This window comes from Haemaphysalis longicornis, unplaced genomic scaffold (assembly GCF_048455015.1).
Source record: "Haemaphysalis longicornis isolate Haplotype H1 unplaced genomic scaffold, Haemaphysalis longicornis Haplotype H1 scaffold_5, whole genome shotgun sequence".
NCBI classification, from domain to species: Eukaryota; Metazoa; Arthropoda; class Arachnida; order Ixodida; family Ixodidae; genus Haemaphysalis; species Haemaphysalis longicornis.
In genome coordinates this window covers 210,112,343-210,184,431 of record NW_027526385.1, presented here as the reverse complement: position 1 = coordinate 210,184,431, position 72,089 = coordinate 210,112,343, and positions in this window count along the sequence as shown.

Below are 72,089 nucleotides of genomic sequence, written 5' to 3'. Positions count from 1 at the left end.
GTATAGAGCCCGTGAATATACACTGCCCTCGGCAGCCGCCGTCCAGAAAAAAAGCGGCCGTGGACGCAATGGAGGGGCTTCAGTTACAATCGAGTGCATATGGCCAAAGGCTCTTTGTTTCTGTCGCGACACCATCTGCCTGTGGCAGGGCTGGTGACCGTCGTGCCTTCAAATTAGGATACGGTCTGGGACTGGCTCGGCGAGCCGCATGGCGCCTTTTCTGTCAACCCGCTGATCTCTAGTTTCCTAAATTAGGGAAAAATACCGCCGAACAACTCTGCCTATTCGCAGGGGGAGAAATTTCTGTCGCAACATCGCCTTCGGTAGGGGACACTCATTGCGCGCAATCTCAGCCCATGCAATATCCCACTCCAACAAAACCCCCTCGGGCTGGACAGAAACGTGAAAAAGGAAGAACGATGAGGGGACGTGAGGAAGAGGGGCATACTTTGCAGTGCGCCTCACTCACAAACGCCCTCCACCCACGCACGACATTCATCCAGGTAAACTGCACGTTTCACCAATTACGTAGCCACATCGCGTTCTTCAGTGAGCTTGCAGGAGTCTTGAATGTGTGCCCATGGCCGCTTGATCTCCCCCTTTTTAGGAGATCGAGCGGCGGTGGTCAGCCATCGCCGCTTGCACGGTGTTCTGCTTAACATACAAAGATCGTCTGTTCCCTTTCGGACCTCAATCGTACCAGTATTCACCCATCAATGGCCGGCGGTCCCTTTTTTTCCACTCCGTGCTTCCCCGTCTATGCCGTGACGAATCAATCTCCTGTGCTGAGAGCGACTTAGCAAGCCAATTATTCTCTGTGTGGCTACATGTCACACACAAAGGACACAACGCACACCTTTGGAGTCCCGTGCGCTGGGATTACTGGAAGGCGCCATCACTTTTGTGGCTGCGCCCCTCCGCAATCAGCTCTCAGTGGTTCGCACCCCTCAGGCGCTTCGTTTTGTCACAACCGGACTCGACTCCCTTTTTGTAGCGCGGAAAAAGAGACGGGTCCGGCCGTGGTTTCGTGTAAGCACTTATGCGAAGGGCAGGCATTGAGTCGTGAATGTTTCTAATAGCGGCACTTTCAAAGAATGCCTATCTTTTGTCACAGGCGACGTAACAGGCATAGCAGGCTGCACGGCGCCGGCCGAAAAAATTTGGGGCGGGCCCCCCCCCCCCCCCCCCCTGGCTACGACACTGCCCAAATCATATCACTTTGTGTGAAATATTGAAATATTGTACGTTTGCATTGTTTTCCTAACCAAAGTTCAATAAGTTGATTCTAAAGTTTTTTTGTTGTTTTATTGTTGTCCTGCCATTTCCCTAAGTGGGAATCATTTGATAAAGTAACTTTCTACTGCTTTGGTAACCACCGTACAGCCATTTCTGCATACACAACTTTTCTAACGTTCGTAACCATTTCCAAAGATGTTGGTTTGTTTAAGGTAGCTTAAATTTGTATGGCGCTCACTACCAATACTCAACACAACTTCTGTTTTTCCAAGGTGCTTTTGTTTTATTGTTCCCCTAACTTTTGAGTAGATGCGAACTATTTAGTTTCGTAAATTTGCTTTCTTTTATAACCACCATTCGATCATTTCTTTGTTTCCACACCTTTCTTACATCGTTTTCCACCCATTGCACTTAATGTGAGATATTTCAAGTTGCATAACTATCTTGTGCTTGTACCCTGTCGTTACATGTTTGCTTTTTTCCTATTATTTTCAACCTTTCTGCTTTGCGTGAATATTTATATCATAAATATTTGGACTATTGTTGTATTTACACAATTTGTACCCTTTGGGCCAGGGAAGATAGGAATCAAAATTAAAGTGGTTGTGTTGCGAAGCAGATTACATAATTTGGAATTCAATATAAACTGTTTTACCTGAACTCTTCTGTATTTTATGCGTACTTTAAAAGCTTTTTTTTTCCCCAGATGCACTTACTGCAAGGTTGACCAGCTCTCATTTTAAATATTTCATTTTTAATTCTATCTCTGATAGTTTATTTGCAGCAGGCCTGTACGGCCGTGTTGTCTGGTACAATTGCCTTAGTGTCAAGGGCCCTTGTGCTGATCAGGACTGGTTTGCTGTTACTTACTGCTACATGTTTTCGATGCGACATTTCTTGTTTAGAGCTCTGCTTCGCGTGCTTCTGCAATATTGTGTGCTCAGCTTGGCAATTTAGATGTTAGGCGTCATGCAGTATCGAGCACTTCAAAAATGGAAACACATTATTCTCGAAATCAGGTGCCAAGTAACAGCAAACAGTGCTGAATAGCTAGCAAGACTTGTATTTGAAGTATAAATGCCCACAACACATTGGCCACCTTGGAAAGGGGGCTGGCCAAACTCCCAAATAATGTATCAAGAATGTAAATTTAAAGCATACAGGTTCATCTCAGCAAGGTCATACTAACGTACACTAGTCATGAACATAACAAACGAATGCTTGTGCCAAAGATAGAAAAACAATGTAGAACAGACATCTATATATGTCTTGCAAGCGTACCACTACAATATCCATAGGATGTACCACTAAGATAACGTCCCCTAAACAGCATATAAAAGTACCATGAGAAGTATATTCTACATTATCCTTCGTTTCATTTGAATGGGTTTTATGCAGTTTGTATCAACATTGAATATCTGTAATTTCTACCCCAACGGTACGTCTCTTGGACATCTGCAATGTCAATTGCTGACGTCTCCGGGATATATGCACGACGTAAAGTGGTGTATTGGGTCGGCATTGAAGTTTTCGTGAATACATTGTAATTCCGTGCTTCTTCCTTGTCATCATTTTCATCACCAGCCTATATACGCCCACTGCAGGGCAAAGGCCTCTCCCATTATTCTCCAACTACCCCGGTGTTGTGCCAACTATGACCAATTTATCCCTGCAAACGTCTTGATCTCATCAGCCCATCTAACTTTCTGACACCCCCTGCAACGCTTGCCTTCTCTAGGGGTCCACTATGTTACCCTTAATGACGAATGGTTATCTTGCCTTCGCATTACATGCCCTGCCCACGTACATTTCTTTTTAATTTCTACTAATATATCTTTAACACCCGTTTGCTCCCTCACCCACTCCGCTCTCTTCTTGTCCCTTAATGTTACACCTATCATTTTTCGCTCCATTGCCCGCAGAGTGGTTCTCAATTTAAGTTGAACCCTCTTAGTGAGCCTCCAAGTTTCTGCCCCGTAGGTGAGTACCGGTAAGATGCAGCTGCCATACACTTTATTCTTCACGGACGATAGTAGGCTGCTATTCATTATCTGAGAATGTATGCTGTAGGCACTCCACCTCATTCTGATCCGTGAAATTATCTCTCCCTCAGGGTTGGGATTCGGGGTGACTTGGTCCCAACCATGAGGCAGTCCAAACTTGGTCCCAACCGGGGTCACTTGGTGTCATCCAATAACTTGGGATCCGGGGTCACTCATATACACACTTGGCCTAAGTGGATATATTCGCTTACGACTTCCACTGCCTCGCCTCCTATCCCAAACTGCTGTGCTGTCCAGTGGTTATTGATCATTACTTTGGATTTCTGCATATAATATTTCAGGCCCATGGTTCTACTCTTTTTGTACAGTGCAGAAAGCTTGCATTGCAATTAGTCCCGCGAGTTTCTTAGCAAGGCAACGTCATCAGCACGTCTGAGGTTTCTAAGGTATTCTCCGTTAATCCTTACTCCCAACTGTTCCCAATCCAACGTTCTGAATACTTCTTGTAAACATACCGTGAATAACATTGGAGAGATTCTGTATCCTTGTCTGACGCCCTTCCTTATAGGTATTTTACTGCTCTCCTTATGGTGGATGATGGTAGCTGGGGACCCATTGTAGATATCCTGTAGTATTCTTACATAATTCTTATCTACCCCCTGGTTCCGTATTTCCTGAATGACTGCTAGCGTTTCGACCGAGCCAAATGCTTTCTCATAATCTATGAATGCTAGATATAGTGGTTCAGTATACTCAGCACTTCTCTATCACCTGATTGATCGTGTGAACATGGTCCGTTGTGGAATAACCTTTATGGAACCCTGCTTGTTCTTTAGGTTGACTGAAATCTAAGGTTTCAGAAATTCTGTTAGGAATTACCTTGGTAAGCACCTTGTAGACGACTGACAGTAAACTGATCGGCCTGTAATTTTAAAGTCCTTCATGTCACCTTTCTTATGGATTAGGATGATGTTCGCGTTCTTCCAAGATTCCGGTACACTTGCGGTCATTAGCCATTGCGTATACAGGTTTGCCAGTTTTTCAGGTACAATTTCTTCACCATCGTTCAAGAGGTCCGCTGCTATCTGATCCTCACTAGATGCTTTGCCCCCTTTAATTTGTTTCAACGCCTTCCTTACTTCTTCGGGAGTTACTGGTTGGATGTCTATCTCCTCTGAACTACTTTCACGTTCGGCATAATCCTGGCTGTCCCGGCTACTGTACAGACCCTACAGATCTCCTTGGCCCGTGTGACTATTTTATCCCTATTTTTTAGGATATAGACTTGCTTATCTTAACTGCATACATCTGATTTTCCCCCCGCCAACACGCCTCTTCACTGCTTTCAGGCTACCTCCGTTGTTTACAGGGTATTCAAACCTCTCCATATAATACTTTCGTATGTCAGCTGTCCTGCGCCTATTGATTAACTTCGAAAGCTCCGCTATTTCTATTCTGTCAGCTGGGGTGGAGATTGTCATGGTTTGCCGTTTCCTAATTAGATGTTTCGTCTCCTGGGAAAGTTTACCAGTATCCTATCTAGCCATCGTGCCTACGACTTGTAGTGCACCCTCCCTGATAGTGCGTGTAAGGTTGTCGCTGTCTTCCTATGTCGGAAGCTCGGCTTGCTCAGTAAGAGCTGTATATATGTTCGGCAGCGCGAACCTGAATTCTTCTACTTTACGTCTTAATATCAGCTCATTATTCGGCTTCTTTCGTAGTAGCTTGTTGCGGTCCCTCCTACAATCTAGGCTAATTAGTGATCTTATCATATGGTGGTCACTGCACTTTACCCTTCCAAGCACTTCCACATCCTTCACGACGCCAGGGTTGTCACATAATATGAGGTCTATTTCTTTTTTATGGTCCCCATTCGGGCTCCTCCAGGTCCACTTCCGGCTCTCCCGTTTACAGAGGAAGGTATTCATTATGCGTAGGTTATTCCGTTCTGTAAGCTCAACTAGTGGGTCCCCCCTGCTATTTCTACAACCCAGACCATAGTTACCAACTGCCTTGTCTCCAGCCTGATTCTTGCCTACTTTAGCATTGAGGTCCCCTATAGCTAAGGTATGTCTAGTTAAGGGTAAGTAAACTAAGGTGTGTTTACTTTAGCCATTGCCGATTCCACCTCTTCATAGAAGCGTTCCACTATCTGGTGGTCGTGGCTGGATGTGGGCCCATAGACCTTTACCACCTTCAGCTTGTACCTCTTATTGAGCCTTTTTACAGGACCTGCTCCTTTTTGATAATGGTATAATTTTGTTTTATTTGCCCAGCTATGCTTTTATTGATTCTTTTATTGATATTGACGGAGTCCTCTTCTGTCCACTAGACCATGGTAACATGGGACGTCTCCATTTTTCAGCGCTGTAAAGGCTTCACCTGTTCTTCACCAATTGGCGTATTAATGGGAGCATGTGGCCGTTACTGCACCAGGGTGGCCAATCCTGCTCTGGTGAGGGAGTGCGCATTGCCGGCAATGGTCGTCGGGGTCAGGCCGCACTTCAATCACCATTTTGCAATTCCATCACTACGCGATTTTTTTAATCCGGTGGGAGTTGTCCGGCACCAGGATTTGAACCACGGTCCTTCTGCTCGTGAGGCGGATGCTCTACCTCTACGCCACCGCCGCGTTTTGTAAGAATATTTTAAATATGATTCCTGTAGCGATGAGGGTATTCCTCCGATGCCATAACGTCCTCGTTTATCGAGTGAAGCCTGGTGACTGAGGCAACTAAAGGCCTTGGAGAAGTCAAGAAACACTCCCACACATATTTTTCTGTTCTCAATTGCTTGAAGGAAAAATTCTTTTTGCTCAAGTAATGCGGTGTTCGTATATTTTCCCCCAAGAAATCTCTACTGTGATGGGGAGAGTAATCTCTATCTGGAAAGGATGTTATTCGCTTCAAAAAGATTTTTCCTAGGGCTTTCAAAAAAAAATAGATAAGATGAAATCGGGCTGTAATGTGACATGTTATTTTTGTCTCCAGTTTCATTCACTAGTATTACTTTGGAGATCTGCATTATAGTTAGGGAATTTACCAGTGGATATGCATAGTTTGTATACAAAGGCAAGTATTGGAGCAGTGACTCTGGTACCAAATTATACTGGCACCATCAAAATATCGTCTATATCACGTTCCTGACGATTATGAGACGAGAAAAATTAATACGTATTTCATTTTCACACGTTTACTCAAGAAATATGCTAGGGATATTTTTTTATTAGGATGCACCGAATCATTCTCTTTACAGGGTGTAGTTCTTGCTACTCTTTTAGGGAAATTGTTAAATTCCACTCTTAGTTCCTCTTCTTGAAGGCAGCGGCCATCAATAGTGCGCTCCCGAGTGCTCGACTGGGTTTGTGCATGGTCAAGTAAAGTGTTTACCCTTTTCAATATTTGTTTACTACTAAATTCCAGAATCGCGTAGTAGCTGCTTGAACAACTTGCGTTTTTCACTTCGTATAAAAGCGTTCAGATAATTTTAGTTCTGCTTGAAATTTTTTAGTTCATTTGTTGCTTTCTAAGGAAACTGTTTCACCGTTTCTTTTTTTATAATTTTTAATCATTTATTATTTATCTGCGGTTATCAATTCCTATTGCAGCGTTTAGAAGTTTTTTCTAATAAATTTACAGAAGCTTCGAGATCAAGATAAATGTTTCATAAGCTGTGTTGGTTTCTTTTCTTATTTTCGTAGGCCATAATAAAATTTGTTTTTCGGGCATAGATTCTCCCTTTATTAGGAAGCTTTTGTTACAAAGTTTTAGTAGGAAGTGGATGTTTTTGAACATTAGCGCCCATTTATTTCAGTGAACGGGCCACAAAGTTTTCTCACTTCGCGGAAATCAGAACTCGTTTATCTAAAAATTTTCTGTGAATTATACGATTACGATTTAAAGAGTGACAACTATAGAAAGTTAACGAAAATTGTGGCTGATGCAAATCTTTCGCCACGCACTCTGTCCGAAATAGCACCCTACATTCGTGCCAGTTCTCCGGCGACGACAAATGAATCGTTTATTTCACCCCTTGAGGGCAGCACCCTTCTGATCAGGGTCCCTAATCTTGAACTGGAAAATATTTCGAAGTGTTTTGTATTCGCGCTTGAGAAAAAAAAGCTTTGTAGGAGCAAGACAGGATGTAATAAAAATTAGCGTACAAGCACAGGGAGGCAACATGCGCATTTTCATTAAATCATGTCAATACACCAACTAGACGCTCAGATCGCTTTGTTGAAGTCAGAGGCTTCTCTAAAATTGGCTACAGAATTTGCGTCTCTTTACCATAGTAATACAGCGTTATCAAATATTTACCGAAACTATCAGTTTTTCACATTCAAAAATTTATGGTTGTACACTAACTTATATTACAGAAATTGCTTTAGTTGTTCTTGCGAACTTTTGTTATATCTCTTCGGGTTTTTCTTTCGTGTAATGGCAAAACTCAACGTAAAGAACTAGAAAGTTTGCACCTAGGTTTAAAAATTAATGTACTTGCGCATAGAAGGTTGAAAAATGTGTAAGATTGGGAAGTTTGCATTTTTGCTCTAAAAAACATGTATTCATTTGGTTTGAACAAAGGACGCTTTGGTTCAATGAATTGGGCGTTTAATGATAAGTGGGAAAGGACGCCCTATGGAGAGTTTAAATTTTTGCCCCCTCAAATTCTCCTAGGAGTACCTATTTTTAAAATTTTATTCGAAATGCACAGGCTACGCCGCTATTCTTTAGCTTTCTTATTCTAATTAAATTCCCCTGCTGCTAGTCGTAGTATGGCAGGAGTAACAATTTACAAGGCTGGTCATTAGCCGGCTTACACGAACAGTCAAAAACACCTAGAACGCCTAAGCATCGTTCACACCACAAATTCCAATAAATGAAATGTGATGTAGGCACTTACTTCTTTGAGAAATTTGAGAGTATATGCCTAGGTTGCGAGGGGTTGCGCAAAACTTTTATTGACGAAATCTGCAATTTAGGAACATTTCTGAAAAGGCGAACTGCGCCATTTTTCACAGCCTCAGTGGTAGACACAGGGGAAAATATCACGTTGAAAGGAATTACAAATAATGTTAGGTGAAGAGTTGGGTTGCGGTTTACAAACAATAAACAGCGGTAAAGTTAATCGATTATTGATCTGGTCAGCATGCCAAAAATTGGCAACAATTGCACTAGTCTGTATTGTAGTAAATATGTAACTAACGGCATTGTTGCGAGAGTATTCACTTTTTTTGAAAACGTAAATTTGGGTACGGTCAAAAAATAACGAATTCGTATTCAATGTTAGATAAGGAGATAGCTTTGCCAGAATGCATTTTAATGTGCGGTGGAGTACGTTTGGTATTGGCACTAAAAACGCAATGAGCCGTAAACGAACCCAAGACAGATCTAAGAAGATAATTCCACCTTGTGCCATAATCTGGGATATTTTAGTTGTTTTCGCGTCACCTGTTGTTGTATTTAAAGAGTAAGATGTTGTAGTGCGATATATGACTTGCCAAATACATCAAGTATGATAAAAGTATCACAACAATAACAAAAAAATTACCAAAGACTGGCTGATACGCTGTTAGTTTTACCGCAGAGTGGTTTGTGGAAGCCGGTTGTTTTTACTAAGAAGCAAATTATTTGGGGAAAGTTTTTTCTAAAACATGAGTTTTAAAAGTGATAAAAATTGTGTTTTAGTTCTTTTTTGCGTGTTTGTGTTTCGCGGGCACATTGTTTTCTCCGGGGCTGTGATGGTAGAGATGGCCATGTACATATTGACCTGCAGATGCAGCTCACAGAGGCCTACGTTAGTGGTGTTTTTCAGGCAAAGCAATGGACACTCGCCTTGGCTGGACAATTATGCTCCGCGGCGAAACCTCATACGCTATTATCGGTGGAGTATTCACCTCTTAAGAATTAACTTTAGCGTATAACGTATCACAAATCAATTAATGGAAACCTGTTGCACACGGGGTCACAAGAACGTGGGTGCGAAAGTAAGAGTTGTTGTATTTTTTAGCAAACTTTTTTTACCAGGTGCCACTTGTGGGCGTAGAAACAAGAAATCTTGACTTATTTAAGCGTTGCCTACACAAATAAAAGCGCAAACAAATGTCACAATATAGCCTGGGTTAAACCATGCTGGTGTTGAAAATTAATTTTCCGGACGTTCATTGAGTGAGCGGGATATTATAGGAGTTTCAAAACGGCTTTGTAATGTTGTTGTTCTATGCCTAACTGGTGGTAAGCGATTGGTAGTTAAACAAATAAGTTACTTTTGCCATTGCAAAACATTTGAAGATTAGTCCAGCGACTGTGAGTGTGAAACAGAGGGTTTGACAACAAACAATAGGAGTGATACTAAGAATATTGTCACATACCTCGGCCTGGGATCGCCAGCAGCTGACGCTAATCACAAGCGCAAACCGAGTACCTCGACAAAAGATGTCACCTGAAAACGCAGAGATTGGTTGTTAGGAAGAAGGTGTATTTACAAAAGTCACCGCAGCCTTTGGCAAAGAGGCGGGTTGATGGCGCAAACAGAGTCCAGCCGAAAATGTGTCGCAGACGTTGGTCAGGCCTCGAAAGGGTGATAGCTTACGCAAGCCGTCTCTTGTCTTCATCCGAGTGGAACTACTCCATTACAGAACACGAATACCTTGGTCTTGTGTGGGTCTCCGTAATATTTCAACCATATTTGAACGGCAGCCTGTTTTTGTTGTCACCGAACACCATGCCTTATGGTGGCTTCTTTCCCTGAAGAACCCCATAGGCCGAAGTGATTACTGGGTGTAGTGTTTAACTTTCCGTTTCGATTTTGTTTATGTTGTCATTACTTGCCACTAGGTGACTTATCTATATATATGCATACCTCTGAATAAAAGTTCAGTTTTTGGTTGGTGACCGTGGACGACAGTGGTCGCTTCGTCGTTTTTCTGTGGCTTCCGCCGCAATATAACAATGGCGACGAGGATGCGTCTTTTTTGGGGAGCATAACCACGCCTGAACCTTTGCGACGCCATGAGCTGCATCAGACTTGCTCCGCCGCCCCCGTTCCTGCCTGAACCCGGCCGCCCTCCTATTTTGTGGACGCAATGGCACCAAATTTTCGAAAACTACATACTGGCATCCGGAGCGTCCGAATTTCCGCCCGAACGTCGCAAGGCCCTGCTGTTAGACAGCCTCGGCGTTGAGGGTCAACGTGTCTCCTCCAGTCTACCGCTTCCAACGGATGCCTCTCAGATCGGTGAGTCAACCACCGACGACAAACTTACTGTAGCTAGCAAGGCCACCACCATTCAACCTTCCGTGTCAACCGCCGACGACAAACTTACTGAAGCTAGCAAGGCCGCCACCGCTCAGCCTTCTGTTTACGACGAAGCTGTAGAGTAGCGACTTTAACGCAACATTTCACAAGCTCAAGCAAATTCGTCGTAGAAAGGCACCGCTTTCGCCGTCGCATTCAGCACCCAGTGGAGTCTGTCCAGGAGTACGTTGCCGCACTACGTGCGCTCGCCGCTGCATGTTCTTTTGCTTCCCCTGAAGACTCGCTTCGTGACCAGTTCGTGGAAGGGGTCTCGTCCCAGCACATTTGCGAATGCCTTCTTCTTGAGGGCTCCACCCTCTCGTTCTTCCGAGAAATACAGTTAGCGTCACAAATCGAACAGGCTAGTGAGGACCTTCGAGAAAGTGCTTCAGGCACCGTGCAGCGTATATCAAGAAGCTCTCGCTCAACGCCGCACGACCGCAGTCGAAATGAACACTGCCCCCATCCTTCGCGTAGCGACACGCCTCTGCCTGCACCTCGTACCGAAACGCGCCCGCATCCCGACACCCACCAACCTGCTTCCTGTACGCGCCCACCCACCTCCTCCTCTTACTGCTGCCGTTGTGGTTCGCGCCAGCACCGTGCCGCGTCATCCCGCTGCCAAGCGAAAGGTCAGCGTTGCTATAATTGTGGGCTCATTGGGCACTTTAGTTCAGTATGCAAAAAGAAGCAACATGGCGTTCGTGTTCACGAGCTTAGCGACCAGAATTTGCCCGACGAAGCTATGAGCATTCTGTCGGTGACCTCATTCAGCCGCGCCGGAATTCACATTGAGGTAACAGTGGGGCATGGGCCGTTAGCATTTCGTATCGACTAGGACTCCTCGGTTTCTATTCTGGCGGGTGATCTTTTCGATAGGCGTTTTGCCGGGCATGCACTGCTGCTCGCGCCTCGTGTGAAGATGCTAGATTACTCGAAACAACCTATCCCCGTGCGAGGATGCTTTTTATCGAAGGTCGTATACAAGGAACGCGAAGCGTCTTTTCTGTTCTACGTTGTTTCGTAAGGCACATCGCTGCTAGGTATTGACGCCATTAAGGCCCTTCAGCTCCAGATTGACGGCTCGTCCCTCCGCTGCCTTGAGACTACCGCGTCAACTACCAGTGCTACCAACGTACAAGCCCCAGGCCAGGAAACAGTTTGAACGGCATGCCTTCCAGCAGAGTAGTGCAATGAGTTTGCGTGCCTTTTCGACTCCAGCCTCGGCCTAGCCAAGGGTTTTGTGCATCATGTCAAAGTTCGGCTCTCATTTCCGTCTACTGTAGCAAAATTTCGCCGCCTTCCCCTTTCATTCCGAGCTCCGGTATCGGAAGAACTTCGCCTGCTCGAGCAGTTGGATGTGATAGAGCGCATTAATTCGTCAGAATGGGTCTCTCCGATTGTTGTTGTTCAAAAGAAGGATGGAGGCATTCGTGTTTGTGTCGACTTATGGGAGCTAATAAGGCCGTAGTGACGGATAGCTTTCCTCTTCCACACACCGAAGAACTCCTCCAGTCTTGTTGGGGCAACTCATTTTTCGAAGCTTGACCTCGCATCAGCCTACCACCAGGTTTTGCTCGATTCTGAAAGCCGTGATTTGACTGCTTTCATTACTCACAAAGGTCTCTTTCGCTTTAAACGCGTGTGCTTCAAGTTGGCGTCCGCCCCCGCTGCATTTCCACAAATGATGTCCAAAATCCTTCAAGGATGCTCTGGTGTTCTCTTCTATATCGATGACATCATTGTGTTTGGGAAAAATGAAACGGAACACTTGACCAACCTGATCGCTGTACTACGGCGCATTAAGGAAGCCGGGCTCAAGTTAAACGACAAGTGCGTATTTGGCGTACAGGAACTTTCCTTCTTGGGACACAAGATCACAGCGCAAGGCATTTCTCCACTGCCGGAAAACATTTGTTCCATTATAAATACTCCTGCGCCAACTAATGCTACTAGTCTCCGTTCTTTCTTGGTCTGGTCGAGTATTACGCCAAGTTTGTTCCCACTCTTGCTGATGTGGTAGAACCTATGCGAGCTCTTCTCCGAAAGAACCAACCATTCATTTGTACTGATGCGATCGATGCCTGTTTCGCCAAAATAAAGTTGCTGCTCTCGTCCAGCCAAGTTCTGCAGATGTTCGATGCGTCCCTTCCGGTCGTAGTGTCCACTGATGCGTACGACTGCGGGCTGGGTGCTGTTCTCCAGCAGGTCGATGGCCACAGGTTGCTAACTGTTTCCTTTGCTTCGCGAACGCTTTTACCTGCGGAGAGGAAATACGGAGTGGGAGAGCGTCAAGCGCTTGCGTGCGTTTTGGCATGCGAGCACTAGCATACGTACTTGTGGGGACGGCATTTCACATTGCGCACAGACCACCAAGCCTTGGTCTCTCTCCTCTCTTCGCAAGGCGCTGGCCGCCGCCCCCTACGCATCGCAGGCTGGTCGGAACGGCTTCTTCGCTACAACTATACTGTAGAGTATCGGAAAGGGTACGAAAACCAGGTGGCGGATGCCCTTTCTCGCCTTCCTGTTCCGTCTCCGCAGGAAGATGCCTCATTCGAGGAGGTTGTGTCCTTTGTTGAATTACCATGCCTCACCAAGGAGCAGTTTCAACAGGCCCTTCGTGAACACTGAAAGTTGGAGCAAGTCGCGACTTATGTCGCCACAACTTGGCCTGCACATAAGACGCTCTCAAGTGAACTGCAGCCTTTCTTTTTGGTGCGCGGAGAATTGTCGGTAGTTGACAACTTGCTTCCTGCGCGGAGAACGAATCGTCGTTCCTTTGTCTCTCACGCCACAAGTAATTGCTGCTGCCCACGAAGCTCACCCGGGTATAGTTCGTACAAAAGCTCGACTAAGAGAAAGGTTCTGGTGGCCAGGCATGGATAGACAGGTGGAACTTTCCATCCAGAACTGCAGAATTGTCAGATGGCTGACTAAAGTGCGAAGACTGCTGCTACTCCTTTGCAGCCAGTACCCTTGACAGAACGCCTATGGGAGAAGCTGGCCGCTGGCGTAACACTGGGCTCTACACCTCCAAGAGTTTGATTATTCAGTTGCCTCCATGTCCTGTAAAACTGTACACAGATCCGACTGTTTATCTCGTTATCCTCTAGAACAGCCTGACGCTGATACTCACGACCCGACTAGTTGCGTCTTTTTTGCTGTCCCACTTCAACGACATCAGTCACCACAAGCGCAGTGATAACACGTTCCGGTCTATCATCGACAGTCTCTACACAGAGCCAACGGATCATTCTGTGAAAGCGTTGGTGCACCGGGATGGTGTCCTATACACCCTGAACTGCTTCTGGCAGTAACCGAGCCCCTTCGCTCAGATGTCCTCCGCCAGCTTCACGACGCGCCAATGGCTGGCCACCTTGGTGACACCCCCACGTACGACCGCTACCGTCAGCGGTTTTACTGGCCAGGGATCTACCAGACTGTGCGTCGCTGCATGGCGGCATGTGATATTTGCCAACAACGCCCCCGTTACGTACAGCCGGCCACTTGCAACTTTATATATTCCCACCGAACCATTTTATCGTGTTGGCGTGGACCTTCTAGGCCCTTTTCTATTGTCGTGATCTGGCAATCACTGGATCGCAGTAGCCACAGACTAAGCTATCCGCTGCCCTATTACAAGTGCACTCCCCACAGGCTGTGCTACTGATGTGGCCAAGTTTCTGCGTCACAACCTCAGCCTGCATCACGGTGCTCCTCCTCGCCTGCTGCTCACGGATCGTGGCCGGTACTTTTTATCATGGGTTATCTACGACTTTCTTCGCTCTTGTGAAACAAATCACCGACTGACAATCGCGTACTACTCTCACAAAAAGACCTCACTAAGTGGCTCAACAAAACCCTGAATGTCATGCTTTCAATTTACGTGTCCAACGACCATCGGGGTTGGTACGTTACTTCACCTTATGTCACATTTGCATACAATTGCTCCCGGCACAACATTGCTGGTTATTCTCTATTTTTTCTTCTGTTTGTCCGTGCGCAAACCCTACCATTAAACACCACGCCTCCTGCTTGGACTCAGCCGAACACTAGGTATGCTCCTGACACCATTGCCCGCACTGACCTGGCTCGCTAGTTTGCCCGAGGGAGGCCCACAGCATCCAAAGCATCTCAGAAGTCTCGATACGAAGAGCGGCACCGGCCTGCAAACTTTGCTCCTGGTTTCTTGGTTCTTTTGTGGACTCTTTCTCGCCGAGCTCCGCTTTCTGAGGAGCTTATGTCCCTTTCAGTGGCCCCAAAGCGGAATTCACACGACGGAGATACCCTCTCACGGAGGCGGACGGATATGTGATGTCAACAACACGCGACCGGATTATCTGGCCTGGCGGCGCATCCACACGTGCGGAGCTACGCGGAGTGACTAGCAGACGACAGCGCCGAGGGACAGGTTCCATTCCCCGCCGAGGGCCACCGCCGTCGAGCGAAAACATGCAGAGGCATTTTCTGTCGCGTAGCCACTGCGGGCTATCCCCACCGAAGGGCGGAGCCTAAAACCGGTCACGTGAGTGGGTCCCGCGGGCCAAAAAGATAGGGTTTCTCCGTCGTGTGAATCCCGCTTTACCGCCTTGAGCGTGCCGTCACTCCCGTAACCTACGAAATTGTGCCTCTGGCGCCTCCAAAGTCATCTCTTCACTCAGCGCCTCAGCTCGTACACGTAAGCCGCCTCAAAACGTACCACCCAAGGGATCCCCCTACCGCGGCACCTCTGTCATAACAGGCACCAGGACGGTGCTTCTGCGGCTGGAGAATTGTGTCGCGGACACTGAGCAGCATCACCAGGAGCTGACGCAGATCACATGCGCATATCCAGCTACGTAAAATATCTTTATCTGGCTATGTGCTGGAGTTGAAGGGCCGAAGGGAAGGAAGAGACGAGAGACGAAGTAGGAGTTTCGGCTTCACTAGGTTTGCGCCATCAACCCGCCTCCGTGCCGGTGACTAAGGTGTCTTTTGTAAATACACCTTCTTTCTCACAACCTATCTCTGTATTGTCACGTGACAATATTGTAGTTTTTTTATTGAAACCAAGTGCTTCTATGTAGAACAGGCTGAAACCTATTTTGTATATTGAAACCAAAATATATTGACTTTTCTAGTGGTAATAAGAACCATTACAGTATCACCGATTTAATTAACGAATGTTAGAACCCCAAGTATTGGTTTCGCGCCTAAATATGGAAATAACATCATCATTTAGCCTGTGCACTACCACCCTAATAACCGGCACCAGATGGGGTGTATCATATGCCCAAGATCATGCTCACAGTAATAGTTTTTATATTCGCCTACGTTCTAGATGAAAAACATGCTTGTGGTACTATATAGTCCTCAAATGGCTCGTGAGAAATGAGTACCAGTGCCGCGAAGTTGATTCGTTTATTACGTGCTTTTCGGTATACATCTTTCTTCTTATTATTATGTGAACGAAGTTAATTATAAAGAAAATAAAAGTGTTTTTGTGTTCGCTATATTAAATAATTTGTGTTTTTGTTTATGCGTAGACAAACCAACGCTCTAAATACACCAGAAGGCTTGGTTTTTTTAACTACAGTAAATCACTCAAGCAGCGAGAATTCCAGACAACTCTCAAGGAAAGGTTAGTTTTCGAATCACCGGCTGCCGAAGATGATAAAGGATTTGCTGTGAAAGGGTTCGCTTTTTCTTAGGAAGCGCATAAAAACTTAATCGTGTTTTCACGATTCTCTCCCGAATAACGTATTCATGATACCGGGACGATACACAGAATAACCCGCCGTTAAAACCCAGCAATGCTGACTAGAGCACTCAGCTATTTTGGAAATTTACAGGGGATAGCACTTTTTTGACACTCAGCAGCGGCTTGCATTTTTTATATTTGTTTCAACACCAGATTTGTTATTCTAGGAGTTTGCCTATAAAATAAATTATCATCATTAATTTCGTTTCTACCAGGTCATTTTAGCGCACTTACAGATCACCAGCGACAGCAGCTTGGTAATAGAAGCGAAATATTCGTAGAGTGCCAGCCAATAAAAAAGTTTAAAATAAAGTTCAGATAATGATTAAACTGTGCGGCATACTGATGTTTGGCGGCCAATATTGCGCATGTTGCGAACGGGATTTGCACATATTTTGGTTTTTTGAAACACTCCTACCACGCTCTTGGAAAACATACATGGCAACAGCCACCTGAATACGAACAATACGCGTAAGTCTGATTAAAAAGCATACCCAATGTCTTTATAATATCGCTGCTCGAATATAGTAAGTGAACTGCCAAAGAAGATACAAAATTTACTACTTTTTCTTTTGATCAACGGCTGGTCAATGATTTTACTTTTAACATGCCATATTGACAAAAATGTTCTACCCGATTAGTCCTATAACGCAGATGGCGTTAATGTAGCTTAGGTTGCTCATGGCGCTACTTAAGCCTTAAGTACTAAGACGCGAAATTGACCCACTCACACTTTCTTTCAGGGCGCCTTAGAGGTGAGTCTATGCTGACTAAAAGAAACATTCTTCCAACTGTTTATTTATGGAAGCACGACATTCTGGATCCTAAGGTAGGGATGGTAGGAAGACTAAAAATTACCGTTTTCTAAGCTTTAACAAGAAGCGAAGACGCTTCCTCCAACATTGCGTACTTCAGTTAGAGCACAAACGTAGCTCCTTAACGTCAACACCAGAATTTTCGGTTACTTACTATACTACCAACGGTACTCTTTAATCTCTGCAACACACGTGTAGCATTATTCCGCAATTTTTGTACTTCACGCATTATTTTTCATTTGAGAACCAAGTTCTGTAGTTATGGTCTAGGCTTCTTCCACACATTTTCGATGATGATGATAGTTGAAGTTTTATGTCGCAAGGCCAACTGGTGCAAAGAGGGCCAAAACAATTGTTGTGTAGGACAGATGAAAATTTAAACACTGAAATGGGTGAGGAAGAATACTATTAGACTGCGTGAAAGACAATAAGGGCAGTTTATATAAAAGGCCAGGTTTTGATTATTCGTGGTATAATATAGGTCTAACAATTTAACTGCTGCTGTATCGCTAAAAACACGCTTGTCGATAACCATGAGATTGTCAGACAGGATAACTGCTGGGAGTGGTGGGATGTGTTGTCTGTAGAGTCCAGAGAAGCGTTTGTGCCGTGTTGTGTGGAGTGCTTTGCATTGAGGTATCATGTGGATCCCGGATAGGCCGCCTCCGCATTTGCTTCTTATGGATCTTGAATATCGCGTGACCAGGTGGGAGTGTATTACATGTGTGTGGCTTATTTGTAATCGATCCAGGTTAGCTTCATTGTATCTGTTACGTGTGTCGGTGAAGTATTTCCCCAAGAGTGTCTTTATTACGTACAGTTTAGTATTGTTCGTCTATTCATTCCACTGTGCTTGCCATGTTTCGCAAAGGTGTTGTCTGATGTGTGACTTGAAGTCGCTGTAGGGTATTGTTGTGTCAACTGGAGTTGTAAGGGCAGCAGCGGCAGCCATTTGGTACGTGGTCTCGTTTCCTGCAATCCAAGAATGACCTGGCACGCAGCACACAGTCACTTTGAAGTTCGATTCCGAAACACACATAATGGTATTACAGTCGAGTCCACTTACAACGATATCGTTTATAACAGTATATCGAATATAACGATTAACAGCTATGGCACCGTCAACTTTTGTATTCTCTCTATGGTAAAATAAACCACTTATTACAATCCTCCAGTGTCACGATATCGGATATAACGATTGAATACAGTTATATTGTGCACCAAAACAGGAACAGTGATGACTGTAACGCGACGGTTGCGCAGCCCACTCAGGTTGTGTCTTCGTAGAAGGGCCAATGCGTGACACAGTCCCTTGGGGACTTTGTCTCCGCCAAGAACATTTCCTCAGCTAGGTGAAGCACCTATAGATGCTCTCGGAAAATATTTGCGCTAGCTTCACACGCGGCAAACAAAGGTGACTGACTGTGGCTTTTTTTTTCGCAAATTATTAATAGTGCGACCTTGCTGGCATGCGAATAAAATGTTTTGAGCTCGGTTCCGTCTTTTCATTGTCGTAACCCGCTTATATCAATTATCGGTTATAGCGATGGGATTTTTTTGGCACTTTGATATTGTTATAAGTGGACTAGACTGTAATGAGAAGATCGACCATGTGGTTTTTGAAGATTTTTGAGAAGACGGTGTCCGCACAATTCCTAATAAATCAGTATAGAATATAGATTTGGCAGTTGGATTTTTAAGATTATGATTATCTAAACGAAGTATGCCGTATACCTCTGCAGTAAAGGTATATGTATTTCTGTTTGTAGTTTTACAGACATTACTTGTGCCACCATGCGCAGCACAGAGAACAGATGTGGCAGTTTTGGAAGCATAATCCTAAAATTCACAGAACACGTATTTCTGCTGCAGAGACACGAAATGTTGCAGGATTGCAACTCTGGGCACTTTTTTTTTTATAAAAATGCGAAAAGTACATCACATGATATCAAGCGAGGCTGCCACGGTGCGAGAAATACGGTAACGGAGGTTTTAATGGCGTCTAAAAATATCATACGAAGTTCCGACACTTCTTCTCTTTTTTTAAAGGAAAGGGAGCCGAGAATATGGATGATTAAAACGATTTTGAGATTTGAATGTATGGTAAAAAACTGAACAAAAGGTTCGTGAGGCACTGATGAGATTTCAAAACAAAAAATTAGATCTGTGTACGCTCGCTAACCTGTTAGGCTCCCTTTGTTACACTCTACTTATAGTCTTTCAACTGGAAAAGTGCTGAACGCGCTACACGCGAGGCGCACCTCCACATGACGCACAGGCTCTAACATTTTGAATGATTTTTCAGTGGCTGACCCATGGACAACAATTCTGTAATCGCATCGTGAACCTATTAGGCTAGTAAAAACACGAAGGAAACGTTGTTTGTCAGCGCCAAAAAAAATGTTCCGGAGAACCTTCAGGATCGTCTTTGTTTTTAAGCATTTATGTTTTTTCGTGTTTTATGTCTGAGATGAATGTGAGGTTCTCTTCAAGGATATTACCTAAAACCTTGTGGTCCTTTTAGAAAGGAATGGAGACACCGTTGAATTTGATGTCTGGATCCGGCCGAAGGCAACGCCTTAGAAAACAACACACAGGTGCGCTTTCCTGCATTAATTGTAAAGCCAGCCCTATCTGAACAGGCAGCCACCTTGTTAACACAAAGCTGCTAAAGTTGGTGCACACAGACAGACAAGTCACAGAATTTAAAATATGGTTATACGTCGTCTACATAGATTGAACAGGAAATTGATGGAGGCAATGCCTACCTGAGAGAATGCATTTTCACAATAAACATAGTGCAGTTGAAATCTCCACCTTGCGGCGCACCATTTTCCTAGAGACTGCCGTGCCGAACATGAACCCTAGAGAGTGAAAAGCCAACCCGTACTCGAAAGGTTTTCTCAAGCAAATACCTGGCACGTATGTTTCTCATCTTACCCGACATGCCAAATGACCTGAAATTGCTGATGATACCATCCGGCCAAGAAGTATAATGCGCCTTTTTAAGATCAAAGAATACTGTCACAGAGTACTGCTTGTGCAGAAAGGCAGCTTATATACACAGTGATCAAAATTAGGTAGACAGTTTTTTTTAAATTAGGTGCTTAGTTTTACTGGAAGACGACCTCTGCAGTGGGGATATGCGTCCAGAAGGACACCGACTAAAGTGCTCTTCATTGATCTCGGTGGCTAAAATATTCAAAATTGAAGAATTAACTCTAGTGGCTGCAGTAAGCAGGCTTCTTTGTATTGCATAGTGATACTGAATTGCGTTTTTTTGCAGTTTTATTTGGCAGTGTTCGTCTAGCGCATCCGTTATCTAAGATACAGAACTGCGAAGTTTAATTGGCCTTATTATGATTACGCATCCTAGACAGCGACGACCGGTGCGAAATTCCTCCCTTTTATTCTGTGTTTCGATAGCGGTTCCGCCTAGTGCAGATTGCTATAACGCCACCCAGGACTGAAAGGGTGCCAGTTTCACTTTTTCCTTTGCCTCCACCCCGTTGTCAAAATAAATGCCGTACACAGCGTGCACGTCACAAAAAAGCAGCTTCGCGCCGGTGTTCATGGTCTAGCCTGCGTAATCATGCGAACGTAATTAAACTTCGCAGCTCGATATCTCGGAGTAAGAATATGCTGGAAGAATTCTGTCAAATGAAACTGCGTAGAAACGGGATCGCGCCTAACTCTTGAATATAAAACGCCTGCTTACTGCAGCCTTAGCAAATTTAATTATTCAATTTTAGCTGATTAGGTCACCGACATCAATTGTTGCCACCCTATAGTGTGTCCCCTTCAGATTAGCGGTGGGCTTCACATACATCTACCCGTTTAATTTTTAAAAATCCAGCGACCTAACTTTGATCACCCTCTGTATGAGTCTGATGCAACGGGTTGATCGTTATTAAATCGCCCCGCCCTGAAGGCTGCCTCGCAGCTCTTGAGAAGGCCGTTGTACTCCAAAAATTTTGCGAGTCTCCAGTAATCCAATTCTCGAGGAGCTTGCACAGACAATGGGACGATTGTCAGGGCAATTTTCAGGGAAACTGGAAGATAATTTTAGGTGGCAAAACAGTCTTTCCTTTCTTTCATGAAGGCCACTTACAAAGGCCTCCCTCCAAGACTTCGGAATGTTGCTTTTACAGCCATAATATTTTGTATGAATGAAGAAGTGCTTCAAGTGTGTCTGCATGTAAATGTTGTATCAGTGTGTATATCACAATGTCTCCGCCTGGAGCTGAAAGCTTACATGGGTTTAGAGCATCTGTGAGCTTGTGAATTGAAAACATGGAATTGTACGAAGTGTGCTGCCTGTTATTGCCACGCAGGGATTTCCTTTCGGGGGACATTTTGTGCTTCATGAAAGTGCTTGCGTAGTGTGATGAACTGGACACGTGTTGGAAATGTTGCCTCAACGTGTTAGCCTAGTCTTCTTGTGTGTCACCTGTTGTACTAACCAGGGGCCGACTGTATGTTAGTTGTCCTCTTGGTTGGTTTTCGTAAACGTGTTTAGAGTTTGTGGGCGTTGGCACTTGAATTATTGAAAATAGGTAAGGTAGGCCAACTCTCCCTTTTTTGCTTGGCGGCACAAGCCCTCCACAAGTGATATTTATAGTTTAAAGGAGATCAAGTTATCTGACGCAGAGTACCGGTGAAAGACACCCCACGTCTTTTTCTGTGCCTCACGTGCTATCCCGCAGTTCTCGTTGTACCAGAGCCTACTTGGCGGCACGGGGTACCGAAGGCCTGGGTAATGGACTTTCTAGCAGCATTGAGGATATGAGCCATAAGGATTTCGGCGGCCTCGTCTACGTATAAGTTTGTATGCCTGTGTGCTGTAGTTTAGATGTATCTCTGAATGTACTCCCATTTGCTTTTGATAAACTGTTATGAGAAGATGGACTGCTTGGGTTGTAAGCTATATATGATAGTGAGGTAGGAAAGTTGTCACTGCACTATGTGTATCTGCGAACATCCAACTGAAGAGATGAACAGAGAGCTGACAAGAAATAGCCCAGTCGGGATTTTAAAAGTGGTGTCCACAATATAATGCCATATAGACTGTTTGTTACTAAAAGGCATTCTCCCGGAGATGTTGACGATATTTCTATTAGATGGCCACGGGTATCCGTGCGCAAAGGGCACAAAAGGGAATTATGTGCATTAAAGTCGCCTATAAGTATGAAGCGTTCTGGAAGCTGATCTACAAGCGTCTAAATGTCGGAACTGAATAGCTGGATATCAGGCAGAATGTATAGTGAGAATACCAAAATTAACCCAATTAATATTACTGTACGAATGTAAACAGCTTCAAGGATGGTGCGTATTTGCATTATGTGACACACCAAGGAATTTCGCGCAATAATGGCCACACCACCTGAAGATGTGCCACCACCATCCCTTCCCTTTTAAAAATCCTAAAAGTATTCAAGATATCGGTGTCAAGATATTTGTGTTGCACTTCTATTGCATGATGTTTTCTCTTCCCGTTATATTGGTTGAGAGCATCTGGAATGTGTGCTTGTTTATGTATCACCTTTCTTTCTCAGCTTTCTCAGCTGAATTTTACGTCCCAGACCGTTCTTTTCGCCGTGATGCAGCGCAAAACGGCTCGACGTCAAAGTTGCCATCCAAAGTCATGGTGTTGCCCAGCGGAACAGGATCCCTGGAATTGGCACCCTTTCGGGTATTCCGGCGGCATAGGCAGCGCGGCGGGAAAGCGGGTTGCTGCGGGCCCCGCCACGTCCATCCTCTACGTGGCCTCAGGTGAAACGAGGGTTGGGGAAGGAGACACGAGAGGAGCCGCATTGGCTGCATCTATGCTGGTTGCCACTGCAACGGCCACATCTTAGGCAGGTGGTACGGTAGCTCATTTGGCTGCCTTAGGAAACCCAGGCGTTGGGGTCGCAGTGGCAGGACAAGATAGGACTCGTTGAAATGGATACCTGTTGAAACTAGGCGCCGCTTCGACCCACGGTGAGCTGCATCGGCGTACCTTCGCATGGCGAAAGAGGCAAACGTCATTCGCGCCTCTGGGTAGGCGGCTTTTTCAGTCACTTTTATGATAATCTGTTTTGCACGATTGAACTTTTCACAGGTCTGTGTATATGCTGCGTGTGGTTTATGAGAGCTAGCGCAAGTGAAGTTCTTAGAGTCACAGTTGCCACTCGTGTAATCATTTGCTGAACATTTCCCGCAGGCTAATCTACTGCGACCAGAGTTGGTGCCGTGATCGAAGCACTGATACTTACAGCATCCACGTGTGTTGGGTATTTATTGTCGGACTTGACATTTAATAAAACCTCTATCAATAGATTCAGGGATTGCATAGCGGTCGAACGTTACTATGAGGTGCTTTGTTGGTATTGCTTACACACATAGCTTACACACATTTGGTATATGTAATACGTTTGAAATACCTACGAGTATGCTTGAAGTGTACTTCAAATATGCTTTGTATTTGTACAAGTATTTCAAGTGAATTAAAAATTGCATTTTTCTCAATTTTTAGTAAATATTGTAAAAACACTATAAAATGCAGAAAAAATGCAGTGCTTTTAAGTACCCTACAAATAGATTAAGAATGTACTGAACCTCACGAATGCGCGCCTAAGGTATTCAGAATATATTGATAATGTTATTTTTCCCGCCAAACGATGAAGGTGGAAATGCACTATAAATATTATAAAAATGCGCTTACCTAACTACATTTAGTGCAGCACTCTGAGTACACTTTAAAAATGTGCTGAAGCATAGAAATATACCCCGAATACATCCGAAATATATTTCAAATGCATTTTACGTTTGTGGAACAAACATGGTTGAGATACACTCTCAATGCAGAAAAAATATTTATTGAAAATACATTTTAAATTTATTAGAAAAGCTTTGCCGAAATACATTTCCAGTACACTACAGGCGCTGCTTCACTTGCTGAATCGTAAGATTCACGTAAAGCATATCTCAAGTGCCGGATAAAATACATCTCAAATGAATAAACGTACTGAGAATTTCTCCTCGATGTTTACTTATAATAAAAGAAACTGAGGGAGATACTTTCACACACTGCGCTGTCTAAGGCAGGCACACATATAGGCTCTTCGTATTAGAGAGAAACTCGGCGTACAAATATGTAAGCGGGGGTGTTCCAAAGCAATCGGCCAAGCAAAAACATCTAATTCAACGAGTATATATATATGTGTTAAAACACTTGCCCTTTGCCAGCGTTGTTCCGACGGTATCGCTGTGGAGGCTTCGAAAATTTTCGTTTATGAAAAATATTGTTCCTAGATGGACAACGCTGGCTATGCTTGCAATGGCGAGCAGCTCGGCGCCTCTCACTGCCGCTCACTACCTCCTCCTCTGTGCCCGGTTCCTTTGGTGAGCGGCGCACCCCTCCTTCACAGTTTGTCTGCCCTCGCTGCGTTTTTTTTTTTGCCTGTCTTGTGGTGTTAAAAGTTTTCGGACTCCTCAATGCACGATCGTCGTGCGGACGGAGTCTCTGCTTGGACGGCGCGTTACAGCGGCGTTTTTATCAGGATTGCCATCTAGCCAAGGTAAGAACGATTTACCGGCTATTTGTGCGCACGATGTCGCACAACAATTATTCGATGTGTGTTTGCCTTGCAATGAAAGAGTGTTAAAACATTTTATGAAATCCGCACGTGGTTGTTAGCCTTATCTCCACCTGCCAGCAAGATTTCCTACCGTAACGACTCCGTGCAAGGGAATGTACTCACAAATGAACGATAGCAATAAGACGTAAATACCAGATTTTAGTGCTTCCCTTTTTGCGCGTAATTTTTAGCTCGGGTCCTGCTGAGTTACCGGTGGACTGTTGCTACGAGTTTTCTTATAGTTCGAGTTATTCCGTTCTGACTAACACTTGCAGTAAACACATAAAAGCCAGGAACGGTTTTTGCACAGCCTGTTCACAGAAAGTGCGCCGTCCATGATTACGCGCTTGAGAAATTTGCGAAGTGTATTTATGCTGAGCACGAGGTCGCGGGTTCAATTCCCGGCCGCGGCGGCCGCCTTTTTGATGTAGGCGAAAAGCAAAAACGCCCGTGTGTACGAGATTTCGACGCACGTCAAAGACCCCCAGGTGGTCGAAATTAATCCGGAGCCTTCCACTACGGCGCGCCTCATCGCCTGTGTAGCGTCGGCGTGATAAACCCTACAAACAGAGTGTAAGTGGGAAAGAGGTTCCCCGCCTGCACTACATAAGTATCACACCCTGCAAACAACCAAATATGTATTCAGGGACGCAGCTTTCTTTTCTTTCTGTTCGCAGCAACCGCTCACAGCTGCGCATGTTCACTGCAGCCGCCATACGGGGAAGGAACACAGTTGGTGGCATGCAGGCATCCGAATAATGCGCATGCGTGGGCCATACGGCGAGAAGCCGAGTAGCCGTCGAGATTTTTGTATGTCGCATGTCGCCATTCTGCCAACTAAAGCCATGAAAGAGTTTATGCCGCCTGTTTGGAAGTGACCAAAAGTGTTAAAACCATCCACGCTATTATTGGTGAACGTTGCTGTAGCGACACTAAGTGCTTCATGCCCAGGGACTTAAAATGATTTGTCCATCTAAGACAAACTGTATGAGAGTCGCCGCTAAGTTACAATCAGTTTCTGTTCCCAGAACCAAGAACCAGCAAAGGAAGAACGGAAAAGGAAAGGGAGCTACAAGGGGGGCAACCAGTTCCCAGCACGAGACCCCTTGGTTTCCAGAACGGGTCCCCCGGCCGGGTTCGTCTCTTTTTATTCCTTGAATCGCTCCCCCCAAAATTCATGAAAATTCAGGACGTTCCACTCTTCCTCTTTTGTGTTTCCTAGCAACGTTTCCCATTCTTGATGTATTAATTTTGTAGCGCATTCACGAACACGTGTGCGCGTTCCGAGGGGCCCTTGGGCCGCTCGTGGTCGAGTAAGAATTTCAAAAATGTGCTAAAGGCACCGCAAAATAGCAAGTCTACAGCGAGTGCGTGTAGGCTGCTTGGCGGTGGTGTGTGTTTAGCAGCCGCAATTGCTCATTTGCGTCTAAAGGGTGTACTCAAACGAGTTTCTTTTAGGTGTATCAAGTATCTATGAACCAATTACTTATGAAGCCATTTATGAAGCCATTACTTGATGGTCCCTGACGCTAACAAATGTTTATCGGTTTTTTGTGTTAACGACGTGAGCATTTACAATTATTTTCCGTGTTGCTCCCTAATTAAATGATTATGTTGTCTGTCTACAGCAAAAAGTATAAAATTACCGGGGATGTGCAGTGGAGAGCAAGAAAATTACATATGTGCGTAAGCAAAAATACACTTTTTCTTCTTTCGCTTGTTTTAATTGTTTTGGTTAGGTGCCTACCATACCCGAGCTTGTAATTTTAAGGACGGCTCGAAAGGTTTCTTTTTTTTCGAAAAAAAACTTACTTTGCCCCTCCGTTGAAGGCATTGTTTAGGGCTTACGCCAATGTAATGACTTTTATATAAACTTTCTACTACAATCCTGCTCATGCATTTTTGAACAGTTTCGCTGCGCACTATTTTTTAGCAGGTAATCTTCGATAAAGTTGACGCCGAAATACGGAACACCTAACAATAATTATATGTATAAGATTACTTCTTATCTTACTTTATTAGCGTCCTGTGAGGTCACAGACCAGTTTTGTCCAAGTTAGTTGAAAAACTAGAATGGCCACCATTTAAAGTTAACTCAAGTGCCTAAGAAAGAGGAGTAGCGTAACGCTAAAAACTCTGATCGATGTTTGGTAACGTTGTTGTGTTAGCTCTGTGTCTTTTTTTTCATAATTTTCGCTAATTTTTATACCTAGACAATGTCCAAACATAAGCCTCCCCACCAACCACTATAGCTTGTTTAAAATGGTATTGAAGATCCTATGTCGCTGCCACATGACGATATAAACTATGCTTTACATTGTCTTAGTTCCTTCAAAAGGGCATTGTTTTCATGACGGTTTTTTTTTCTTTGAAGGGAAAACTAAAAAATTCTTGCTCACGAGGAACGTTGGCGCGGCTAGAGAAAAGGCTTGATTTATTTGACATTTATTTGCCTCTAAAAAAGAAGTGTTTCCCTAACAGTTTCCGCTGTTTTCTTATCTTTTTACTGCAGGTGCTGGTGAAATTTCCCGCGTGGAGTATACGAAGTACGAGGATTCTGATGCACATGGCTGCATCTGCGCTGGCTGCTGGGGCGACTGAAAGTCATTCATTCCTGCTACTTAGTAATGGCGAAATTGACCCCTTTACTGAGGTGTACAATAAGCAACTTTCAAACTGCCAATCTCTGCGCATACATGCTGTTCTTTTCAGTCATTTGCTGGCCCACAATCACAGCATGACCGGTTTACATTTTCACAATGGAGCACATCTTTTGTCTAGAGCCTATTAAATTTACGAAACCACAAAATGAAATTTTCTAGTTGAACGTTAGCAATTCCTCCTAAAACACATTGCAAGGCATCTCTCAATGAATTTAGAGCTTTATTGATTTTACACTAATATCACATTTTGATTATATTTGAAGCAGTATTTTCTGTGCATTCAAAATGCATTATAATGCATTTTGCACATTTTAAAACTTACATTTTCTGAGCATTTAATGCAGTTAAAATGCATTACATATATATTTTCAATGTTAATCTAAGGTTAACGGCCTGCTGTAGGGCATGCATGGCAGCAGCCTTGGGCGGGCTTCCTCTGGCCTGCATATAATAATCTGAATCAGGCCAATGGTAGGCCATACATAATTGGCCAATGGTAGGACATACATGTTCGGTTAATGGGAGGCCATACATGCTTGGCCAATAGTAGGCCATGCTTTGGCCAATTGTAGGCCTTGCGTATTAGGCTACTGGTTGGTCACCCAGTGAAATTAGCGGCCATAGCAGATTGGCCAATGAATGACCGCCAGGGTCCAGCCTTACACGGCCAAGGACCATTTTGTACTAAGGGCCAAACACTTTGGCCGAAGATTGGCTGTGAGGGAAAGGGCTGGCCAATATTCTTTGGGCAAAGATTGGCCGTACATGCTCGTTCTGCCCGGGTGTCTTTCCGCAAATAGACCATAAATTCGAAAAAACAGAATTGTTCTTAGTGTGATCATACGATGTAGTGTGATTTTGTCAAACCCCAATGAAGACCGAGTCCTTGTTGAAGTAAATTTGGCCTTGCGAATTCTTTAGCAGCGCCGATGAACAAACTTTCTTTATAATTTGTAACGTCTATGCTTTAGAATTACCACTTAGCATTTTGCGTACAATTAGGCACATCTCCTGCACAAGGAGTGAACATTCATTGTATAATACATCTAAATTCGTGTTGTTTTGTGTTGCTATTTAAACAAAAGGTTTGACTACCTCGCATTCATGTTACTTGCAAGCATGCACGGCGTGGCTTGCACAGCCATAGCCATTACGTGTGACGCATTTCCCCTGAATATCTCCTGACTCTTTGAAAAACTGAACCATTTATGTTATGTAACACTCTTTTAATAAGAATCTTGTTAACTATGTTTCTCGGGTCAGAAAACAGTCAGCATGAACCTTTTGTTTGCTGATTTGGAGTCGTACAGGGTACAATTTGCGGAGTGCTCCATGCTGATGTTCTACTCCTAATAGTATGCTCGAGGATAAATTGCGCCTCAAAAAGAGGGAAGCTTTCTTTACTGTGGTGGCCAGGTAAAAAACTCAACGCACTATACATATCTAAAGTCCTAGCGACTTGGTGCTGCACAGATTTCGCATACTCCCTCTGTACTCTTTGTATATATACTGGTGTGAGTGTCCCCTGACTGTCTTTTAAACAAAGTCAGCGATTCTGTCAGGAAGCGCCATCAGGGAGTCAATTCTGTAGCATGTGAATAAACTCTCTAAAACAATCAGTGCCGATTTTTTTCATTCTTACCGCGTATAGATTGAATTTCTGCAGCATTCTTTATTGAATGAAGGGAGCGACCTTGATTCTTCTGCTTCTACAATTACACCTCCGCGCGCTCATGCCTTCTGAGTAGCCACTAACTCTGTGAGCGTGTTTGGGTCGCAGTAACAACAACCAAATGCGTACAAATGGCTAATAAACGTTTTGGAAATTTTGCGTTATACAATTGGTTCCACTTATAAAATTGAACTAGCACGCTCAGTCTAGGAGGATTTGCTTGCTATGACTCGAAAGATAAATCTACAAATAATTCACAGACACGAGCCACATATCCAATGCTTAAAAGGAACAGAGTGATACCCTATACAAAAACCTTCTACAGAGAGTGATTAGCTTTCAAATTAGAGAGAGAAATATCTACCATGCCCAGTTTTCACATGGTGTAGTTTTTTTGGGGGAATTTATTCACTGCAACTGAAGCAGTGACTCTCGAAACATATATTAATAGGGTTCGATGTTTATATACTCTGTGGATTTATACCAACTGGAGTATAGGTTTCTTCTAAATGTCTAACATAGAGATTGAAGCTCAAGTTTTAGTGCACGAACTTTAATAACCTTCCTGGTACTAGTCAAGTCTAAGAGTCGGTATGACGTGTTGTTACGGAAACAGACATTTCCAAAGCCGCTTGCTCAAACCTTTCAAATTATATAGAGAGCTGATTATTTAAACAAAGAAATACAAAAATATTAGTCACTACACCAAACCTCTCCTAATTAAACACAAAGGTCGGCAAAAACAGAAAGGACACCAAATACCGTTTTCTTTTCATGCTCTACTCAAGTTCAGACTCAAAAAGTTGGTATATTCTGAAGATCAGTAAAACTCACTCATCGAATGTTTAGTATTTTTAGTAGTTTGTTTTCAATGTAGTACTTATCTACGAGAACGCGTACTCATGCAATGTGACCAGAGTTACAGGTACTGAATACTGGCGCAATTGTATAAATAAAGCTGTATTTGGAAATATTGGTATTCTAATTCCACTACCTTGGACCCATACTTTATTTCTGCACACTTTTACTCAACTTATCTCTACTCATTTCTATTTAAAATCAATCAGTATTCATGGGTATTACATTGTAGTTACTTATACTCATATTATTCACCACTCTTATTTGCTCCTATTCAAAAGTGGGAAATTTTTTCCCAATTTATTCACCAACCAAAGTCTCGGGACTTCGTCTCCAGGTACTCTCATCAGCATCACCATCGGCCTGTGTACGCACACTGCAGGGCAACTGCCTCTCACGCAGATCTACCGAAAATGTCTCTCCAGTGGGTCCTTTGCTATCTGCCATCAATTTATCGCGTAAACTTCCCTATCTCCTTTGGCCATCTTTCTCCTGATACGGCCAAGCTTTCGTTCACTCGGGATCAACGCTATTCCCCTAGTGACCAAATGTTATCTTGCCTTCGCATTACATGGCCTGTCACACCGAATAATGTTAATTTCTACTAAGTCATTAGCACGCGTTTGTTCCCTGACTTTCTATGTTTTCTTTTAATGTCCTAATGTTGCACCTATCATGTTCCATTACATTGCTCCCTGCTCACTTAACTGTCATCAGTTTGAGTGGAACCCCTTTTGTCAGCCTCCAAGTTTCGGCCCGCAGGTGAGCGGCGCTAAGATACTGCTTTCATGCACTTTCTTCTTGAAAGGACAATGGTAGGCTGCCATTTATTATTTGAGAATGCCTGGTGGACGCACTTCACTCATTCTTATCCTTCTAATTATCTTGGCCTCATGTTTGGGGTCAGCGGTCATAATTTTGTTTATGTATTTATACTGCTTACCACTTCCACGCCCTCGCCACCTATCTCAAACATTTGTGCTCTCCCGAAGCTATTCAGCATTAGTTTTGTTTTCTACAATTAATTTTCAAGATCACGGTTCTGTTCGCTTGTTCAAAGCGGTAACCATGCTTTGCAAATTGTCAACCGACTTACTTAGCAAAGCAACGTCATCAGCAAATCTGAGGTTACTGAGGTATCTCATTTAACTCATACGCCCACCTGTTCCCAATCACATATTGTGAATACGCCTTGTCTCCTGTAGTTTGGGGTTACCAGATGGGAGGGGGGGGAGCTGTCAGGCCGCCTATTCAGCCCAGTACCAAGTATCTGTGGAACCACGCATGCCACCTTTGGAACTTTAATTAGACAACGCTCAACTTCCGAACTCTGTCTAGCATTGGATCATAGCTGTAATAAGACATAAGCTCTAAGACATTGGGGTGGAAATAATAAGGCTGCGTGAGTCGGGAAGAAAACGAGAGCTTTTGATAGAGTTGTATTGTGTCTTCTGAGGACCTTAGAAAGAGAAACACGGGGAGTTATTCTTGTTTCATGAAGGTATAGCAAAGAAGGTGCAAATTATTTTAGTATTCACAAAAGTGCCGCAGTTGTGCCAATCTAAGCAAACATCACAGGTTAACGATAGGACAAACCTAAGCACAAATAGCTAACAACAAGACGTCGACGTAGACTCAGCAATGAATAGGCGAACAAGAAAATTCACGAATTTGATATTAATATTTAAACGCAAATTTGATGAGAAAGAGAAACAAAAGGTAATTGAACCAGTTTCAAATGAGCACTCGCCACAGTACATGAGGTACACTAGTTTGGTGTAACGAGAAAAATACAGTCAATTCAATGAACACAATCTTTTCGCACAAAAATATAAATGGATAAAACGTTTCCTAGCCTAGAGCAAAAAGTAATACTTATATGACTATCAAGGCATGGCGCAGGTCACTGAGTAGGTTTACAAGATTCGGAACAGAGGACGATAATAATTGTTTGGAATAATGGACACCGTCATAGTGTTGAAAGAGTTAATTTGCAGAGAATAGAGGTGACATGTAAACGTCATCCCCGTCAATATAAAAAACAGCCGATTAAGGTTGACTGCAGAATATGTACTATACTATAGACATCAAACCGCCCATTTCCTCCGGTGCTCGAATTTATGTTTTGAACCCGAGTTTTTTTATTACGTACCTCCAGTTGCTTGTATGCCATCTCTTCTGCTAGGCTCTCTCGTTTCCATCTATTACCCTGGTACCGCATCTTTTTTTCATTCGTTTAAAGACGTGGTGATTCGAAGCCCATTTCCGAGGTGGTTCCCCGTTGCACGACGGACGTCTGCGTTGATTACGGCGTTTTGCACCATTCTTGTAGGCCCGGGGTCCACAACAGCACCAGCTAAGCTCATGAACCAACTAGCAGCTATCCAATGACCTAGCTTCGGGGGATATGGATTTACAGCCTTCCGTACACTCCACGACGCAGTCACTTCACTGGGCCAACCCATGAGCACAGCACACGTCGGGGGGCCGAACTTGGTGTAGTGAGGGCGCTAATGCTACCTCACAACAACACCTGCGTGCCCCAGGCGGGCCTTTGACAACCCGAAGACAAAGGCAAGTATAACTCCTTTTCTGCCAAGCAAAGGCAGAAGCTGGCGCTGGGTGCAACACCAACCAAGCACAGCGTCACCGTACTAGGGCCTAGGCCTACTCATGTCGGCGTTCGCACCAAAACTCGAAGAGCGACAAACGCAAAAGCGACAATATCCGACTTCTGAAAGGAGATCTTGCACTGCAAGGATTAGGAAAATGGTCATTAGCAATTCGTAATGAGTGTGCATTGTCACTAGCCTGACAACAACTCTGACGTAATAATGATTTGTATGGAAGAATGTACGAAATATTTCAAGGTCTGTAACCCTTTATCCTTCTCTAGGTTTCAAACAAGCAATTTACCGAAACATCAGGTAACAGAATAAGAAACATTCCAGGTTCCCAACAAGACAAGTAGAATTCCGGGTTTAGAAAGAAATATGCTTGAGTATGTTATATGCATGTCAACAAAGATGTGGATTGTCTAGAGAAGGGGATCTATTTATTTATATAAGGTTGTTATACTAGAAGAAAGCGTTTGCTTAATGGCTGAAGGACTACAAAACTACAAAATTGAGGGTAATTGTAAGACTCCTCTAACCTAACGTAAGTTCAGCATATAGAAACATTTTTGTAAAAGACAATTAGATATATTTCCTAAATATATAAAAAAGACAATTAGATATATTACCTAAAATTTCCAGAAAAAAACACCACCATTTTTGTTACCATACTACTCTGACCATAAGAAGACAAGCTCTGCAAAGTGTAAAATATCCGTGTGGAATTACTATGTATGTCAAGTTTTTCAAACTCGGGGCAATGGAAAAGTGTTCTCATCATCTAATGCTCATTTTTTGCCTCAAGATAGTTTTATACCAAAAGGGTGACACCCGTTTCTGTAATTTTTCTTCGAAGCACAGATGGCCATGATAAGCCTACACACAAACGAATGATATTGTTGAAGAAAGAAAGTGACATTTTACTCGTTCGTAACTTCCACGTCTGAAAACTGCATCCCGCTTTCATTGCTTTATAACATTAGTAAGGAACACACCTGCTTCTTGTAAGCACAGTCATGATCCGACCCAATGTTTTCCACCCTCTCAACAGCGGGATGCGCCTCCTCCTTCATAATCTCTGATGTCTGCGGCGCTGTGTAGCTATGCACGTGGTACGGATAAATTTCCGCCAAAGCTTGCTTGGTGTCTCAGCTTCGCAAATCGGATCTGTCATTTTCAAACAGCGAAGTCTGCCAATCAGGGCATGTAGCAAAAAAGTAACGCGCAGGAAAGAGATCCCGGGCTATATTCAATAACGGGAAACCACGGGCGGGGCACAGCATGCAGTGCATAACTGCATTCAAACATTTTAGGCATCTCTCTTGCCACGCGGCAATGTGCTGATTGGAGGGGTCACATTGTTCACAGACGCCTAATTATGCATAAAGCGTCTTTGAAGCTAGGCTCTCTCCTTGTTAGGCCTCGACGCCTGGGTGTCTTTGCACACGCAGTTTAAACAATTGTGGGGTCGAGGTATACAGCTTTGCTGTCAAAGGCTCTGTCTTATAATCGCGACGCATGCTAGAGCGAAGCGTTGTAAAACGCTTGTCCCAGCGTGTTTTTTAGTACCAGTGATTGACCACGGAGATGAAACGTCATAGCGAGAAGAGTTAAAAACAAGTGTTCCAGTGTTTTATTTCATTACGCGTTAGTTGCATTGCGAGGCACTCGAAAAAAAAATGTGTGGGTGTTTTAGTACTGTGACTTCAGGAGACGGTGACAGAAGACGCCGACATCCCGGGCAGCTAGGGCGCTTTGCCACAAAAAGGGTGTTCATTGACTAGCATAGTACAAACAGAGAACGAGGAAAGGATTGGACCAGCGCTAGCTTTCAACAAATGCTTTGTGGTAGGACGAGCACATATAAACACATGTGTCTCGTAATAGGAGATAAAGAAAGGAAAACATAAAAATCGAACAGCGAAACACGAGCGGACAAAATCGCTACGTGCCGCCTACACCAAAAAAGCAATATCTCGCTTTGATAAAGCCGAAGATAGCCTACTGACACAACGTTCACCGGAAAGTGCTATCTCAGCTGATTCCACAAGCTCTCTCCTCAGTCCAGAACGAGGATAATGTAAAACAATAACCTGATTGTACCACCCTGTTACAACAATCACCAGGATTGGCCAACCTGGTGTAGTAACTGCCACAACCTCCAATGAATACGCCAATTAACCCACGGCCATCAGCCCCCAGCAGCTGCGAAGCAACTGACCACGGCGGGGGTCAGACCTGTAAGGCACTAGAGGGTGCTAAGAATGCCTGGATCCGGACACGCCGCCAATTGAATCTGAACCTGGCAACGTTTCATGCGCGAACCTTATCTAGCGAAGCAAGTCTCGAGGTGTTGTTCGAAGAATTAGAGGGCAATAAATGGGATGTAATGGGGCTTAGCTAGGTTAGGATGGCAGGCGAAGCCTTTACGGTGCTGAAAAATGGACACGTCCTATGTTACCGTGGTCTAGAGGACAGACGAGAACTGGGAGTGGGATTTCTAGTCAATAAAAGCATAGCTGGCAACATAGACGAATACTACAGCATTAACGAAAGTGCAGCAGGTCTTGTAATTAGGCTGAATAAGAGGTACAAGCTCAAGGCGGTGCAGGGCTACGCGCCCTCATCCAGCCACGACGACCAAGTAGTGGAACGCTTCTATGAAGATATGGAATCGGCAATGTCTAAAGTAAAAACACAGTATACCGTAGTTATTGGGGACTTCAATGCTAAAGTAGACAAGAATCAGGCTGGAGACAAGGCATTTGGGAACTATGGTCTGGGCTGTAAAAATAGCAGGGGGGACCTACTAGTTGAGTTTGCAGAAGAGAATAACCTACGCATAATGAATACCTTCTTCTGTAAACGGGAGAGTCGGAAGTGGACCTGGAGGAGCCTGAATGGGGAGCACAAAAATGAAATACACTTCATAATATGCGATAACGCTGGCGTCGTGCAGGATGTGGAAGTGCTCGGAAGGGTAAGGTGTAGTGACCACCGTATGGTAAGACAACGCCGCCTGTATAAACATTGCCTAACGCGTGAGCGAAAAATGGCCAAACAGCCACTCTCCTGTTGCTCTCTCCTACCCTTCCCCGCTCGTAGCCTTCCAGCGTGCTTTCGTGTACGCCAGCCAGCGCCGCTTCTCGGAAACTATGCAAAATAGTGGAAAGTTTGTTTACGTTCCCGAGGCGGCGCTCCTACGCCTTCTTGTTTTTCACCATGCCTGTCTGTCTTGGTCTGCCACTGATAAGACATCAGCCTTGCGCTGCCGCAGGCTGATGCCGGCTTTGCGCGCTTATCTACTCGGATCACAGGCTCTGACATTTTCTGAGTGGGGCATCCAAACTCTATCCCCTCCGCATTTAGGTATTGTTTTGACCCCGTTGTTCGCACTCCGCATCGGTACGCACTTCTAATATTGAGGACTGTACTGTAGAAGCGCCCGGACAGCGTGGCTGGATCCCAGCTGCTTTTTCTTTTGTTTTCTATAATTTTATGAAGTTTACCAGTACGTGATATTATTGGAAAGTAATCTTAGAAGTGAGCGGCTGAACACAAAACGTGCACGCAATTTTTTCTTCTCTAAATACTTCAGAAAAAAATATCAGTAAAATAATGGCTGCCCCATCCGAAAATATCGTTTTTCTGTTAGCTATATGTCTACTAGACAATTAGTATGTTCTTACACTATTTCAGTCCGCCTCCGTCTTTATCTTTGGAAAAATGCAGCAAGTATGAAGCGAGCGACACGTTGACCGAGATCCCCAGTGCGCCACAGAACTAGCGCCCCCGTCGCGGCTAAGATGTAAGCGAAACGGCCCTTGAAGCCCAACCGGCACGCTGACAGACACACGTCGTAAAAGTGGGTGCAGCGTTCGCCACTCGCGAGCAAGTGACGTAAGGCGAGATGTCCGCCGGCACGCGCCACATAGCAGATGAGTGCCTGAACTAAGCGTCCCTACCCTTCCCATTGAAAAGCACGCGACGCGTCAGGCAATGCTAATACAGGCGGCGTTGGGTAAGATCTCGAATTAGGCTAGATTTGAGGAGGGACCGCAACAAGCTAGTACGAAAAAAGCCGATAAATGAGCTAACAGGAAGACGTAAAGTAGAAGAATTCAGGATCACGCTTCAGAACCGAAATTCCGCCCTTAACGAGGAAGCCGAGCTTACGACACAGGAAGCCAGCGACAACCTTACATGCATTATCACGGAGCGTGCAGTAGAAATCGGGGGCACTATGGCTAGACAGGATACTGGTAAACTTTCACAGGAGACGAAATATCTAATCAGGAAACGGCAAACCATGAGAATCACCGCAGCTGACAGAATAGAACTAGCTGAGCTCTCGAAGTTAATCAATAAGCGTAAGACAGCTGACATACCGAAGTATATTATGGAGAGGATCGAATACGCTGTAAAGAACGGAGGTAGCTTGAAAGCAGTGAAGAGACGTCTTGGCGTGGGGAAAAATCAGATGTATGCACTTAAGGATAAGCAAGGCAATGTCATCACAAATAGGGATAAAATAGTCACAGTGGCCGAGGAGTTCTATAGGGATCTCTACAGTAGCCGGGACATACAGGATGATGCCGAACGAGACAGTATTTCAGAGGAGATAGACATCCCACCAGTAACGACCGAAAAAGTAAGGAAGGCTTTGAAAGAAATGAAAGGGGGCAAAGCACCTGGTGAGAATAAGATAACAGCAGACCTCTTGAAGGATGGTGGAGAAATTGTACTTGAAAAACTGGCTAACCTGTATAAGCAATGCCTAATGACCGCAATGGTGCCGGAATATTTGAAGAACGCGAACATCATCCTAATCCATAAGAAAGGCGACATGAAGGACTTGAAAAATTGCAGGCCGATCAGCTTACTGTCAGTCGTCTTCAAGGTATTTACCAATGTAATCGCTAACCGAATTTCGGCAACCTTAGATTTCGGTAAACCTAAGGAACAAGCAGGGTTCCGTAAAGGTTATTCAACCATAGACCATATTCACACGATCAATCAGGTGATAGAGATGTGCGCTGAGTATACTGAACCCCTATATATAGCCATCACATATTACGAGAAAGCATTTGACGCGCTCGAAACCCTAGCAGTCATTCAGGCATTGCGGAACCAGGGGGTACATGAGCATTATGTAAAAATACTAGAGGATATCTACAATGGGTCTACAGCTACGATCATCCTCCATAGAGAGAGCCGCAAAATACCTATAAGGAAGGGTGTCAGACAAGGAGACACAATCTCTCCAGTGTTATTCACAGCATGCTAACAAGAAGTATTCAGAACGTTGGATTAGGAACAGGGGGGAGTAAGGGTTAATGGAGAATACCTCAGTAACCTCAGATTTGCTGATGACATTGCTTTGCTAAGTAAATCGGGGAACGAATTGCAAAGCATGCTTTCCTCACTGGGCGAACAGAGTACAACCGTGGGCCTGAAAATTAATATGCAGAAAACTAAAGTAATGATCAATAACCTTGGGACAGCACAGCAGTTTGAGATGGGTGGCGGGGCAGTGGAAGTGGTAAGCGAATATATCTACTTAGGCCAAGTTGTGACCCCAGATCCCAACCATGAGGCAGAGATAATTAAAAGGATCAGAAAGGGGTGGGGTGCATATGGCAGACATTCTCAGATAATGAATAGCAGCCTACCATTGTCGCTCAATAAGAAAGTGTATGACAGCTGCATCTTACCGGTACTCACCTACGGGGCAGAAACTTGGAGGTTCACTAAGAGGGTGTCACTTACATTGAGAACGACTCAGCGGGCAATGGAGCAGAAAATGGACAAGAAGAGAGCGGAGTGGGTCAGGGAGCAAACTGGTGTTAAAGACATATTAGTAGAAATTAGGAAGAAGAAATGGACGTGGGCAGGGCATGTAATGCGAAGGCAACATAACCGTTGGTCATTAAGGGTAACAGAGTGGATCCCTAGAGAAGGCAAGCGATGCAGGGGGCGGCAGAAAGTTAGATGGGTAGATGAGATCAAGAAGTTTGCGGGGATAAATTGGTCACAGTTGGCACAGGACCGAGGTAATTGGAGAATATTGGGAGAGGCTTTTGCCCTGCAGTGGGCGTAGATAGGCTGGTGATGATGATGATGATTGTACCGAGGATAAGAAGGGTTTACCGATACACTTTTTACAATGGGCCGTCACTGGTAGAGTAGCTTAGTTTATCCTTGTGCTCTTTTAAACCGACCCTTACAAACTTGTTGATTTGGCGAACTTAGTACTGACCACCTGAGAGTGAATTTTTTAGACTACATGACGCCGACACCGCACCAACGCTTCTCTGTGTTTAAAAGAGCAGACTGGTGTTCGTGCACCGTTAGAGAAACTAACCTGCACAAGCCAGAAAGGTTGTTCGGGGCCGTGTACAAGACTTTAACCACACTGACGGGCACCTCAACGCCCATTGAAAAAGTTGTGCATCAGGAAACCCGTGTTATCCTCTCTATAACCAGACAATTTTGTTTTCTTATCATCGCTCTTTACTGAGGAAACAAACTGAGGAAGCAAGAGAGATATCACGCTCCGGTGTTCAGTGTCAGTTGACCGTATGTGTCTTTATCAGCGCCAAAGTTTGATTTCCTGGCGTAGGCGGCATGTGGTGGTTGACGTCTATCATATTTCTTTGTTTGTTTTATGTTTTTATCGCTTTTCTTCTATTACAAGCCAAATGTGTGAATATGTGCTGGACCTGCAAAAAAGATTTTGTTGAAGGCTCCTCTTCCGTCCTTGCCATGAGTCTCCGTCTTTACTGCGGCATGTTTGTGTGCCTTTGAACAAACATAACCAAACATTTTCCCTTCTCTGAGACCACATGCCTGCTGTTACAGGCCATTCACGAAGTGAATGACTGTTAAGTGAGGAAAACAGACTTTCTAAGCAATGCCAAGAGGCTTCGCTATGCTTGGCACAGCACCTGATGCAAGGACTAATGGAGAGCACAGTAACTTCAAAGATGACGACTGTAAGACCAGGAGGTTAGAGTATATAAAGCCAGGAACTGGCATCTATACTTTTAACGTCTGGTGGTAGGAAGCGTAGCGCCTATATCACCGTGCTGTAATTTCAGGGAAGCAGCTTGAGTAATTCAGCTGATACTGCAGTTCACCAGTGCCCTAGTCGAAATTAACCGGACAAACGATGCCACTCTCAGTATGCACTGATAAATCTACAATAGTAGCAGAAGTACTTACAGTAACTAAGCAGCACATTACCCGTTTGAGTGCTACCACATCTATTCTTCTTTTTTTATCTGGCGTGAAGCGCAATGTATACTCACAAATGCATGTGTGTGAATTTATGTGCATATAAAGGTGTATACAGGTTTGCTTGTTGCATAGGCCAGAATATTAAACTGTTGTAGGGATTCCCAACCAACGCCTTTTCACGTTGGCCATTACTACACCGCCGGGGGGCAAGAGTAGCTGAATAAATGGTGGCACTCCCAAGCATCGAGCTGAGCGACTGTGGAGCCACAGTACTGGAGGCATTACATAGATATGGGAAACTAACGGCACCGCGCAGTGTATCAGAATAGCATTAAGTGTGGCGGTTTTGCGGGCTAATACTTGATAGCTAAAGCCATAAGAGATACGGTACATTGAAACAGTACAAGACCAATTTTCGTTTGGCTTTGGAAGTCCAGTAATGTTGAAGTAAAATGCTCACTGCATGTTCCAAAACATGCAAACGTCGAGGGCAATCTCCTTCTGTCTATCATTTTCGCCTATTATGCATGCTTTCGGTGCTTAAAGAGCGTAATGTAATTGTGATTAACCAGCGCAAACCAAACGAGACGAGAGCGGAGTACACAACGTGAGCTCTCCTCCTCTGTTTGATTGTAGGGTTTAACGCACTGACTCAACACAGTCGATCAGGCGCGCCGTAGTGGAGGGCTCTGCATTACTTTGAACCACCTGACGATCTTTAACGTGTGCCGAAATCTCGTACACCTGGGCGTTTTTGCTTTTCGCCTCCATCAGAAAAGCGGCCACCGCGGCCGGAAATCGCACCTACGAGCTCGTGCTAAAATTCGCAACACCTTATACTCGGAGACACCGCAGCGGCTTCTGTACGCAAGCGACGAATGCGTCAGTGTCAAACATAGAAACTACGCAAGACAAAGCAGCCTTGCTCGATGAGGCAGGGCTGCTCTCCTCTCTCCTCCTCTCCGCTCTGTACTCCTCTCCCGTACCGTTTAATTTGCTCTGGTTAATCACTACAAATGTATACCAACTACCCCAGTTTTTGACCTTTATGCACGTACTTTTACTTCACGTGCTGATGGACGACCGCATCAAAAGCAGCCGCGACCGAAGTTATCACGGAAGCAGTGACCCACTTTTGTTAGGGAATCCATCGCGTTACTGGGGTGCAATGGCGTGAAACGTTACACAAAGTAAAGGTAAACTTCAACATCAATAGGATTCGATTTCATCACATATTAACCTTTACAAACGAATATACGATCACTGACGGTCTCGCACACTGATTCTCCCATCACAACCAATCGTCATCGTGACTGAAGCTCTTGATCCGACTTTCGGGAAATCGTAGCTGTCATTCTAGGAAGTTTTCAACAACATCGGCACAACAGGGCAACTTGCACTGATTGACCTACATGCCTCTACATCCAAAAAGTAATGCCAAAACAATAGCGTAGCCGGATACAGTAACGCACCCAAATTAAAGCCACGGGACGTGCGGTGATGCCGCTATGCAGGTGACCAACTTCCAGTGGTATTAGTTCTTTACAGAGAGAATCATTAGAGAATCTTTAAAGAATCACTAGACTTTTAAGCTATTTTGGCTTTGGGCGCGCCGAATAAAGTCATGAATTTTAGGAGTACCGAAAATTGGGCAAGTTGGTATGGAGACATGCGCAGACGCGGAGTTCTTCTCCTTGTCCCGCGTTTTCTGCGCTTTTATTTACCAAGAAAGTCAAGGACGGAATAATTTTGACCATTATTAACAAATGAACGGCAAATGAGTTCGATAACAAATCAATCGCCTTTGGAAGACATGGCCGCCGCAATCTCTATGTTTGTTTTCATCAATGTTACCAGGCGAGCATAGACGTTGCGCTAGATTTAGCGGCCACTGACAATTATTGAATCTTGGGTAGTCATTAGGCTCCAAAACAGGGCAATATGTAACTGGTGTTACACAAAGCCAAAATATCATAGTATCTATCAGTAAAACGTGATTTTCAGCTTTTTTGGTATGCTCTGTTTTTCCAATTCTTTGATTAATATGTTGGCATCTTAAAACTTCTTTATGTTTATATTTTCCCCTCGTTGGAGACTTACTCTTCGACGTGTTACAGCAGATTCCTTTCCAGGACCCTAGTGTTTCATGTGAAGACACAGAAGACTGAAGGCAAGAAATGGGAGACAGGTTGAATATCGAAAGTAGGATATTTACAGTAATTCATCAAAATATATAGGTAGACCATTTTCGCCTCACCAAAACACGGACACGGAACACAGTGAAATTGTCATTGCAGCAGGAAAGGTTAAGTGTAGCAATGTAAATGAAAGTTGGTTTTCTTTCAAGGTGCATAACTTGTTGATGATGGAGGACCACCGGACAAGATGGCGCTGAAAGCAAACCCAGGGCAGTGTCGTTGCAAGGACGGAAGAAAGTGCGGGAACAGGGAAGGTGGTCACCATTCCAACCGACGTAGAGGCTCACATGGTGTTTTGGGTACAGGGTGGCAGGGTGTTCCACAAGAACAGCAGGATACTATGGTTAAGGCCGTCAAATGAGAGGCTTCAGAAACTCTTGACTTCTTTCACTGATATTGCTAATCGGTTCTCATTGTTTTTGTTGTTGTTTCTATAGCGTCTTTCCCGTATCACTTTCCTCTGAGTTCTTTGTCATCCTTGGCTTTTTACAGATTTTTTTTTTACATTTTTTCTTTCGCGGACTCCCCCGAATACTTGACAGATACCTTACCAAAACCATTCATATTTTATAGAAAGTTTAGTGACTGCTATTCAAATAACTGCACTTAACCCCAGATTTCCAAATATGTGGCGCTGATGCATTTTTGTTTCGAATGTGTTGTACCACGCTACACATGGTATGTGCGATACTGTCTTATTTGACTGGATCCTAACTTTGATGCAAATTTCAGCATTTTTATCGTTCAATAGTGGTTCAACACCATTTTATTAATACATTTATTCTACTGCTACCATGCACACTTACAATGAACACTGCACTTGTTATATATTATATCCTATACACGAAAATTGGATGCATATGCATTGCAAATTGACACGTGCTCTGCATTTAAATTCTTTGCAGTGGTATAAAAAGAGAGCTGCCATTTTCTTTACTCATTATTTCAGAATAACATCGTGAGTAGCTTTTATTGAGGGCCTTGTCACGTCTTTTAAATCATCTTTCACGTCAGAGAAGAAACGTACATTGGAGTAAAATCTTTTGGTATGCAACATGCTACTTTTGGTATGTATTGCTACCATTCCAAATGGCAATGTGTCAGAATAGCGGTTGATAATACACCGTGTCGCTAATGCTAGCGGCAGGTCTCAAGCTCTGGAAATATTGGACGAGGGTGGACTACTGTTGGTTGTAAAACAGAAAGGAGGCACCTGTGATGGTAGTGAATCAATAAACCAAATGACAGAATGGATGATTTGGAGCGCCTTTACGGTGACTGGCGTGCTAAGACTAAGATATCGCGGTGCTTGCTAGGTTGAGTACCGCTTTCCACGCTAGACGGGTATTGCCGACGTTCTCCGCAGGACCACCCGCTGATTTGTGTAATGTTAGTAAAATGGAGAAAGACGGATGGTATGTATTTGCACGCCAGGTTAACTGAAAGAGAGGGCCTCATTGAGGGCAGCGTTTAAAAGCAGTGGTGTATTGCTCTCAAAATATGGCATGAAGAAGCTTACTATGGTGGTATATTTGCAGTTAAAATGATGTGTAGATGTGTTGACGTGGATGCCAAGAGAACTTCGATAGGTCTGTCGTGCAAGAATGTCGAGGTCATGTTTTTCATGCTGCCAGAATGTAATTCTGGTGTATAGGATACCAATATGTTTCGTAGGTGCTTCGAATAAGTACAGCCAGTTTGTCGATTTCGGCAGGATTAAGACGAAGGTAATTCAGAAGTTTAGTAATCTACTTTTAAAGTGAAATCATGAAATATTAGACAAGGTGTGTTATGGTGCGCTGATAAAGGGTGTGGACCAAACCCGTTTTTGCTGAACACAAACCTTAGTGTAATGAGTCTATGTTGACTAGACAGAGCGATGGCAGCATACCGCCGTATGAGCGCTTTTTCCTAGGTGTTTGAGCAACAGTATTTCTGCAGCGCAGCATAACATGCGAACGTGTCATTAACTTTACTAGTGTGGCGTTCAGCCTTTCAATAACCTGCTGGCGTTTTTTAGGAAGCGGCAGATGCCCACTTCATTTTACGTTGCCTGCCTAGATGGCACGCTTCTTATGTTGCATAGGTGTCAGAAGCACACCAGGACTCTTGAAGGCAAAGGTGCAGGACAGCCGTAAAAACTTATCATTGAATCGTTGTCTTGTGTTTGGCTGCTTAGCTGGATATATTTGGGTGCTTGAGTGCAGCGCAGCCGCAAAAGTACAGCATCTGCCTCGCATGAAGAAGTACCGTGGTTCAAATCCTGCTCTTGTGCAACTCCATCTGGGTAAACGAGGTCCGCGTGTGGATGGAATTGCAGAAAGAGCCTTGGGAAGCGGCTGCATACCGGCGACCATTGTCGATGGAGAGGTGAAATGCGGAACTCTTGGGGCAAACTGTGGACTCGAACAGCGAAGGACAGGGCGGTTGGAGGGCAATGGGGAAGTTCGTCATCCTGCAGTAGACTGGAGTAGGCTGCTGCTCCTGATGATGATGAGGAGGAGGATGACGACGAGGACAACAATGAGGAGGATGATGATCATTGCCCTGAATGGGATGCTTAGCGCAAAAAAGACGAGGACGGAGGGAGACGTGACTGATGAAGATGGCAAACGGGACGGTGGCAAATGTGACTGGTGGAAAACGTGACTGATGTACCAACTAGCCCAACAGCACGTTCTATTAAAGTATTATTGCCCTCTTATTGGTATGCCATGATATTCCATCTGCAACCGGAAATACCTGAGGTGCCCATCACTTATATACGTTCTGCAGAGCTGGTAACTGGTGGCCCAGCTTGGCTATCTGGTTTTCTTGAACTTCTTGTTCTGCTTAATGCACTTCTTTCAAATTTTTCTCTTTGTGCTTCGCGTTGTGTTTTTAATCTAGAGTGCTCACAGCCAGCCCCCGGGCGAAGATTTTCTTCCTTCAATCCTTCGTGAACTTTTTCGGAAATATGTTTTCGATTCGTTGGTCAGCATGCTGAAATCCTAATACTTGTTGATATATGTAATCACTGAGTCTGACGCGTGAAGGTGTTGGAGGCTAGTCCTTCTGTAGACGCCTGTTTGTGATGCTAATGTACAGAAGACTGAAAGCGAAGTAATCGGAACGAGGTTCAAGAAGAAAACATAGATATTCAAGGGAAAAAAGAACTGTATACATAGACTATGAAATCCACAATAAAATATCGACGTAGAAAACAAGAAAAATTTAAGTGCAGCAGGAGAGGTTGGAGTACCACCAGTCACAGTTAGGTATAAAATTTCAAATGAAAGATTTTTGAGCTATACAAGGTGAAGCATTGGTTGCTGTTGGGAAACCGCACGAGGGTATTGGGCTTAAAGCAAGACAGATGCACTGTTCTTGAAAGAAAAAAAGGAGAAACAAGGGCCGAGACAAAATGGTCGGAATTCCACCAGTCGTAAAGGAACACATGCTGGATTGTCGGTACAGTGTGCCTGGGCTTTCTACAACATCCGTAAGAAACCGTTTTCCTGGGCGTCCCAAGACGGGCTTCAGAAATGCGTGAAGTGCCCGTTGGAAATTGCCAATCCGTCCTTGTTGTTGTTCCTTTCTGCCGTTGCAATATTCACTTTACTTAAAATATTCAACTTACTAACTTACATCTTACTTTTGATGCTAATTTTAGAATTCTAGCGTTATAATAGTGTTTCATCACTAATTCATGAATACATTCATTCTACTGCTACTATGTACACGGACAATGAACATTGTACGTGTTCTATATTACGTTATAAAAAGGATTATTGTATGCCTACGAATTGTAACTTCATACGTGCTGCGCGTATCGTTTCTTGCAGTCAAAGTAAAAGGTAGCTGGCATTGGTTTTACCTACACTTTCAGAATAACATCGTAAGTGTGTTTTATTAAGGACCTGTGGTGGCTTTTGAAGCAGCAGTACCGTGGGAAACAAAAAAACAAAAGGGAGTAAAATCTTCAGTTCTGAGAAATGCCACTTGGGGAATGTATTACGGCTGTTCCAATCACAATGTGTCAGGGTTGTGGTTGCTACTAAAGGGTCGTTGTCGCTAATGCTAGAAGGGAAGCCTTCTTGAGCCCTGATATAATAGGCGAGGGCGGACCACTGTTGGTTGTCAAATACAAAGCGGGCACTTTCGATAGTAGAGAAGCGTTAAACGAAATAAAAGCGAAGCTAATTTTTGGCTGCCTTAACGTTGGGCGGCATGCTCAGTCAGCGATACCGTGGTGCTTGCTAGGTAGCTGACCCCTTGTGCGCCAGCAAAAGCTAAACGGCCAGGGCCGATCTGCTGAGGCGGACCACCCACTGCTGTGATGTAATGTTATGAAAAGGGTGTAAGATTACCGGCGCTTACGCACATGACAGGTTACCTGGAAGAGATTGCCTAATTGTGCGCAGTGTTTATGGGTAGTAGTGTATTCTAACAACAAGGCGGGTTCAACAGTATGTGTGGTATTTTGCGTTGGTATTTTCGCAGTAGGAATTTTGAGTACATGTGTTGTGTTGGAGGATAGGAGAAGTGGATAGGTCTGTCAAGCAAGGATGTCCACTCCATGATTTTAATGCTATAAGAGTTTCTGAGTTGTTCTAATTGATGTGTTTCGTGCGTGCGTGCGTGCGTCTCATGATTACGTGCAATTTGTTGAGTTCCGCGGATTTCTGACGAAGGTAAAGCTTTCCGCACGTCATTCGGATTACACAAAGGTTTTGTGAGTGTGCAGTAATAATTTGCTTAGAAGACACATGTGGAAATACTATATAAGCCGTGTCGCGGTGAGCAGGTTATAAAAGGCCGTGCAATGAAATCATTCTTGCCGAATACAAACAGCAGTGTAATGAGCATATCTCTTAAAGATAGACCGATGGTGGCATCCGGCATTTTAAGTGCGCAGCTAAGGTAGTGAGTTTTGTGAGTTTAATGATCGATGAAAATTCTGCAGCGCAGGTTTCGAGGTCAACGAGCGAATATTTCTGGTAGTGTTAGGTGCTTCCTTTGAGAACTTCTGGTTGCGTTTTTCCAACCCGTAAAGAAGAGTCCACAGCATTACATCGTCTGCTTGATGGCATGCTTCGTGCATTGTATATTGTGAGAAGCACCCCATCACCTTTCTAGGTAAGTGGTAGTACATAGGTAAATAGTGATCGTTGAGGAGGTTCCTTGTGTTTGGCTAGATATGTTAGGGACTGGCGCTAACTGAGGCCTTTGGCAAGTTGGGGATTTGCGAGAAGTATCTTTTCCTAATCGTATTCCCACCTACCACCGTTAGTTCAAGTTAGCTGTGCTAAAGCTGACTTCTAGAACACGTTCTCATCGGTATCGTCGAAAGCATTTGCTAGTACTGCATAGTTTTGCTCACTGTAAAACAGATTTAAGGAGTCTTAACGGATGTGAAAAATGGTGTATGGTAGGGAACACGTTGCTTTTAGTTTCAGTCATAGTTGAGTGAAGCGGTTATGTAACAAAAATGTTTGTAAAGCTCCAGAGGCACTCGGTCGAAAAGAGAGTGGAGGATCTTTATGTGCAGGGCTTTCTTTGGCTTAGACGTGAAAGAGCGGACAACGTGCTGTCATTATACGGAGGAGCATCGGCTACCTGTATTACGAGAAAATAAACATTGTTCGTTTGCATAACGCGTACCCAATAAGTGATAAATGTTGTCACGGGGACTATAGTATATTTACTACAATCGCGCACCGAGATCCAGGGCACCATGCAAAAAGCACAGTGCTGAGCAGCAGTGTGACCGATGAAAATATTGAGTGGGAAAACGATGATGACGAAAGCAACAAGGTTGTCCACCTGCGTTGAACCGTCTAACGTTCTGTGTAATTTACCCAGTAATATAACTCCCTTCAAGAAAAGCGTCGTCTCTGCCCTAATGTTAAATTCAGAAAGGTGGGTAGTATTACCAGTGGCGGCACGCTCTAATAATGTGAACGGGCTTTGTTTTTCCTGACCGTGAATACTCTATGGGGTGATCTTACATCCGTTACTTGGCACAGAAAGCGTTAGTGCCGGTTTAGTAGTAATGCATTTTTTTAAAGATCAGCGTGGGGCACTTTGGTGCAGACGACAACTAACAATTTCCGACGGAAGAGTACTGGCCTATGGGCTTTATCACAGCGAGGCTTCTCGGATGATTCTGAAGCACGAAGACAATCGAGGCCAACTGGTCTTGCGAAAGTACTTCGTGCGGCGGCTGTTGTGGTAACCCACAAGAAAAGTGCTCCTGGTGAGAGAACCCTGAATTTCACATCCATATAAGTGAATATTTCTTTTCATGCGCAAGTTTTTCTTTTAGAACACTGAAATCTAGAATGTATTTTATCAAGTATTGATCGAAGGTTGCCGAAACGAAGTCACCTGGCCACGCACGCTCGCTGTATTAAAACAGGCAAAATAGGTAACATCTAACTGCATCACAATAAACGATCTGCAGGTGAATTTGAAGTAAGGACAGCCGATATCGCAATCACCGCTCCGATTGGGATAGAAATCGCAGTGGTGATTTCTATCGTAGGTAGAAATCATCTTAGGTAGACGTAGGTAGAAAGCATCTTGAGTCTGCTTATTGCAGGGGATGTACTGTAGAACATTTTGCTCAGTATCGCAGTACCCCGAAATGCACCCAACAGATTTAAATACCATGTATCTGCCGTGACCTATGAGCGCATGACCAGGAGCTCCGTGGTACAAAATGACCTTTGTATGAAAAAGATTGGAAAAAATGAGTTACACAACCAGTACTGAGGGCTCCGGTGATTGCTGAAAGGGTCGCAATGCCCGTCGCATCTGCCACCCTCTTGTTTCCAGAATTGGATACAGAAAAAGTTCCACTAGATGCAAATCTACACAGAAAATGATCCGATGTGAATCCCGATGGGCGTTGGTACCAACTCGGATCGCCACGTCTGGGAGCTGTGATATCTATAGGTCGGGCTAAACAAGGAGGATGTCGGCAGTCATTTTTGCATATGGCTCCAACAGGTAATTTGTTGAAACGTAGTAAAGGTGTCGTAGGATAGTCGAACACAGGTTTTCAGCTGTGACTAGGAGCGAATTGGAACCGTCTAAGCGGCAGTTGCAACGACCGACAGCGCCCTCGCGAAAGGTAAATGCACGTAAAATGTGTTGCTTGTAGTAAATCCAAGACTGCGGATGATGGCGTGATGAATGTTCCAGCCCAAATTGTCGCGGTTGGGAGATGTGTAGTGCCTGATTTCTCGTCCGAAAATATTTTCTTTATTGCAGTCGGTTTTAATAGGATTTGGAACACTTGCTTGCGGAGTGTTTGGACTTGGGCTCATCATGCTTTGACATCACTATAAAGTAATTTTAGCGTGCATGATAACTAATTTTACTGATTCTTGATCAATCATTTCACGCGAACAAATATACGTATTGGACAACTGTCGTCGTTACTCTGAATTTATCACGCTTCTTCCTTGTTATACGCACTTATGCACCCATTACGAAGCACAAGCTATAATGCCCGCGTCAGAATGGCGGAACTGGATAGACGTCAGCATCCTTACAAGGGTAATCTCGGTTTTATTCCGACCACGGAGAGCTTTTTTTCTTTAGGCCCATTCAAAGTAATTACCATGGCAAAAAATTGGCTTGACTGCAGTGCCATTTCGGCGGTTACAAGAAAGACGAGGTAGGCTTAGAAATGTTTGCTTTACATTGTTCTGTTGTTCAGGTTTAGTATAAAAAAACGCTGCGTTTATTTCTTATTCTGGCATCTTCTTTCGGTGCTTTTGCAACACCTATCTTCAGTTGCTATGCTGAATCGACTTCCTTTCGAAAGACTACTGTGAAAAACTGACGAACAGTTTCGCAAATCCTGGGCGATCTCCAATGATGTGAAACAAGCCTTATCTTCAGTGTTCAATTGTGGAGTTTCATGGAGCCTACTACCACCAGAAGCAATAAGTATGCATTGCCATTGGCCCAGCCCTTGGGCTCAGTGACATGTTGATCGAATGTTTTTACCGGCGTTTTCAACACACATTTGGCGTCCTAGGGGTTGTTGGTATTTTCCGGTTCTTTGACAACTACCTTGGTCTTTTCTTGTCATCAGCCGGCACATCGGACGAAGACAGTGCTAGACGGGTGCTGGCGGACGCTTGACTGCCTCACACTCACCATGGAGACGCCACTTGAATGTCGCCTGAGGTTCCTGAAGCTGGAGCTCACCTTCTTGGAGGACCACGTTTGCTGGGGTTACTTTCCTCGCTCCAGAAAAGCCTTGGTCCCCTACGCCGGTACTCACTTCAAGTTGATTAAGCTGGGAAAAGCGGTTGCTGCCGTAATGAACGCCCTTGTAAGATCCTGCCAATACCAGATACAGGAGAGTTTTGTATCACAGGTCGGGATAGAGAGGGAAACAACATTTATTTGTCCAACATGTTTTAAAGCAAAGGAGGCGGACCCCTGTTCACCCCCCTCAGACGGCGGTCATAAGTCCTTGGGCTCCGGTGGCGTCTTCAGACATTTGTACAACCTGGATATGTACGTCCGGATAGAATCTGCGGAGAACGGTCTCCCACTGCTCCTCGGTCTTAATAGTAAAGCACATAAAAATTTTTTTCGGGAATATTCCCAAATACTATGTCGCAGGTCTGCCTTGCCCAGACATAGCTTAAATTCACTCGTGTATAGCCCTGGGTAACAATGGCTGTACATGACCGGATTGGGCAATGTATTTGTCTGTAAGAGGCACCATGCTACAGACTGCCATTTGTTGAGAGTGCAGGAATGGGGAGGATACTTAACCCGTTTCAATCTGTAATGGTCAATTATGCCTCTGTACGAGACCATGCTGTCCATCCCCATCCCAATGGGCGAGAAGTGCTCAGATGTTTCCTCGACGTGATCGGCTCGGTTAGCCAAACCTCGAGCCGCGTCGTGAGTATTCGTGTTACTGGCAACAAAAGAGTGTGCCGGCGTCCGTACAATTTGGACCTTCCTCCGGTTTCTGAAGCCGACCAGAATTCTCAGTGCCTCCGATGAGGTCCGTGCATTTGCGAAATTCCGAATTGCAGTTTTAGAGTCGCTGACAATAAATATATCTTTCCTGCAAACTATCGCCATCGCAAAGACCGCCTCTTCCGCTGCATCCGGTGAAGAGGTCAGTATCGTGCCGCTAGTTACTTAATTCACGTTGCAATCGATAGCTACCACCGTCATGGCAACGCGTTCTGCGTATTCTGATGCGTCCACGTAGACCACGTTCTAGGTGTTTTTGAATCTATTTTTTAGGGCTTTCGCTCTTCCACGTCTTCTTTCTTTGTTGTGTTCAGGATGCATATTTCTCGGTATAGCAAGGACGTGTATGCATTACCATACTTGACACGGAATCTCGCGTTTGGTGTGAAATTGAGATTCGTTGCGGAAGCCGAGAGTCGTTAAAATATGACTGTCATACGAGGTTTTTGTGAGTCTCTCTAGCTGGGCAACTCTCTGCGCTTCGAAGATAATGTCACTGTCTTACGCCTCGAAACGTTCGTTGGACGTGGTAGCTGGTATCCGTAGAGCTTGTTTATATGATTTCATGACCACGGTAACTTTTTGGTCTTTTCGTCGGCCCCTAGTCTCAGTAAAGGTGTTACGTACGCTATCCGACTCAGGACGAACGATTGTAGGAGCCTGATCAAATTGCCCTCCTTCATTCTATGATGTCTTTTTGCTATCCTGAAAAGCGGTCTGCAGGTTTGATGGACGCTTTTTTCCAAAGATTTAACGCTTTCAGCCTTTTGTCCGTTGGCCCAAATTCTCAATCCGAGAATCCTGACACTCCTCACAATTGAAATGAGATTACCATCAGCGAAAAGCTCGATTGTGGGGACTTCCAATGCAAGGTTGCGTCTTTTCATCGTGGGTGTGTAAAGCAATAACTCGGATTTGTGCGGAGAGCAGGCTGGACCCCTCGGCTTCACGTATGTTTCAACTGCGTCGATCTAGGTCCTGAGAATATTATGAATGTGACCATCACTACCCCCGCTGACCCAGAGGGTGATGTCATCAGCGTAGAGCCTGCGATTCAAGCCTTCTTTCCGATCTAGTATTTCAGGAAGCCCTATAATGGCGACAATAAAAAGAAATGGCGACAGGACGGATCCTTGCGGTGTTCTCCGGCTAGCCAATTCTATGTCCTCTGATCTGATCCCTCCGTTTGACAATAGCTTTCCGGTCGGAGAAAAAGACCTTTATATATTCGTAAGTTCTACTACGACCCACTTCCAGTTTTGTAAGTTTTCTAGGACGGCCTCCTGAACGGTGTTATCGAAGACGTTTGTTAAGTACAGTCCCAAATTGTTTTGCTGTCTACGGACGCGCTCTCATCTCTATATGTGATCTGATGTTTGAGGCGCAGCATTAGGTCCTTGGTAGGCTATTTGAGTGTAAAACCTATCATGGAGTGAGGGAAGAGCCCTCTGTCTTCCAGGTAGGCATTCAGTCTTCTGAGGATCACGTGCTCCATCAACGTGGCGACGCACGACGTCAGTGAGATAGGTCTCAAATTTTTCCAATTGTAATTTCTTCCCAGGCTTTCGTATCATGGCCACTTGGGCAGTCTTTCATTGCCGCGGGATGCTACCCCTTTCCCAGCATACATTATTGTACTTCGTCAAGGCTTCTATAGATTCGTATTCTAGATTTATTAATTTTTTTTTTCGATATACCTTGAGGGACGGGGGTGTGCCTTGTCTGGAGACTGTCCAAAGCTGCCCAAATCTCGGACATCGTAACGGGTCGGTCACAGTCTGTTTTCTTTACCAGTCTGCCGTTTCAACGCCTTCTTTTGGGTAGATCTAATGAACCTCTCTTTAATTTATTTGAGCAAGTCCTGCTCCACTCTCTGGTAAGTGTGAACAATCTTACTCAGGTTGTTTTTATAGGTAGTTCTAATACTTTCAGGGTCGAGTAGGTATTTGAGAATATGACAAGTTTAGCGACCCCCCTCTGATGCTTCATGCGGAGAGACTTTTGCATGCTACGCGGCTTTGACAACCTTTTAACCTTTTTAAATGAGCATCACGAACAAGCCAACCAGTCGTACAGCAGGCGAAAGGAAAGACAGAATATTTCTGTCACCCCTTATTTACAAGAAATATAGCCTCAGCGTAAAACAAAATGCGGAGCAGCCAGTGTGCGCGTGGTCTTCTGCGCTCCCCATAAACTCGAAACTCACCCCTTATTTAGAAGAAATATAGCATCAGCGTAAAGGAAAATGCGGAGCATCCAGTGTGCGCGTGGTCTTCTGGGCTCCCCATAAACTCGAAACTATGTGCCGCATAGTTAACCGCTGTGGACTTAGGCCTCCTGTCTGCAGCAAGAAGTATTCCATCTGGTTTGTGGAGTGTGCAATAAACGTAGTGTATCATATTCCCTTAAAGTGCGGCCGTGTATACGGAGGACAGACGGGGCGCTGCATCAATGACCGATTGCGTGAGCATGCGGTAACGCAGAACACGGGAACAGGAAGCATTCTAGCACTTCACTGTAAGACGGAATGCAAGCCAAGGGGATGCGTACCAGCACTCAATAGTACCCGATTGCTACATTCATACCGCAAAAACGAAGATGGAAAGTTTTCGAGGCCGACATCATAAAAAAATATGTGGGACTGATGTATCAGCACGCCATTAGTTGGCCTTCATTCGAGCTAGGTGGATTATCTGGACGATTCGTAAGGCTGGTGCTGCAGCTGTAATCGCTTTCACATGTGGTGCAGCTAGCAATTATGGTGGTTTTCGTGCATTTATAACCAATTTCGGAGCGTATTAAGCTCACTTTTTAGTGCGCCCCTTTTTTCTTTGCTTTTCTTTCTCCAGTTGTGCCTAGCAGTTAAATTGTGCCCACAGAAATAAGGCTTCTACTTCGAGAGACTGATTGGGATTGCTAATGGGGCCCTATTCAAGCGCAGACTTAGACAGCGGTGAGTCGTACTACAGAAGGTCAATTGTGCAGTACTACCACTTCCGAGGTGATATCAAGGCAGGAACATTGCAAGGTTTGTTCCTATAACATGAGCAGGTCACACTAAAAAAAAGAAAATGTACTAAAAGCTCTTTAGCGTTGTTGCATAACCTTGTGACGAAAGCAGGTTATGTATTGCCCGGAAACCCGCTTGGTTTTTCCGTCTGTAAGGCCAAGAGGACGTAAACCACTGGGCCTCATAAAGTCTGTCGAGAGTCGTCTTTCCTAGCAGGTCACGGTGTGCGACAGGATGTGTCCACACCTAAGATCAGCGAAGGGTAAGCGCTGTTTCTTGGCCGTCACAAATTATTTCGTTATGTGGGTAGAGCTGTACTCTTAACGGAAAGTTTATTCGAAACTGACATGGGAAAATTTAGTGGATACTTTTTCGCGCGTCGGATTCCCAGAAGAGTTTATTACCGTACAGATGTGGCAGTGCTATACAAGAAGGCTACTATGTAGAATCTACAAGATACGGAGGTAAAAGACTTCACTGAAGCGATAAAAAAAGTCGGAGTATCAACCGGGCCTACTTCCTACGTGCCTGCTTCCCATTGGTCCCGCCGGCCTCATCCGCTGAGTATATCAGCTGGCGCTGACCGTGGAAGCGCATGCTTGTAGGGTGTAACTTCGGTCGTCGATGGTGAGACATACTTTTTGGTTTGCGGGGTGTTGAGAATTTCCTTTATTCATGTACAGTACCTCTGTCTTCTGAGGTGCATATTTAACACGCATAACATGAACGTGTTCAGTAATTATGTCTGTGGCTGCTTGAAGTGTATCTTCTAGCTTGCCTAGAGCCTCGCCTTCAGGGCTTCTAATGCTAAGGTCATCTGCATAGAATGATACTTTGAGGTTTGGGTTGTGGTGTATCATCTGTGTTAGGTGGAAAGGAAAGAGAAAAAAGATGAGTGGAAAGAAGGCTGCCCCTGGCGGGATGGCCACTGTCACCGATGAGGAATATTTCCAACTCAAATGCACCTATCTTTATTTGTGCTGTGCGTCCTGTTAACAGTCAGTTAATGTAAATATAGGTGCCCTCACCGCAGTCACTGCTCTTTAATGTCACAAGAATCTCCTGATGTAGCGTGTTATCAAAAGGCAACTTTTTGGTCCAGTACCATATATATTAATTGCTAAGTGTTGGGTGGTCTTGTCGAAAATGTCTTCTTTCAGTTGGAGGAGGATGTCATGTGTGCTAAGATGTGAGCGGAAGCCAACCATGTTGTATGGGAGGTGCCCAGCCTTTTTAAGGACGTCTTTCAGTCCGGCGCTGAGAATTTTCTTCATTACTTTTCCCACGCAAGAAGTAAGGAATATTAGTCTCAGATTTTGAATGGTTCGGGTTTGACTCTTTTCTGGTTGAAAGCAACACATGCGTGTTTCTATTCTTCTGGAATGACAGATTGCGTGCAGGCTCGGTTCATGTGGTGGTAGAGCTTCGTCACCATCTACCAAGTTCGCCACGTTTTTGTACGTTCATAACTTAAAAGGACATTGAAGTGATTTGCAAACATTGCGGGATTAATAGCGCATATTGTAGTCCGGAGTCCATAGGTGATGTGTCGAGTACTCTGAGTGCGTTTACGCGAATTTATTTAGTACAAAAATCAATTCGAAAATTCTGTCCTCGTTTCAGTACCCTCGCCCAATTTCTGCGGCGTTTTCGTGTGACGTCAGCAGGAGATGGGCTGGCAATTGGCTGTGCTACTGCAGTGTACGCCGACCTACCGATCGAGTCAGTCGGCCCAACGTTTAGACCGACGGCCGCCGATGGGTCGTCGCAATTCGACCGCTCAATTGAAACTAAGCCACAACACGTTCGGGAATGGAAGAATGTGCCTTGCTTTACTTTGTTAGTTTGTACACTGTATCAATTAACCTCCGAGTCCGGGTCGCTCCGCACAAGCATCGCACAAGTGCACATGGGACGCTTCGCTGACTTTACGCTAGTAGCAAAATCTAAGGCCACTTGAAGGCAGTACAAGAGTGAATGAAGTGAATATTCGTACTAAGGAAATAACATCAACTGAAACTTTTACCGTACCGCGCAAAACTAGGGAGCAGGAAGCACTTTTGTGCGCTGGGTGAACAAGCAAAGCGGTCAGCAGCACGAACGCACATCTGCGAACGCTTTTCCGTCAAAGAAATGTAATTGCTAGAAGTGAGATATTGGGGAAGTCTGGGAAACGCTTACTGCACGGGCGCTATACAACAAATAGTCACCTAAAGTACTTGAATTGCTAAAAATAAAGAAAAGTGGGAACTGTTTACACAATATATACCTTATATATGCAACCTTGGCACAGCTGGCTTGTGGCCGAGTGGTCTGAGGCGCTAGGATTTTTGATTTGCAAGTCGCAAGTTCGAATCCCCGAGCGTGCATTCTTTTTCTGGAAGTTGATTTTTTCGTTTTCTTCCGATGTTTTAAACTCTGTTCATCATTTTGGGGCCGTAACGTTCACTGCTCCACGAGCAAATTGACAGAACACGCGCAGACTGACATTGACGTGCTAGCAAGTTCTCGTTGGCGTGCTTCTGCCAAAAGCACCGGCTGCTTCCGGGCAGTGGGCACAGGCCTGAATCAGCACACCCTTGGCCTGGTGTGCAGAGAATTTCAGCGTCTGCGGTGACGCGGAGGGGGATCATCCACTGCGTAGGCCTCGGCTAGTAATTTATACGATTCCAAGCTGGCCTGGGAGGCTTATCTTAGGTATTTTACAGCCGCCAACATGGCAGAAGCGCGGTACGGAGATTACTGAGATACCGAGAATTCCCATCCAACGATGCCGTCGGATGTCAAGCATGTTGTTTTACAGAACCGAAACCGAATCTTGTTTGAATGCCAATTTTGGACATCTTCCAATCAGGGTGCCATCTCCTCCCGACGTCACAACCTTTAGTTGGTGCGGCCGCCACAGACCGCGCATGGTAGGTTTTCTTTCCCGCTTTATAAAATATTTTACGACTTATCAACCGGATAAACGATGAAAAGAGTGGTAATTTGAGCCAGTCTACGCAGGGCAAGCAAATCTGGGAGCTTGACAAATTCACTTCAGTGTCAAGTTAAATCGAGTTAGGCTCATCCAGTGTGGTGTTGGGAATGCTGCTGTAAGCCCGGTGTGATGTCTTTGGTGTCACGTTTTGCATTAGAGGTAGAGTGCGGCCATGTGGTCAATGAGCTACTGATGGGTGCTGTTATTCGCAGTAATAGGGCGATTGATCACTTGTTTTGCATAAAATAATTATTTCGCTGGACCAATTCGGTGGCGATGAAGGCTCGATGCTTGCTTAGGGGTAGGCGGCCGTTAAGTGGGTCCTATATCTTCAAACAGTTTTCGTTGTTCAATACCTTGCCGTAGGCAGCTGGTTTTACGTCGAGTTCTGCGGTGCCTTACCGCGGTTTTTATTCTGTCATTGCCATTTCTATTGCTTTATCAACTACCAGCATGATTCCCAAATTCCCAGGAGATGGTTGCCGATGTAAGAAATGTGTACAGTGGTGATAAGCTTGATGGTGTGGCTAATGAGGTCTTTTTTGCTGGGTGGCCCTACAACTTTACCCTTGGTCGGACTGGGTAGAGATCGTGCAGACTTTTTTTTCAGCGTTCCCAGTTTGTGTGAGGTGCTTTACTATAGACTTTCTTGTAATGCGTCCCTATTACTGCAGTTTATTCAATTATCTGGTCTGATCCAAGATTTTTGGTTAGGGAGCAGCAGGTGACATTGAGTGTAGATAGCTCAAACACAAAAGCAAGGTCAGGGCATGTCCCCCTAGCTCTGCGTGTTGCCGGTCTGGTTGGTGTGTAGGGGTCATTGAGAAGTTTCAGGTCTGTCTATTTGGAGTCTAATTATTTCTTTTCCTTTGCTGAACTTCAATGATAGCCACATGTCCCATTTGCTACATTGAAGTCACCGGCAATGAGGAGTGTAGAGATCGGTTTGGCATTGGTTAGTTTGGTGAACATATCATCTAGCCTACAAGGAGTTTTTGCTTTTGACCGATAATAACAGTTCCGTAAGGCAAGACTTCCTTCGCGTTTGTTGACGGCTCGGGGTGGACGTCTGTGAAAGTGTGCTTCAGACGTGTCTGCGGTGGTAATTGTGGGTAGCTGCGAAGTTGTTCTTGATTAGAGTAGCTGTGATTTTTTCATTAGGGCTTCATGCGTGAGCTTGACTGTTTCATTGGGTTTTGAAGCAGGATGATGTAAGGTTTTATTTTGGAGTATTTTAAAAGTTAAGAAAACCCCTTTTTTATATGAGTAGCTCCTGCTACTCCCGATCCCCTGCCATATAATATTCTTGGTGAGGCTTTAGTTCATTATGGATCTGCAGAAAGGACCGGGTGGAGGTGTTGCACTTCATTTTGAATTTGACGTTGGATGACTTCAACTTACGATGGCTTTTTTTGGGGTTTGTTGGTGGATTTGTTGCTGGAACTCTTGAATTTGCTTTCGGATTTGGGCCAATAGCTTAGGGGTCTCTAGAGCCTGGAGATCAACTGCACACGGCAGAGTAGATTGCCCGCTATTTTCGCACTCCCTCTCCGTGATTTTCTGCATAAGGTAAGCGCGGAGCCTTTCGTTTTTCTGACCCATCCGCCTTTATAGAAAGAAGGGCACGGGATGCCGGGGACCTGGTTGGTGGGCCTTGTTAGAATGCTTGGATGGGTGCAGAGATGGTTTAAATAGCCTTGGCGATGTTGGAAATTTCTTGTTGGAGAGCCTACATCTAATTCTTCAGATTGTCGTTTTCTCCTTTCTCGCTGAGCGGGTTGCAGTAAAGCTCGAATGAGATGAGTTAGAGGCTATCATACACAGGTGACCTGTGCTCTGTGTGTGGATCCGTTTCGGTTCGTGCTAGTACTACGACCCCTCAGTTCATTTTTTACCCTCTTCGGGTTTCACTCCTTTTCTGGCTAGTGTCCATTTTACGAGAAGTTGAGTCGGGTTTTGCCCGATCAGAGTATATGTGTGTGCCTGCATTCTTTGCTCCCCGAAAGATGCGCCTTCCTACACATTAATCACATCGGTTCACAAGGGAAGTTTGTGGATTGAAGTTTGTCAAAGTGAGCATACGTGGGTGTGTCGATGACGAGGAATGCGTCCATCCTATGCGTGGTGCTTCGGCATCGGGAGCAGTGAAAGGCACATTTCCTTAGGGGAAAACAGCGGAGCTACTTTCCTGCAAAAAATTATACTGGTGTAGTCTTTTTGCTGAAAAAGTCAGAACGGCTCAGTTAGTCTTCCCCATTCTACGAGCTTGTAGGAATGTGGCGTAGTAGACGCAGCCGATTTTGCAATAAATTGTTACAGTCAGCTGCGGTAAACATGGTATAAATAATTCGATGAACCGAGTAGTGGTGGAAGTTGAATAAAGTTCGGACTTTGTACACTTTCATTTTAAAATGAAGCACAGTGATTGTGCCTAAATGATTTAATGGTGCTTGTCTAGGTGTGCTCATAATGACACTAATTTGGTGCAGGTCGATGTGAACATTTCATCATCATCATCATCATCATTACCAGCCTATTTACGCCCACTGCAAGGCAAAGGCCTTTCAAATTATTCTCCAATTAAACCGGTCCTGTGCCAACTGTGACCAATTTGTCCCTGCAAACTTCTTGATCTCATCCGCCAATCTCACTTTCTGCCACCCCCTGCTACGCTTGCCTTCTCTAGGGATCCACTCTGTTACCCTTAATGACCAACGGATATCTTGCCTGCGCATTACATGCCCTGCCCACGTTAATTTCTTCTTCTTAATTTCAACAAGTATGTCCTTAACACGCGTTTGTTCCCTGACCCACTCCGCTCTCTTCCTGTCCCTTAATGTTACCCCCATCATTTTCTGCTCCATTGCCCTCTGAGTCGTTCTCAATTTAAGTTGAACCCTCTTAGTGAGCCTCCAAGTTTCTGCCTCGAAGGTGAGTACTGGTAAGACGAAGCTGTTATACACTTTCTTCTTCAGGGAAAATGAGAGGCTGCTCTTCATTAGCTAAAAATGTCTGCCGTATGCACTCCACCCCATTCTGATCCTTCTAATTATCTCTGCCTTATGGTTGGGATCCGGGGTCATAACTTTGCCTAAGTAGATATATTCTTTTACCACTTCCACTACTTCGCCCCCTATTCCAAACTGTTGTGCTGTTTCAAGGTTATTGGTCATTAATTTAATTTATTCATATAACTTTCAGGCCCATGGTTCTACTCCGTTCGCCTAGTGCGGAAAGCATGCTTTGCAATTCGTCCCCCGAGTTACTAAGCAAGGCAACGTCATCAGCAAATCTTAGGTTACAGAGGTTCTTCATTAACCCTTACTCCCACCTGTCCCAATCAAACGTTATGAATACTTCTTATAAACATGCTGTGAATAAAATTGGCGAGATTGTGTCTGCCGATCTGACCCCCTTCCTGGTAGGCATTTTACTGCTCTCAATATGGAGGGTGATGGTAGCTGTGGATGCATTGTAGATATTCTCTAGTATTTCTTCATAATGCTCATCTACTCCCTGGTTCCGTAATGCCTGAATAACTGCTGGGGTTTCGACAGAGTCAAATGCTTTCTCATAATCTATGAAGGCTATATATAGAGGTTCAAAATACTCAGCGCACTTCTCTATCACCTGAGTGATCGTGTGAATATGATCTATTGTTGAATATCCTTTAGGGACTCTGCTTGTTCTTTAGGTTGACTGAAATCTAATGGTGCAGAACTTCTGTTAGCGATTACCTTGGTAAGTACGTTGTAGAGGACTGACAGTAAGCTGATCGGCCTGTAATTTTTCAGGTCCTTCATGTCACCTTTCTCATGAATTAGGATGATGTTCGCGTTCTTCCAAGATTCCCGAACCCTTGCGGTAATTAGGCATTGCGTATACAGGTTTGCCAGTTTTTCAAGTACAATTTCTCCTCTATCCTTCAAGAGGTCTGCTGTTATCTGATCCTCACCAGGTGCTTTGCCCCCTTTCGTTTATTTTAAAGCCTTCCTTACGTCTTCGCTCGTTACTGGTGGGATGTCTATCTCCTCTGAACTACTTTCTCGTTCGGCATCATCCTAGATGTCCTGGCTACTGTACAGATCCCTATACAACTCCTCGGCCACTGTGACTATGTTATCCCTTTTTATGATGACATTGCCTTGCTTGTCTTTAAGTGCATACATATGATTATTCCCCACGCCAAGACGCCTCTTTTCTGTATTCAGGCTACCTCTGTTCTTTAGAGCGTATTCGATCCTCACCATAATTTACTTCCGTATGTCTCCTGTCTTACACTTAACTTTGAAAGGTCTGTTAGTTCTTTTCTGTCAGCTGGGGTGGGGATTGTCATGGTTTGCCGTTTCCTAATTAGATCTTTCATTTTCTGGGAACGTTTACCAGTATCCTGTGCAGCCATCCTACCCCGAACTTCTACAGCACACTCTGTGATAATGCGTGTAAGGTTGTCGCTGGCTTCTTGTGTCGTAAGCTCGGCTTCCTCGGTAAGAGCTGAGTATCGGTTCTGCTGCGCGATACTGAATATTTCTACTTTATGCCTTACTCTTAGCTCATTATCGGCATCTTTCGTACTAGCATGTTACGGTCCCTCCTCAAGTCTAGCTTAGTTCGAGATCTTACCTTACGATGGTCACTACACCTTACCCTTCCGAGCACATTCACATCCTTCACAACGCCAGGGTTATCGCATAATATGAAGTCTATGTCATTTTTATGGTCCCCATTCGGGCTCCTCCACTTCCACTTCCAGCTCTCCTGTTTACAGAAGATGGTATTCATTATGCGTAGGTTATTCCGTTCTGCAATCTCAACTAGTGTGTCCCCCCTGCTACTTTACACACCAGACCATATTTCCCAACTGCCTTGTCTCCAGCCTGATGCTTGCCTACTGTAGCATTGAAATCTCCCACAACTACGGTATACTGTGTTTTTACTTTATCCTTTGACGATTCCACATCTCCATAGAAGCGTTCCACTACCTCGTCGTCATGGCTGGAGGTGGGGGCATAACCCTGTATCACCTTCAGCTTCTACATCTTATTGAGCCTAATTACAAGACCTGCTGCCCTCTCGTTAATGCTATAGTATTCTTGTATGTTGCCAGCTATGCTTTTATTGACTAGAAATCCTACGCCCAGTTTTCTTCTGTCCTATAAACCATGGTAACATAAAACGAGTCCATTTTTCAGCACCGTAAAGGCTTCACCTGTTCTCATAACCTCACTAAGCCCTATGACATCCCATTTGATGACCTTTAATTCGTCGAACAACACCTCTAGACTCGCTTCACTAGATAAGGTTATTGTGTTAAACGTTGCCAGGTTCAGATTCCAATGGCGGCCTGTCTGGGTCCGTGGATTCTTAGCACCCCCTGCTGCATCACAGGTCTGACCGCCGCCGTGTTCAGTTGCTTGGCAGCCACTGGAGACTGAGGGCCGTGGGTTAATTGGCGTATCCATGGGAGGTTGTGGCTTTTACTACACCAGGGTGGTCAATCCTGCTCTGGTGAGGGAGTGCGTTATCCGCAATGGTCGCCGGGGTCAGGCCGCAACCCAAGCCCCAACTGCAATTCCAGAATTGCAAATGTTTTTTTTTTTTGGGGGGGGGGGGGGTAGGGATTGTCCGGCACAGCAATTCTAACCCCGGTCTTTTTATACGCCAGGCGGGAAATAAAAAATTGCCCGGGGCACATATCTTAACAAAACACGCAGCCTATTTGCTTCCCCGGGTGGAGACTCAGCTGGGTCCTGGGTCACTGTGCGAACGCGAATGCTCACGTGCCTTCTGAGTTGGCTTTTAAACACACGTCAGGGGATTAGCGCGTTCGAGAAGTTTCGGGATTAGAATTCGTCGCTGAGGGGAAAGTGGCCTACTAAGAGAGAGAAAAATAAAAAGTAGCCCCGGGGCACATACCGTAACCTTGTTCTCTGAACACGCAGCGTATTATCTTCACGCGGCGGAGACTGCATGAGCTGGGTCCTGGGCCTCTGTGCCAAAGCGAATGCGTACGTGCCTTCTGAGTTGGCTTTTAAACACAAGTCAGGGGATTAGCGCACTCGAGAAGTTTCGGGATTAGAATTCCTTCGCTGAGGGGCAAGTGGCCTACTAAGAGAGAAAAAAAATAAAAAGTTGCCTGGTGACAGACACCGTAACCTTGTTCTCTGAACACGCAACGTATTATCTTCACGCGGCGGAGACTGCATGAGCTGGGTCCTGGGCCTTTGTGCGAATGCCTCGGTTATCCCTATCGGTGCCTTCGTTTTACATTGAATGGCAAGGGAGAGTTTAATGGATCTCACCTCCGTCAATTGCCCTAGAAAAACTGGCACACCTCTATACGCAATTTGTAATGACTGCGAGTGTACCGGAATCTAAAATAACGCTTAAATCATACCAATCTATAAGAAAAGTGACGTGAAGGACCTAATGTAGGTGCCGATGTAGTAGTGCGGCTGTTTCTAAATTTATTTTCAGAAGAGTTCAGATGGCAGCAGGCATCCGCGAGTCGGGGAGTGCCAGAAGAATTCTTCCGAGCAGCGCAGAAGCCACAGTAATGGAGAATAGAGGGGATAGAGCCCCTATATATAGCTTTTATCGATTATGTGAAAGAATTTGACTCGGTGGGAGCATGAGCGGTCATTCACGCATTGCATATAACTGTAGAAAAGGATTACGTAAGAATTGTAGAGGGTACTGTGAGCACGTTCTGAGCATCTCGTCCTATTTGCTGTGACCAGGTTGAAATTTGTGGGCACCTTCCTGTGCTTCATCTTCTTCCCCTCAGAATGGCCCTCATCAATATTCTACCAATCTTCCTCGTGTAAGCATCATCGTCATCGGAGGCAACAATGCTTATAAACGTCCTCCTGCACCTGTCACTCAAGAAGCTCTCAATACCTACAATGGGTCCGCAGCTACCATGGTTCTTCATAAGGAGATTGTTAAAATACCTAGAAGAAAGGGTGTCACACAAGGCGACATGATCTGTCCAATGTGATTCACAGCAGGGTTACAGCAGGTATTCACAATATTGGGTTGGAAATAAGTGGGTGGGAGGTGTATTGGAGAATACTTCAGTTTCCTCAGTTTTGCTGATGATGTTGCCTTGGTAAGTAACTCGACAGATAAATTCCAAATATGTTTACCGCAGTGGACAACCAAAGTAGAACCACGGGCGGGAATATTATTATCCAGAAAATTACGGTAGCGATATATGACCTCCGGAAACCGCATAGGATTGAGATCGGTGGCGAGGCAGTGGTGTGGTGAAAGAGTACACCTAGTTAGGCCCAGTTGCGACCCGAGGTCGAAACTATGAGGCAGAGATAACGAGCAGGATGAGAATGGGGTGGAGTGCATTCGGCAGGCATTCTCAGATATTGAATAAAAGTCCACCATTGCCAATGGAGAAAAAAGCGTATGACAGCTGCATTTTGCAGGTTCTCACATACGGAGCAGAAACTTAGAGCCTCAATAAAAGGGTTAAACTTAAATTATAGACAACTCAGTCAGCAGTTTATAGGAAGGTGATAGGTGTAACATTACAGGACAAGAAAGGGAGGATTAGGTAAGGAACAAATTAGTATTAAGGACATATATGTAGAAATTTGGAGGAAATCGCTGTGGGCAAGGCATGTAAGATGGAGGCAAGATTCGTTGGTCATTAGGGGTAGCAGTGTGGATCCCTACCGAAGGGAAGTGTGGCGGGGGCAGCAGAAAGTCAGATTTGAAGAATATATCAAGAAGTTTGCGGAGATAAAGTTGTTGCAGTTAGCACAGGACCGGAAGTATTGGAGATCTGTGGAAGAGGCCTTTGCCCCACAGAGGGCGAAGATAGGCTGGCGACGATGATGATGATGGCCACCACAAGGTTGAGAACTCTGGGGCGAAGAACCACTCTGTAATCGCTCTGCGGTAATGGACGCCGTCGTGACTTCCTTTGGGATGGAGGTGACCGTCCAGGGTTTGTGCCGCCGGGCGGCTACGATGAGCCTTGATTGATGTATTTTCGGCCTGTATCATATACAGTCGAAGGATGTGTCGGCGAAGGTGTTTTCAATGACTTTTTAGTTCATACTTACTTGCAGAGTAGTCACGTTCGATGAAGCCAATTCGTCACCACTGTAGGTCGGCTAGCCCTTACATTGGGTTACCTCGAGGCCCCAGCTGCGACATTTCGCGGGTTCGTAATGCGAGAAATAATGGCCTGCCTAGTGAATACTCTGCCCCCCGGTGATCTAATTGACAATTTTCGTCGATTGGTACTGAGTTCGTGTCTTTGCAGCGACTTGGTCGGTCTTAGAAGCGGTAGTTAGTGAAGGCGTTGTGAAGCACGCCTGCATCAGGTGGCATCCTGGTGGTGCCCTCTAACAAGATATAACGAAAAATGTGAACAGAATATGGAATATGATGGTGGTGTTTTTTATTGAATTACACAAATTCTGGAGGCTAAACTCGTCGAGAAGGCGTTTCCTACTCTGACTAAGGTAAACCGCCGACTAGAATACACCAGCAGTGCAAAAGTTTATACAGCGACAGCATTTGAATCAGTTTTTCACAGTTATTACCAATATAGTGTTGCATTTACCTGTTACGTTAATAGGGTCAGCAATTGAGTTATGAGGATACAGTTTTTGATATCCGCCATGTTGTAAAAAATGGTTAGGTGCTACACGGCTCCGTCTCTGCTGGATCGAGCTCTATTCAAATGAATGTGCCGAATTGCTTCCCAAAGTAAATTACTGTACTTTATCATCATAAAATTTTGTACACACTATCTCCTGAATTCTCACCCTACTGTGTGGGGTGTTACTCTGGAGGCCTCCGTCTACTCCACAACGTCGATTTTACACCACAGTTCACCTAAGACTCCACAATGGAGGTCACAGAAATCGTTACAAAATAACCACCTGTTGCTGGAAGAAAAACGTGATGTCTAGTGTGTGTGTAGATTTAAAACATCAAAGTACTAAACAAAATTTCGATAAATATACACATACGTGGTAAGTAGGTTTTACGTTTAGCTATCCAATTGAAGCCCCACCACTCTGGGTATGCTTCAACTTGCATGTTGCCACACGAAATACGATGCTTTATACGACTGAAAATGTGGTCTTCTTTGTGTTCGCTGTTTTTTTATTGCAAGAAACAAGAGTCCACGATAGAAAAAGCACAGCTGTAGTAAATACAATTTTATTGAAGCTTATCTGAGTGGTTGTTTATGGTATTACCGCAAATTTCCATTACAGAGCACTACAGTAAGTATCTCCTCAAGACACGCATTGGTCCTTCGCAAAGAACGAGAGATAAATGCTAGGTAAAAGTTATATTCATGGCTTTGCGAATTTTTCCTGAGCGTTGAAAGGCTTGGTTATTATGAGGTTTCAAGAACAGTTGCCTTGATGCAGCATGATAGGCATTGTTACTACCCCATCATATAACCGTGTTCTATGCAATGCATCAAAAAGCTCGAGTAGAATAAAGGGCATATTTTACTTGACACAGTTACTGAAGTTGGTATAGTGCCTATATTCCCTAATTAAAAATTGTTCATATTACAAAATCTTTTGTATATTTTGAAATATTGTGAACGGTTTGTTATATTACGCCATTTGGTGGTTGCTTTTCCTGGGTAAAAAAAGCTACTCACACGCAAATACTCATCGAAATTCTCATACTCATCATCGACGGCGCCACCAAGTTTGAAGGTTATCTTACGCCATGTTAGATGACGCGGACGCAAAAACAAACACTTCGGTCGATGGAACGTCACGCGGTGTGACTGGCTCAATGGGGCACGATGCCAACAATGGCGCTTGGAAGGTCCGACGGCTTGTCGGGAATCGTTCTGTAAGCAAACACTGTGCTTCGAAACATTGTTGAAGCAAAAAATGCGGCTCTGTTTGCTGGTTGTTTGAGTACCATCAAAATGAAGGCAATAAAATTAAACTTGAGCGCTAATCCAAGCCGAAATTCAGCTTATGGCGCTTCGGCCGCTGACGTCGGCGACAAATCGGTACCCGCTGTTAGAAACTGCGTATTGGTGGGCGACAAACAACGCTTGTAGAAAATTTAAGTTTCTATTTTACTGCATTAGGTAAGACGGCTTACGGAATGCTTATTCGAGAAGACAGAGTCAAAACTAATAAAGATTTTAGCATTAAGCGTAAAAATATCAGGAAACGCTATTACCAAATGGTGAATTCGCAGCCATAGCCGAAACAGTGCTGTTTCTGTAGATCAGCTACAGTTGGTGCTTAATGGACTTAAACTCTGCAACGTTTATTCCAGGAATGTTCTTTCAGGCAGCCGGGAATTCTGCAACTTAGGTAGAACAAATTGATGTCACACAAAGAGTGGGTATCAATTAGGTATGCAAGATACTCTTGGGCCATCTCAACAGTTGTGGAAGCGCACTGGACTAAAGCTTCGCACTCACAAATTATAAGTCGCGTTTAAATCCCGGCAGACTTTTTTTGTCTGCGCGGTATCCAGAGTGACATTGTTTTCGAATAGCATTTGCGAATAAGAAAACAAGCTTGTTGGTTGAACTGTGAAATTATATCAAATATCAATGCGTAGTTTAGGCAATTGGATTAATTTCTTTGTTTTAACTTGTAGTTTATAAAATAAAGAAGCAATTCCACTTAACCAAGAAATAATGATGCGTTTGATTTCAAAATTGATTTGTCTTCCGATTAAGTAAGCGTAGTTTCCTTCTATCTGATAAAACAAGGCACAAGATAGGACTGGAATAGGAGGGACAAGGGTGCCACAGCCAGTAGTTGAAGCCTCAACAAATCGCCCTCGGCACCACTAAGCATGTTAAAAGGTAAACCAGCAGCCGTTATCGATAGAAAAGGGGCTCCATTCCATCAGAAGAAAAAATGAGGGCACAATATATGTTTTCCGCAATCGTATGCAAATGCGAAACAAGACGCTTTCTCAAACAGAGAGGCTTTGTCCAGTCGAACGAAAAGGCACAGTCTGAAAAAGAGACACGGCCTCAAAACGGTCCGTACTCTTCAGAAACCAGTGGTAACATTACTATTGCGTATAAACACAGGGTGGGGTAAACGTTTCCCAAGAATAAAGGAAGAGAGTAAACAGAATGCCGTACGTACTTTAAATTAAGTCAATGTGCATTAACTTGCAACCCTTTCCCTGTTTTAACATGATAGGCCTATTAGGCTGATTTTCCCATTTTCCCGTGCCTGCAAGCTGTCACTGTCAGCCGTGCTCATCAAGAGTGCCTGGAAATACGCCATCGGTGTGAAATGAAAAGGACTACTGGTTCAGCCTTATACGGGGGCCCGCCCGAACCTCGAACACGCCAGAGCTGCTTCTGGAATGAGTAAAGGACAATGATAGCAAAAAATATACCTGTTTCCGAGGCCACCGTGCATGCGCAGTAAAGATTGTTTTACGCTCCATCGGTAGTAGCGTACTCGTCACGCGGTTGGGTACCCAGCAGATCTCGCTAGTTGGCCATCACCACAAAGCGTCCCCTCCAGTGAAAGCGATTCCGGCTCCACCCTTGCCTCCCGCATTTAAAAGAGGGTGCAGAATATTAACCCCAGGGACACATGTCATGAGTGCTCAACCAGCGTTGAACCCTCTTAAGTTCCCTATGGCACCAAGACTGCCAGAGCAGAGGCCCTCGCAATGCACGAAGAAAGTAAGAACAGGAAATGAGGGACTTGTTGAAATGAGACAGAAATACGCGTTGGCAGTCAAGAAAAGCTCGGAAAGCAAAGGGAGGATGTGGTAGGTCATTGAAACAAATAAAGCTTTTGGAAAGAAAGAAAGAAAGCAAGTGAGAACAAATATATATATGAAAGTATAATACACATATATATATATATATATATATACAAAAATATATATGGGAAATGACGGGGTCGGTGAATTAGAATATTATAAGGGATGGCAGTCAAGAAAACCTCGGAAAGCAAAATGGTGAAAGCAGGAAAACCACCCGGCGGGCATTTTTTCACGACTTTCTTTCAGAGTCAAAAAAATTCTTCATCTGTGCATATGGCCTACCGCATTCCCCCTTTTTTTCCATGGTTTTCTTTTCTGCCAACATTTATTCTGTCGTCTATACAAAGATATATATATATATATATATATATATATATATATATATATATATATATGTATATATATATATATATATATATATATATAGCAGAACCGAGAGATACGGGACGAGGGACTCGGTAAAGATACATATCAAGGTTGCAGTCGTCATTGCCAGTGCTGTTCCGCTTTTTTTTTTTCGAAATATTTAATAGGGCCGAATGACGTGTGCTTGTCACGTTTCTTTGATTCATTGATAAATAAGCGAAAATATAGGTCGAGAAAAAATCCGCCGTTTTTCCGGGAGCGGGACTCGAACCCACATCTCTGCATAACCGGTGCGGTGCGTTCACCATTACGCTATCCCCACAGCGGCTTCTCTCTCGACTTTAAAGCGGGGGTTTATATTTACAAGAGCTCTGAGGCCGGTCAACTAGCGCCGCCCCTCGACTACCGCGGGAGACGTAGAACGTCTTCTTTCCCAGCGGCCGCCACGTAGAACGTGGTCGGAGGTCGGGGTTAGCAATTGGCATATCCGAACTGCTGGAGCCAGTGCCTCGTAATGCATGTAGCAGAACAGAGAGATACGGGACGAGGGACTCGGTAAAGATACATATCAAGGTTGCAGTCGTCATTGCCAGTGCTGTTCGGCTTTTTTTTTCGAAATATTTAATAGGGTCGAATGACGTGTGCTTGTCACGTTTCTTTGATTCATTGATAAATAAGCGAAAATATAAGTCGAGAAAAAATCCGCCGTTTTTCTGGGAGCGGGACTCGAACCCACATCTCCGCATAACCGGTGCGGTGCGTTCGCCATTACGCTATCCCCACAGCGGCTTCTCTCTCGACTTTAAAGCGGGGGTTTATATTTACAAGAGCTCTGAGGCCGGTCAACTAGCGCCGCCCCTCGACTACCGCGGGAGACGTAGAACGTCTTCTTTCCCAGCGGCCGCCACGTAGAACGTGGTCGGAGGTCGGGGTTAGCAATTGGCATATCCGAACTGCTGGAGCCAGTGCCTCGTAATGCATGTAGCAGAACAGAGAGATACGGGACGAGGGACTCGGTAAAGATACATATCAAGGTTGCAGTCGTCATTGCCAGTGCTGTTCGGCTTTTTTTTTTTTCGAAATATTTAATAGGGTCGAATGACGTGTGCTTGTCACGTTTCTTTGATTCATTGATAAATAAGCGAAAATATAAGTCGAGAAAAAATCCGCCGTTTTTCCGGGAGCGGGACTCGAACCCACATCTCTGCATAACCGGTGCGGTGCGTTCGCCATTACGCTATCCCCACAGCGGCTTCTCTCTCGACTTTAAAGCGGGGGTTTATATTTACAAGAGCTCTGAGGCCGGTCAACTAGCGCCGCCCCTCGACTACCGCGGGAGACATAGAACGTCTTCTTTCCCAGCGGCCGCCACGTAGAACGTGGTCGGAGGTCGGGGTTAGCAATTGGCATATCCGAACTGCTGGAGCCAGTGCCTCGTAATGCATGTAGCAGTACAGAGAGATACGGGACGAGGGACTCGGTAAAGATACATATCAAGGTTGCAGTCGTCATTGCCAGTGCTGTTCGGCTTTTTTTTTTTTTTCGAAATATTTAATAGGGCCGAATGACGTGTGCTTGTCACGTTTCTTTGATTTATTGATAAATAAGCGAAAATATAAGTCGAGAAAAAATCCGCCGTTTTTCCGGGAGCGGGACTCGAACCCACATCTCCGCATAACCGGTGCGGTGCGTTCCCCATTACGCTATCCCCACAGCGGCTTCTCTCTCGACTTTAAAGCGGGGGTTTATATTTACAAGAGCTCCGAGGCCGGTCAACTAGCGCCGCCCCTCGACTACCGCGGGAGACGTAGAACGTCTTCTTTCCCAGCGGCCGCCACGTAGAACGTGGTCGGAGGTCGGGGTTAGCAATTGGCATATCCGAACTGCTGGAGCCAGTGCCTCGTAATGCATGTAGCAGAACAGAGAGATACGGGACGAGGGACTCGGTAAAGATACATATCAAGGTTGCAGTCGTCATTGCCAGTGCTGTTCGGCTTTTTTTTTTTTTTTCGAATTATTTAATAGGGCCGAATGACGTGTGCTTGTCACGTTTCTTTGAATCATTGATAAATAAGCGAAAATATAAGTCGAGAAAAAATCCGCCGTTTTTCCGGGAGCGGGACTCGAACCCACATCTCCGCATAACCGGTGCGGTGCGTTCGCCATTACGCTATCCCCACAGCGGCTTCTCTCTCGACTTTAAAGCGGGGGTTTATATTTACAAGAGCTCTGAGGCCGGTCAACTAGCGCCGCCCCTCGACTACCGCGGGAGACGTAGAACGTCTTCTTTCCCAGCGGCCGCCACGTAGAACGTGGTCGGAGGTCGGGGTTAGCAATTGGCATATCCGAACTGCTGGAGCCAGTGCCTCGTAATGCATGTAGCAGAACAGAGAGATACGGGACGAGGGACTCGGTAAAGATACATATCAAGGTTGCAGTCGTCATTGCCAGTGCTGTTCGGCTTTTTTTTTCGAAATATTTAATAGGGCAGAATGACGTGTGCTTGTCACGTTTCTTTGATTCATTGATAAATAAGCGAAAATATAAGTCGAGAAAAAATCCGCCGTTTTTCTGGGAGCGGGACTCGAACCCACATCTCCGCATAACCGGTGCGGTGCGTTCGCCATTACGCTATCCCCACAGCGGCTTCTCTCTCGACTTTAAAGCGGGGGTTTAAAGTCCCGCTCCCGCCGTTTTTCCGGGAGCGGGACTCGAACCCACATCTCCGCATAACCGGTGCGGTGCTCCCGGAAAAACGGCGGATTTTTTCTCGACTTATATTTTCGCTTATTTATCAATGAATCAAAGAAACGTGACAAGCACACGTCATTCGGCCCTATTAAATATTTCGAAAAAAAAAAAGCCGAACAGCACTGGCAATGACGACTGCAACCTTGATATGTATCTTTACCGAGTCCCTCGTCCCGTATCTCTCTGTTCTGCTACATGCATTACGAGGCACTGGCTCCAGCAGTTCGGATATGCCAATTGCTAACCCCGACCTCCGACCACG